Source organism: Amphiura filiformis, chromosome 13, assembly GCF_039555335.1.
Source record: "Amphiura filiformis chromosome 13, Afil_fr2py, whole genome shotgun sequence".
Taxonomy (NCBI): domain Eukaryota; kingdom Metazoa; phylum Echinodermata; class Ophiuroidea; order Amphilepidida; family Amphiuridae; genus Amphiura; species Amphiura filiformis.
In genome coordinates, this window is record NC_092640.1 from 5570294 (window position 1) to 5642382 (window position 72089).

A 72089-nucleotide genomic window follows, 5' to 3' on the forward strand; every position below is an offset into this window, starting at 1 on the left:
AGTAAGTTCCTTGTCCAGGGAATTTCAAGCTAACTCAATTTTTCCACGAGAGCACCGCCAGGTTTCGAACCCGCAACCTCTCGCACCATAATCGAATGCCTAAAGAATAGTTTATTTGGAATAATCTTAGGTATTGAATTGAATGAAATGCTTTTGGTTGTTGCAATCCATAACAATGTTTTAGGCACAAGCAGTGATTTTAAGCATCTTCATCATCAATAACCATGTATTCCCAAGCTGCTTAAAGAACAGCTTATTTGGAATATTCTTAGGTATTGAATTTAATGAAATGCTTTAGGCCTTGGGTTGTTGTAATCCATAACAATGTTTTAGGCACAAGCAGTGATTTTAGGGCATCTTCATCATCAATAACCATGTATTCCCAAGCTGTTTAAAGAACAGCTTATTTGGAATAATCTTAGGTATTGAATTTAATGAAATGCTTTAGGCCTTGGGTTATTGCAATCCATAACAATGTTTTAGGCACAAGCAGTGATTTTAGGGCATCTTCATCATCAATAACCATGTATTCCCAAGCTGTTTAAAGAACAGCTTATTTGGAATAATCTTAGGTATCGAATTTAATGAAATGCTTTAGGCCTTGGGTTGTTGCAATCCATAACACTGTTTTAGGCACAAGCAGTGATTTTAGGGCATCTCCATCATCAATAACCATGTATTCCCAAGCTGTTTAAAGAACAGCTTATTTGGAATAATCTTAGGTATTGAATTTAATGAAATGCTTTAGGCCTTGGGTTGTTGCAATCCATAACAATGTTTTAGGCACAAGCAGTGATTTTAGGGCATCTCCATCATCAATAACCATGTATTCCCAAGCTGTTTAAAGAACAGCTTATTTGGAATAATCTTAGGTATTGAATTTAATGAAATGCTTTAGGCCTTGGGTTGTTGCAATCCATAACAATGTTTTAGGCACAAGCAGTGATTTTAGGGCATCTTCATCATCAATAACCATGTAATCCCAAGCTGTTTAAAGAACAGCTTATTTGGAATAATCTTAGGTATTGAATTTAATGAAATGCTTTAGGCCTTAGGTTGTTGCAATCCATAACAATGTTTTAGGCACAAACAGTGATTTTAGGGAATCGCGTCATGGGTCGATATGATACCAAGCCCCTATAGGGCAGCGCTAGTTGACCTCAATGCTGAGTGTGACAGACAACAGGCCTTGGCCGATCCCCTGCTCTTTAGGAAAAGGCTTGCAACTGTTACATCCGGGTTTTACATGTCCAGATATTGCTCGTCTGCAGCACCAGTTTACATGACTCTCCAAACCACAGCACACTATGCTCCTTGAGTGGCCGTAAGTGGGACCTCTATGGTAAGGTATTACTCAGTATTTGCGCCAAAGGCAGTACATTAATTTACTAGAATTTGGCAGTATATGACCAACCTGAATTATATTAACCTATTTCCCAAGTATAATTAATATGTTTATTTCGCCAATTCTTACATTAAAGTAAATGACATAGGTTTTATTATGTTTTGTAAGAATGGGGCATGTAGAATCACCATTGAATGGTGTATTCAAAAAACAGTCAACAAAATGTTTTCTTTCAACATCTTTAAGTGTAGATAGCACCAGCGCTAATGCTAAAACAGTGTCAATGAGTGATAATTAGCACACACTCACTAATTAGCAATGGTGTTATTTAGCACTATTAGCGCTAATTTAGCAAGATTATCAGTACCTAGAGCTAATTAGTGTTTTAGCCCTAATAAGTTAACACCAATTATCGGTACCTAGTGCTAGTGCTAATAACGCCAATTATTGGTATCTAGTGCTCATTACCATTATGTAGCATTTTAGAGCTAGTAACACTAATTATCTTTACCTAGTGCAAATTAGCGTGATGTAGCGTTTTAGCGCTAATAACGCCAATTATCGGTACCTAGTGCTAATTACGGTGATGTAGCGTTTTAGCGCTGATAATGACAATTATCGGTACCTGGTGTTAATTACCGTGATGTAGGATATTAGTGCTAATAACACTAATTATCGTTACCTAGTGCTATTTAGCTTGATGTAGCATTTTAGCGCTTAATAACACTAATTATCTTTACCTAGTGCTAATTAGCCGGATGTAGCATTTTAGCGCTAATAACACCAATTATCGGTACCTAGTACTCTGCCACTACTTTAATCAATTGAAGATGCTCCAGTCAGTGGGGCGCAATTAGTGCTTAAATAAAGCTAATCAGTGTATTGTAGCATTTTAGCTAATTCAACTAATTAGTGGTACCTAGTACTCTGGTGCTGATTTCCCCTAGTAGCGTGATGTAGCATTTAAGCGCTATATAATACTCGCTAATTAGCGGTGCACCATTTCTTTCAAGAACTGCTTTTGTTTTAAACCCAAAAAATTATGGAAGAACTTACGGGGATGTTTATTGCAAAAACCACAAGTCAGGACAAATTTGCCACTTACAGTAAAGCTTAGGATGTAAACTAACAACTATCAGTATCCATTTGAAAAAATCATGGGCATTGTCTCTTTATGCCAAATTTTCCAGCACTAGGTCACATTGCGGAATGATGAAAAGAGCATTGCAGAATAATGCTGTACGTAAATTCCCATAGAAAATGAAAAGCAGTCCATGTTTGATAAATAAAATGAAAATATCAAAACATTTGAGTAATCTGTGTTTTATATACTTAGCTAATTATTTTAGCTGACAAATATCAGTATTCATCCAAAAATATTAATCACCTGTTTCTTTTAATCCAAAATTGTTTTTGCAAGGTTACATTACAAAATTAACATTAGGCTAATTCTTGTAAATGAAATTTAGCACTGAATGTTAGCAATATGATGTACATGTAAGGGGCTGTGTAATAATTATGAGCCCTGAGGGAGGGTAAAATTGGGGGAGAGAAATTTTGGCGAGCTGAAAGGGGGGAAGCAATTTTGACAAGCTGAGGGGGGACAAGCAATTTTTTTTTTTTTTTTTTTAAAACACTACAGAAATGCTTTAATATGCAAATTTTCCTGCTCGCTACACTCTAGACCATTTAAGGTTTGTAAATTGGGGTCCCAAAAATTTGGCATGTTCAAGGGGGAGACAAAGATTCTAAGGCAGGCCAAGGGGGGGGGGAAGGGGCAATGCAGAATAATGGGGTTTTGCATGGAAATGTCACCTACAATGGTTCAGGCAGTACTGAAATATCAATACTGTAAAGTTCATTATGTGCAATGCATTTTGAATGTTGTAACCCAAAACTGTGTAGATTTTTTTTAAATATGAAACATTTGCAGAATATTATGCTATATAATTGGATACATCTCATAAGAATGATTTAAAAATTGGTAACGTAACAGGAGCCTAAAGTGACCTATCCTTTAACTGCGCCCACATGCTCTGCCCCTTGAGTGGTCGAGACAGAAGCCTAAAGTGACCTACCCTTTAACTGCGCCCTCATGCTCTGCCCCTTGAGTGGTCGAGACAGAAGCCTAAAGTGACTTACCCTTTAACTGCGCCCTCATGCTCTGCCCCTTGAGTGGTCGAGACAGAAGCCTAAAGTGACCTACCCTTTAACTGCCCTCATGCTCTGCCCCTTGAGTGGTCGAGACAGAAGCCTAAAGTGACCTACCCTTTAACTGCGCCCTCATGCTCTGCCCCTTGAGTGGTCGAGACAGAAGCCTAAAGTGACCTATCCTTTAACTGCGCCTCATGCTCTGCCCCTTGAGTGGTCGAGACAGAAGCCTAAGTGACTTACCCTTTAACTGCGCCCTCATGCTCTGCCCCTTGAGTGGTCGAGACAGAAGCCTAAAGTGACTTACCCTTTAACTGCGCCTCATGCTCTGCCCTTGAGTGGTCGAGACAGAAGCCTAAAGTGACCTACCCTTTAACTGCGCCCACATGCTCCACCTAAATGGTTCAGGCAGTGCTGAAATATCAATACTGTAAAGTTAGTTATGTGCAATGCATTTTGAATGTTAATAGTAACCCAAAATTGTGTAGATTTTTTTCAAATATGAAAGATTTGCAGAATATTATGCTATATAATTGGATACATCTCATAAGAATGATTTAAAAATTGGTAACGTAACTAGATTGGGTTCCTTTTTAAATTATTGCATTTACTTATTGTTCCTAATTAGGGAAAACAGTAATTTCCCCAAAATTCAGGAAAAGGATTAATGTACACAGATGATTAACTTAACACACACAGGCGCGCCCCACGACATTAGTTAGTCATGTGTGTGTGTGTACCAGTTATCATCCATGCACAAAAATACTTTTCAAGAATTTTGGGAAATCACAGTATTCCGTTAATCAAATTTGGGGAAAACAATTTAGGTGTAAGTGCATGTTGGATACACAAGTAGGCATTTCCAAATTTTTTTTTTTAAAAAGCGCAGTGATATATAGTGAGACAATTAGCAGTAAGTTCCTTGTCCAAGGGAATCTCAAGCTAACTCAATTTTTTCCACGAGAGCATACTAGGCACTGCCAGGGTTCGAACCAGCAACCTCTCGCACCATAGTCGAATGCCTTAACAATTGAGATAACTTGACTGCTTAAGAAGTCCATGATAACGATTTTTAAATTATTCTTATGAGACATTTTGTATTGAATTGAATTAGAGGGCATTCACCGTCTCACTCCAGAATTTAAGATGTGTATATAATATTATTGGCATTTACAAATTTTTTTTCATAGATTAGGTATGAGTTAATAATATAATAGTTTAAATATCTTCATTCAATCAAAATATTTTAAAATTACATCATGAAGTACATACTATACATGCCTAAATCCATATATATGTGTAAGTGAAAAAACATAGTTTACGCGATTTGAATTGACTGTATTTTTAATCGTAATTGTATATCATGATTGTCGTGTTCAATCAGTTAGGCCTAATTATTTAAGTACATTGCGTAAAAGTAAAAGAATTTAATGCCCACCCACTAATTTTCCTCACCACAGACAGCATTGGCTTGGTGATAAATAGGCCTACCAATGGCAGTTGTTTCATAACTGGTCTGACAAAGTCTTACCTTGTGGTAATATTTTCGTAAGACAGTAAAGTTTACCAAACTCTTCTAAACCATATAGGTACATTGCGTAAAAGTAAACAAATTTAACGCCCACCCACTAATTTTCCTCACCACAGACAGCATTGGCTTGGTGATAAATACCAATGGCAGTTTGTTTCATAACTGGCCTGACAGACATACATATCCCAGCGGCCCCACCCTTGAATGGTCGAGAGGTGAGCCTGGAGGGACCTAGCACCTACGCCTACCGGCTCCACCCTTGAATTTGCCGTCTACTTTCAATTTCCTTTTAGAAGCAGACCCTCCCACTGTAACATACTTATAATACAAACTAGATGGACCGGGGTTATCGGATGTTATGCTGACGCAAAGCGTCGACCGTGATGCTCTCCACCAAAGGGAGTGATGTGGCACATACTCACAAGTTGATACAAAGCTGGGTGACAGTTTTTACTAATTTGACCTCAGATGACCCCTGGATGACCCCGAAATGACCTTCCAAAAATGTGGCTCTATATATTGACTGTACCCACCAAATTTCATGCACATACGACAGTTTTTACTAATTTGACCTCGGATGACCCTGGATGACCCCAAAATTATCTTCAAAAAATTAGGCTCTAAATGTTGGCTGTACCCACCAAGTTTCATTCCCATACGATAGTTTTTACTAATTTGACCTCAGATGACCCCTGGGTGACCCGAAATGACCTTCCAAAAATTCGGCTCTAAATGTTGACTGTACCTACCAAGTTTCATGGCCATATGACAGTTTTTGCTAATTTGACCTCAAATGACCCCTGCATGACCTCAGGTGACCTTGACCCACTAACCAATACAAACTTGTTCTGTCTGGGGTCAAGATACACCCACCCACCAAGTTTGAGGAACATGTGACCCCTAGTCTCTGAGAAAAGAGGTAAATAAGGAAAATGAGCCCCCTGACCTCAAATGACCTTTTACATCAGTATATGACCTTGAACCTCACCCAAAAAAAAAAGTAGCCAGAGTTTTTGACCATGACCCACCTATCCTGATAATCTGAAGTCAATCCGCCCATCCATGCCCGAGATATGGCATCCGGACGGAAGCACAGAAGGACGGACATTGCAAAAACAGTATGCCTCGCGGTGGAGGCATAAAAATCATAAATATTTAAAATGTACACAAAATACACAATTAAAAACAAAATAGGATAAAAATTTGAAATACAACAAAAAAAAGCTATGTGATAAGAATGGAATTGATTAAATAGTTGTTTTAATGGATCCTTGTCAAGGTTGTGACAAGACACCCATTTGGATAGCACATCCCTGTATATGTATTCCTCAAGTGTGGGGGCACCCCTCTAGATTCCACCATCTTCATTGGTCATCAAGTCCGGCTGCCCGGCATAGTGCTTGGTCATCAAGTCCGGCTGCCCGGCGAGAATTTTTATATTTTTGGCACCGAGTCGTTTTCTATGAAAAACATGACCCATTTGAACAGCAAAAACCGAGGGGGAGGGTCTTATTGGAAATGAGGGTATGGGGATGTGCGGCAGATTGGGGGTACATTTTCAGCCATTTAGACTTGGGTGGATTTTCTGCCATTTTGGTTTATTGATGGCCAGAATTTCATGAAAATTTGAAAGGGTGTTTTTTCTTCAAAATTTTCTCAAAATAGTGCAAATTTTTCTTTACACAAATTTGCGAACATTTATAAAAAATTAGTAGAATTTCAAGTCATTTAGTTTACGGTCGGGTACTTTTTGAAGTTTCAGTCGCTCATCCCTAACCAAACCAAAGTTGAGACCCCCCCAGCAGTAACATTCCTGTAAATGTAGGTCTCAAATGTGGGACTACCCACTAGATTCCAGCATCCTGATCAGGTACCCCTATCACATCCCTACCAAGCCTTTGACAGAGGCTCAGTTTGGCTTGGTCTGTGAGGTGCGAGGGCCAGGTGCAAGTCAAGCGCATCTATGCGAACCGCAAGTACATTAGGGTGAGCCACAAGCCATCAACACAAGAGTATCCCGACTGTGTGAACTCAGTTCACATGTAGTTCAATTCGCCTGATGCTATCCTACTACACGGCTATTCCAGGTTAGGTTAGTCTATGAGTTTCCCATGTCTGTGACACGAGACAGTATCTCTACCATTTTCAACAACACACCTGTCTGGATTAATCCCTCTTGGTTCTTGATATCGACCAAATAAGGTACTCTACCTGACAAATTGGGTTATTGGAAGAAGACATCAGAATGCCTTGACATGGAATAATGATGATACATGATAATGATCCGACGATGAGAATTAGATGATAACTATCCTGATGAGAAACCAAAAACAATAATGATATTTCCTTCACCACAGGCAACACTGGGTTGGTGACAAATACCAGTGGCAGTAAGATTCATAACTGGCCTGACATAATGGGAAACCCTCAAATCTACTTCTTCTGCTTCTAACATTTTTTTCATCAAACCCACTTTCAAAATGCTATTAGTGTCAGACCAATCCATACTCATAATCAGTCTATACGAGACTGAATATACGGCAGTGAATAGCTCCCTATTTTACGTTAAGGTTGGGCAGTTGGGCAATACATTAAGGTTACTCTTGGTCAATGTTATATTACGGTTAGGGTTGGTGGGTTATGGTTAGTGGATTAGGGTTAGTGGGTTAGGGTTAGTGGGTTAGGGTTAGTGGGTTAGGGTTAGGGTTAGTGGTTTAAGGTTAGTGGGTTAGGGTTAATGGGTTAGGGTTAGTGGGTTAGGGTTAGTGGGTTAGGGTTAGTGGGTTAGGGTTAGTGGGTGTGGGTTAGGGTTAGTGGGTTAGGGTTAGTGGGTTAGGGTTAGAGTAACCTTAAGGGTGACTGTCTCTACCCATACTTTTTCTGTTGAAAATATTTACTAACGTGAATTTTGATCAACAGAGGGCGCTATTTACTGCCGTATATTCAGTCTCATATAGACTGATTACGAGTATGGATTGGTCCGCCACTAGTAGCATTTTGAAAGTGGGTTTGATGAAAAAATGTTAGAAGCAGAAGTAGATTTGAGGGTTTCCCAATGCACCACCTACATATGTAAAACAAGCTGCAACACAAGGCTATCAAGAACCTGCACAACATTAAATTATTGTATTGTTTCCTCTACCATTTACTGTCGTTTTCAGTTATATTGACTTGTTATCAGGAACCATGCTGAAAGCAATTAGATTTGCTGCAATATGCGTCTAACTTCCCATTATACCTAAAAAACAGTTGATGAAAAAAGTTTGCCAAAAAACGTAGATCTTCTCAACCATATAAGTACATTGCGTAAAAGTAAACAAATTTAACGCCCACCCACTAATTTTCCTCACCACAGACAGCATTGGCTTGGCGATAAATACCAATGGCAGTTTTTATAACTGGCCTGACAGACATACATACCCCCAGCGGCTCCACCCTTGAGTAGTCGGGAGGGAAGCCTGGAGGGACCTAGCCTTAACCTACGCTCACCAGCTCCACCCTTGAGTACAGTCTGTCCACTTACAAACCAAATCTGTGGCATCGGGGGTCGATGCTTTGCGTCACACACGAACGCGACGCGATGCGTAAAGAGCGTGGTGCGCTCGGCAAGTACAAATCGCGCAGTAGTTGGCGCGCCAAAGAAGCATTGCACTGAAATAATTATTCTCATACCTCCTGTTTCCGAGGTCTACTTACTTTGTACTTCCAGGTGGACAGACTATAGTCGGGAGGGAAGCCTGGAGGGACCTAGCCGTAACCTACGCATACTGGCTCCACCCTTGACTAGTCGGGAGGGAAGCCTGGAGGACCTAGCCTTAACCTCGCCCACCGGCTCCACCCTTGAGTAGTCGGGAGGGAAGCCTGGAGGGACCTAGCCTTAACCTACGCCCACCAGCTCCACCCTTGAGTGCTCGGGAAGGAAGCCTGGAGGGACCTAGCCTTAACCTCGCCTACCAGCTCCACCCTTGAGTGGTCGGGAGGGAGACTGGAGGACCTAGCCTTAACCTCGCCCACTGGCTCCACCCTTGACTAGTCGGGAGGGAAGCCTGGAGGGACCTATCCTTAACCTACGCCTACCAGCTCCACCCTTGAGTGGTCGGGAGGGGAGACTGGAGGGACCTAGCCTTAACCTCGCCCACTGGCTCCACCCCTTGACTAGTCGGGAGGGAAGCCTGGAGGGACCTAGCCTTAACCGGCCCACCGGCTCCACCCTTGAGTAGTCGGGAGGGAAGCCTGGAGGACCTAGTCTTAACCTCGCCTACCAGCTCCACCCTTGAGTGGTCGGGAGGGAGACTGGAGGGACCTAGCCTTAACCCACGCCCACTGGCTTCACCCTTGACTAGTCGGGAGGGAAGCCTGGAGGACCTAGCCTTAACCCACGCCTACCAGCTCCACCCTTGACTGGTCGGGAGGGTTGACTGGAGGGACCTAGCCTTAACCTACGCCTACCAGCTCCACCCTTGAGTGGTCGGGAGGGGAGACTGGAGGGACCTAGCCTTAACCTACGCCCACTGGCTCCACCCTTGACTAGTCGGGAGGGAAGCCTGGAGGGACCTAGCCGTAACCTACGCCCACCAGCTCCACCCTTGTGTGCTCGGGAGGGAAGCCTGGAGGGACCTTGCCTTAACCTACGCCCACCGGCTCCACCCTTGAGTAGTCGGGAGGGAAGCCTGGAAGGACCTAGCCTTAACCCACGCCCACCAGCTCCACCCTTGACTGGTCCGGAGGGGAGACTGGAGGGACCTAGCCTTAACCCACGCCCACCAGCTCCACCCTTGAGTGGTCGGGAGGGGAGACTGGAGGACCTAGCCTTAACCCACGCCCACTGGCTCCACCCATGACTAGTCGGGAGGGAAGCCTGGAGGGACCTAGCCTTAACCTACGCCCACCAGCCTTGAGTGCTCGGGAGGGAAGCCTGGAGGACCTAGCCTTAACCCACGCCCACCGGCTCCACCCTTGAGTGGTCGGGAGGGGAGACTGGAGGACCTAGCCTTAACCTTCGCCTACCAGCTCCACCCTTAAGTGGTCGGGAGGGAAGTCTGGAGGACCAAGCCTTAACCTCGCCTACCAGCTCCACCCCTTGAGTGGTTGGGAGGGAGACTGGAGGACCTAGCCTTAACCCACGCCCACTGGCTCCACCCTTGACTAGTCGGGAGGGAAGCCTGGAGGGCCCTAGTCTTAACCTACGCCCACCAGCTCCACCCTTGAGTGGTCGGGAGGGAGACTGGAGGACCTAGCCTTAACCTACCCCCACTGGCTTCACCCTTGACTAGTCGGGAGGGAAGCCTGGAGGGACCTAGCCTTAACCTACGCCTACCAGCTCCACCCTTGAGTGGTTGGGAGGGGAGACTGGAGGGACCTAGCCTTAACCTATGCCCACTGGCTCCACCCTTGACTAGTCGGGAGGGAAGCCTGGAGGGACCTAGCCTTAACCTACGCCCACCAGCTCCACCCTTGAGTAGTCGGGAGGGAAGCCTGGAGGGACCTAGCCTTAACCTACGCCCAGCTCCACCCTTGAGTGCTCGGGAGGGAAGCCTGGAGGGACTTAGCCTTAACCTCGCCTACCAGCTCCACCCTTGAGTGGTCGGGAGGGAGACTGGAGGACCTAGCCTTAACCTCACGCCCACTGGCTCCACCCTTGACTAGTCAGGAGGGAAGCCTGGAGGGACCTAGCCGTGAACCTCGCCCACCAGCTCCACCCTTGTGTGCTCGGGAGGGAAGCCTGGAGGGACCTTGCCTTAACCTACGCCCACCGGCTCCACCCTTAAGTAGTCGGGAGGGAAGCCTGGAGGGACCTAGCCTTAACCTACGCCCACCAGCTCCACCCTTGAGTGGTCAGGAGGGGAGACTGGAGGGACCAGCTCCACCCTTGAGTGGTCGGGAGGGAGACTGGAGGGACCTAGCCTTAACCTCACGCCCACTGGCTCCACCCTTGACTAGTCAGGAGGGAAGCCTGGAGGGACCTAGCCGTAACCTACGCCCACCAGCTCCACCCTTGTGTGCTCGGGAGGGAAGCCTGGAGGGACCTTGCCTTAACCCACGCCCACCGGCTCCACCCTTAAGTAGTCGGGAGGGAAGCCTGGAGGACCTAGCCTTAACCTCACGCCCACCAGCTCCACCCTTGAGTGGTCAGGAGGGGAGACTGGAGGGACCTAGCCTTAACCTCGCCCACCAGCTCCACCCTTGAGTGGTCGGGAGGGGAGACTGGAGGACCTAGCATTAACCCATGCCCACTGGCTCCACCCTTGACTAGTCGGGAGGGAAGCCTGGAGGACCTAGCCTTAACCTCCACGCCCACCGGCTCCACCCTTGAATAGTCGGGAGGGAAGCCTGGAGGGACCTAGCCTTAACCTCGCCCAGCTCCACCCTTGAGTGCTCGGGAGGGAAGCCTGGAGGGACTTAGCCTTAACCCACGCCCACTGGCTCCACCCTTGAGTGGTCGGGAGGGGAGACTGGAGGGACCTAGCCTTAACCTACGCCCACTGGCTCCACCCTTGACTAGTCAGGAGGGAAGCCTGGAGGGACCTAGCCGTAACCCACGCCCACCAGCTCCACCCTTGTGTGCTCGGGAGGGAAGCCTGGAGGGACCTTGCCTTACCGTACGCCCACCGGCTCCACCCTTAAGTAGTCGGGAGGGAAGCCTGGAGGGACCTAGCCTTAACCTACGCCCACCAGCTCCACCCTTGAGTGGTCAGGAGGGGAGACTGGAGGACCTAGCCTTAACCCACGCCCACCAGCTCCACCCTTGAGTGGTCGGGAGGGAGACTGGAGGACCTAGCCTTAACCTCGCCCACTGGCTCCACCCTTGACTAGTCGGGAGGGGAAGCCTGGAGGACCTAGCCTTAACCTCGCCCACCAGCTCCACCCTTGAGTGCTCGGGAGGGAGACTGGAGGACCTAGCCTTAACCTCGCCCCACTGGCTCCACCCTTGACTAGTCGGGAGGAAGCCTGGAGGGACCTAGCCTTAACCTACGCCCACCAGCTCCACCCTTGAGTGCTCGGGAGGGAAGCCTGGAGGGACCTAGCCTTAACCTTCGCCTACCAGCTCCACCCTTGAGTAGTCGGGAGGGAAGCCTGGAGGGACCTACAACTCTGGCGGAAATTCGTTGCCACACCAGCACGTTCTGGTGTTAAAAGCACGCAATCGAAGCTAAATATGTGATAGTTCCGTATTATTTTGTATAATACTTGCAAATGCACATTCAGATTACACTTGCCCCTTCCCCACCCCCATTCTCCAATGTTGGGAGACTGTAATGTAGAAATGATGACGATTTTGTCCAAATCAACATTGCAATAGGGGAGGCGGGAAGGATGTTGGCCAATTAACGCTCAGGTGTGGCAACCTTTTTTACTAAGGTTGTCTCTGCCGAATGCAAAATATTTCATCTAAATTTCGTTTTGTCTCATAACTCAAAAAGCGGAATGTCGTATGATCTTCATATTGCACGATTTGGGAGTAGATAATATTCTTTTGAATCATAATAAAATTTTGACAAAGTACTTGGTTTATTTAGGGAGTGGTCCCTCAAATCACCATTTATGCTAAATTACACACATTTCGTAATTAGGGCTCTAAACTGCATGATTTTCTGTTAAATATCAGTAACGGAAAATCGTATCAAGTTGCTGCTACACACAGGTTTTTAGTGGATACTGTCCGTTTTATCCATGTTACAATTAAGCGTAAATAACTTTTTTCATATCATTTTCAAGCGGACCGGCCTATGTATATTATTAATTATTAAGATGCCAAAATAATGCAAAATGTGTCAAAAAACCTTCTCATTTGCCATTACATGCTGTCTACTGAATATAGTACACGAAAATTTCATCATTTTGAATGATGATGAAATAGCGCCAAGTTTAACTATTAGACCAACAATAATACGAAGGATTAAGAGAGGAAAAATATTAATTTTAACAAAACTAACAGCGGGTTCGAACCCGTGGCCTGTAGTTTAGAAGTCGGCGCCTTTACCGCCGAGCCACGGAGAAGTGAATGAATTCCAAGCCATATCTAATATATTAATGTTAGTTTAAAATTATGCAATGCATATGGTATCAAATTGACCTGAAACGCTCCAATACACATAATTTCATCGATTTACAACGATTGTATATGTTGGCAATGTATTTAGGGTTATAAAAATAAAGTTGAATTTCGATTCACCACCTTTCTCCCACGATGGACAAATCTTAAATAAAAGAAAATAATCTAAATTTCTTTTAATTTGTTTGTGTCGACCGTCATCAACCTCATCTCCATATGTGCAATGGGTTACTGATCTTAAATGCATTTGTATGACATGTTAATTCTACTATGAGGTTATAACATCTCTGTATTAGGTTAAACCAACCAGAACGGCATAACAATTGTAGGCGAATGAGAATTAAATCACCTGTTTTACTGTACATATACGCATTGCATAATTTTAAATTAACATTAATACATTAGAAATGCTCACGAATTCAACGACTTCTTCTTGGCTCAGCGGTTAAGTCGCCGCTTTGAAATCTATAGATCAGTGAGATCAGGGTTCGAATCCCTCTGATGACTTTTCTATGATTATAATTTTCCTCTTCTGATCCTTGCTATTATTATTATTAGGTCTAATACTTAAACTTCACGCTATTTCGTCATCATTAAAATAGTTTTAAAATTTTGTGTGTACTATCTTCAGTAGACAGCATGTAATGGCGATTGATGTTTTCACATATTTTGCATTATTTTGGCATCTTTATAAATAATAGGACACATAGACCAAGCCATGTATAAATTACATGAAAATAATTATATTTAGTACAGAGTACATAAACAGGCTAAGACTTTGTGAAAATTGCACGTGAATCCGGCATTCCGTTCTAAAGATATGAACGAAAACGTAATTTCAGATGATTTTTTATATGTTATTAGAGACAACTCTGGCGGACTGAAATTGCTGCCACACCAGCACGTTCTGGTGTTAAAAGCACGCAATCGAAGCTAAATATGTGATAGTTCCGTATTATTTTGTATAATACTTGCAAATGCACATTCAGATTACACTTGCCCCTTCCCCACCCCCATTCTCCAATGTTGGGAGACTGTAATGTAGAAATGATGACGATTTTGTCCAAATCAACATTGCAATAGGGGAGCGGGGAAGGATGTTGGCCAATTAACGCTCAGGTGTGGCAACCTTTTTCGCCAAGGTTGTAGCCTTAACCTACGCCCACCAGCTCCACCCTTGAGTTGTCGGGAGGGAAGCCTGGAGGGACACACCCAGTTCTTACTAATTTTCTAGGAAAACGCGTGAACGATAATAGGTGCAGTACATGTAAGCGGACTTGTGTTTTCACATGACTGCTATTAGTATTAACTACACCTACATGTACTGGAGAATAAGACATATCTTGCAGGGAAAGCCAAAAATAACAAAAGTCACTTTCTCAGTGGCTACACCTAAAAGCTCTGCAAAAACAACACAGAGAAACTGAGATTACACCAAAGGAGACAGAATATTCCTCTGTGAACTGGAGTTGGGTAAATAAAAACATAATACAAATATAAGAAACACTGTTTTTTCCACTATAGCAGCATCATACCGTTATAATCATATTCCACAATTATCATGAAACAGGTGCTGTCGATTTTTTCTTGTTCCATGTTGCACCTGTATGACATCGCTTTGATTTGTTAGAGCTTTAATCAAACTATTTATTTAACATGGCCTGAGCTTTCTGAAATGCCAATTTTCTACAAGTGTGTGTACCCGACTTTCTGAGAATTGGAGAGCCTGTTAAACCACTGAATGGCTAAGTGATAAGGGACACACCATTAGATTCTAAGGGGGGCCATGGGAGTTTGGGTCAGGCAGATTTTTTTTTTTTGCAGAAGGCGGCGGAATTTTTTTCATTCCGAAGGCAGAATTCGTGAAGTATATATTTTTAAATTTTAATGTATACCTTATACAAAGTTGGGTGAGGGAAATTTTTTTTTACTCATCAGTGAGACAAAAATTTTTTTTTTCGTCTCACCAGTGGTGAGTTCTTCAAAAAACTCCCATGCCCCCCTGGAAATCTAATGGTGCACCCCTAAGGGGCTGTGCAATAATTATGAGCCCTGCAGGAAGCTGAAGTTTGCAAATTGGGAACCACAATTTTGGCATGTGCAAAGGGGGAGCAAAGAATTTTTGGATAGGGGCAATTTTGGCAAACAATTTGAAAATTTTACACCCTCAGGGGGCGACATAATTATTACACAGCCCGAATAAATCATTTTGCACTTAACTTTCTTTGTCCTGATCATGCTCCAAATACTGCTTCCACTGAAAGTGATGATGATCTGTAATGATACAAAGAAAATTAATATTAGAAGTCAAGAAAGTTGAACGAAAATCAATAATAACTGTATTCAATATAACTAGAAACATGGGTGCCTCTGTGTGTTTTAAATGCCTTAAAAAAACACCCAAAGATTGAGCCTCCTACATATCATTAGGGATGACCAATGAACCATCAACTTGATTAGAACACTCCCATAGACATGCAGGGAGCTCAACTGTGCACTGCTTGCACAGACATTTCTAAATTGATCTCATTCTTTTAATTTTCAATATTTTTCTGTAAAAATTCGGGAAGTTACTGCCAATTATATTTTTTAACTATCTTGCAAATTACAGCAACATAACTTATTTTGTTTTTCTGTAAGTGCGAGTCAAAATTGGTCCATCGCCATACAGTGCGCTTAATTGCCAGTGGCTGAGTTCAGCACTGCTCAAGAATGGCACAAAATATTCATGTCAATAATTTCAGGTGAAAACGTGGCCTACTGAGCTGAAATTTGGCAGAGTTGCCAGTAATACCTCTGTCATACCCTCTGTAAAAAGGTTAAAATATTGAACAAGTAGATCTTGAGTTACAAATTAAATCACCAGCTTCCCTTTGGAATTTCCATACTCCTTTCGAATCATGCTAAGAAGACACCTTTCTGAACATAAATGTGAAGTTTCGTGCTCATTTGATGTATTTTTCACCTGATTTCAACCCTAAACGTTTTGTTATATTTAGGCCCATACCATCTACAACTTGCTGCTGGCTATACCTTGTTTAGGACTTTCACCTGAATGTGCAACCATAACTGTTTCAAAATAGCCCGCGATAGTCATGCAGGTAACTCCGAGGTCAAGCATTGAATTGGTTTGAACAAAGATACTCATAATGTATTGAGTATCTTTGGTTTGAATGAGGAATACTACAGGAACCAGCGCCTTTTGTTAGAAGTCACACATGAGCATGATGAGTAAAGTGGATAATCTATATTGTTGTGAATGAGTCAATGACCTTCAAAACTTAAGATTTTGTTTACATACACCTACTAATTGGTCATATTAAGGTTAAACAAAGTGTTGAAGGGCTTTACCTCCAGAAAAAATATATTATTACCTTATACGTAAGAAAATATGTCTACTTATCATGTGAAATAAAAAAATCCGGAAAAAAATGTGTGAAAATGTGTTTTTAGCCTATTTTTTTAGCTCTTGTCAAGCACTATTATTCGATTTGTTTACAAGCGCCAGCAACTGTCGTCAAGGAGAGTGATTGACATCTTTATTATTAGAGAAGAATGGAATCTGTATAGTTCATGAATATTCATGTAGTATTTATACAACCTGTATCCCAGTCATTTTTGCTTAGCTATCATAATCGTTCATATAAGGCGCCCATATGATCCATGGTGTTAAACTGATATTCAGCAACTTTATATCTCTCGATCTTTGCGATCCGAAATATTGAATTTCAACTTTAGGCACATCTCTAGCAAGATAATTAAATACCTGTCACAAATAGAGGTCTTGAAATGTTACTTGCAGCGTTAAAAATGTGAATAGAGAACAAATCGGGTTCAAACATGCTTCAAAAATATAGGTAATTGTCAGCGCCTACTACCAGAATAGCGGAAGAGGGCAGACTTCATAAGGGAGTGTTCATAATATATTTTAGTGGGGACAAAGAATTTGGAACTTATTTAGCGCAAATGTCCTGGGTTTTTGGTTTTGTTTTTTATTTTATCTTCCTGTTAAGGTGTTTCGGTTGGCACATTTTCGGGGCATTTTCATGCACTTCACAGGAGTTTTTTCGTGGCTTCTCTGTAGCTGTCGTGTGTCTTTTTCCCCACGTACAGGGTATAAATAATAAATGAATAATAATATATGAAAAAAGAATCTGGAACTTCAACGTCAAAAACAAAACAAAAACAAGACAAACTGTACCCTGCTAAAAATATCAACCCCTATCCTCTCTGAGAATAAAAATAATAAGACTCAACCTCACCTGCAAAAAAATATTTTTTTTTTTTTTTTTAATTTGGGATAAGTTCGGGCCTATTTTATTGCGACAATTTTCAAAATCTATAAGGTGAAATGTGTCGTGGGGATGTGCGGCAGATTTGGGGTGCATTTTCAGCCATTTAGTTTAGACTCTGTTGTATTTTTTAGCCATGATTTTATTGACCCTCAGTGTCATGAAAATTAGGTTTAAGAAGGGTATTTTTCAATAATTTTCTCGAAAAAGTAAAAATTTGCGCAAACTTTCAGTCCAAAAGTTGATACAATGTTGGGTCTGTTTTATTCAAATTTGGTTTAAAATCGTACCGTAGTTTTTCGAGTCACAGCCTCACATCCTTACCCAACTTGAGAAGGTTCCCCGGGGTGTGTGCAAATTTGCACTTTATAGGCCTACACTCATCATTAGTAAGCCTAAAATCAAAGTGTTAATACCATTAACACTACCATGGCCCGCTTTTGTCGTGATGACTGGCTTCCAAAATGTAGGCCTATTTTAAATTATAAATCTGGTCCCGCTAGAGGTGTGTTTTTCCCCGCGGAGGTCTCTTCCTCGGGTTCGTGGATGTGCCACAGTTTTGGGGTAGGCCTACCTTTTCAACGACTATGATGGGTGGGTTTACAGCGAAGACCAACTTTTGGGCGCATTTTGGCAAAAGTGCCCTTAAAAAGCGTCAAATTAGGCCAAATGTGGGTGACTTTGATCCCCAAGGTACAAATGTTTTGAAGAGACCCGCCCGAGGTGTTTTTATAAAAAAAATGGTCGGACCTGCTAAAAACCTCCCGGAATCAAGCATGGGTAGGCATACCAAAATGCCTTGAGACCCCCCAACCCAGCGCCGGGACCTCCATGACATGATATTCTCCGCAAGTCCACCAGAAAATATAAAAATATAACATTTGATAGGCCTACTAGGCCTATATTTGTCTGTAAACCTTTCTTGCTACCGCGTATGTCTACCGTGATGACAGTAGCGTAGCTGCCGGGGGGGGAGCAATTGCAAAAATTGAGTGCAAGGAAAAAAAGAGGGAAAGAGGGGAAAAAAGAAAAAAAGAGAGGGTGAGAGGAGGGGCAGAGAGATGGGGAATCCAAACGATATGCAATACAGCTCAATAGGCCTACCATATATTATTTATCAATAAGCCTGGCAAAATTGTCTATTTGGGCCCCGCCCCCAGTGGGAAAATTTGGTGGATTTGGGCCCCGCCCCATAGGGCCTACAGTCTTGCCCCTCCTGGAAAAAATCCCAGCTACGCCGCTGCGTGATGATGTTGCAAAGTTGCGGAAGTTCATTCATAAATTTCCCAAGTTCCACTCGACAAAAACAGGACAGCACGCAGAGAACAGTAGCTAATCACAAAGCAAATCAGAGACATGTGCATTTCTCTTTCAACAGAAAATATGTGACCATGTGACTGACACGATGTAGGCCTACGTTTCAAATAATTATGCTCTCGGCGTCGAAACTATGATAATGGAAAATATTTATAATGAACACTCCCTTATTTAGCCACACCTCTGTTCCTTTCTCGGGTTGCCTGGTATATATCAGCAAAATCCTACACCTATCGCCTTCCCTTGGTAAAATCCCTGATAAAAACTTCGTGATATTGAAATTGAATTTCAGCGCCAGAACTTCCGTCATTCTAGCATCATGGATGGATATGCAGTGGCGCCACTAGGGGGGGGTAGTATTTCCCCCAATATTTTTTCTTTCCCACTCAGTTTTTAGGCAAAATCCCCACAATTATGTAATTTTCCACTTTTTGCGGCAATTTAGTGCAATGATTTCCAAGTGCCCCCGTCTCAAATTCACTTCCCCCCATGCCCCGCGAAAAAAATTCTGGTTCCGCCACTCACGGGTATGGCCATAGCTAGGGGCTTTCCCACCCCAGTTGCCCTTGGTTATGCTGGACGTATGAGAAATTTAGAGCTTGTTCAATTCCACCAATTTTAGAAATTTTAAAGGTATATACAGTGTATATAGGATCACAGTCAAATAAAATATCGTAGGCCTAATAATTTTACCACTGGCATTTATTGAGCTGCTCACTTCTTGAAAATCCTATGGTTTAATATTGATATTATACAATTGAGCTCCTTGTAAAGCTCCTCAGTACACATAGGAGAGTGACTAACTGAGCTCCCGCTATTTTCAGAAATGAAGGCCTGGCCTATTAAATGAATAATTAGGATTGAGGCAGCCTTTTGTTTCATTTACAGAACTTTTTTAATCCCCCAAAATTAGTGGTTTTTTTTAATGGGGAGTAGGCTTTTAAAACGAAATTCAAATTTGGCAATATTTTCCATTGCTTAACGAATTGATCTGCGTGAAAATGCCTAAACATGTAGCCAGAGCGGGATGACTGGTATAAAAATCTTAACTTGTGAGAAAGGGCGTGAGGCCTATGGGGTTGTATGAGGCTGTGGATCACGAAATGCCCCTTTAATGTGTGCTAGGTAAAGTCATTCTTCCGCCCATTAGACATGCCAAACTTTATTCCCTTGCACGAACAAAAAAAAAATTGCTTTCTCGAAAGGCTGTGCAATCAGTACCGGTATTAGCCTACTAATTAGGCCTATAAGCCAAAATTTCCAAGCGACTACGCTAAAATCGCTTGCCTCCCGTCTCGCCAGCCAAAAAACGCTTGTCCGCACCCCTGGACTGCCAAATTTTGTGGCCCCTCCCCTTGGCCTGCCAAAAATGCCCACACCCCTTTGCATATGCCTAGGCCTATATGCCAATTTTTGGGATCCCCAATTTCCATACCCATACCTTAAATGGATTTCTAAATATCTACCTGTTGCAAACGCAGCAAGCATGAAAATGTGCACATTTTTTTTCGCCCTAACTACCCCCACATTTTCCCTCCCATTCACCAGGTTCATTGGCGCTAGATTTTAAGCTAGAAAATACCTAAATATTTTAAAATCCAAACTCGGCAACACCAGGCGGCAACACCACTTTAGAGCCCGTCGTACATGTAAATGCGTAAACAGCGTGTGTAAAAAAAAAAAATGAGAGTGCCACTTTTGTCCAAAAATTTGAATTTTGGCCTTGAGCAGCGACAATCAGAGGTAAGAAAAACACAGTATGGCGCAGCTTGAAATATAGAATCACTATATCAATTTTGAAGTTTGTACTTCAAAGCACAAGCGAAGCGAGGTGAAATGGTTCTAAAAAATATTGATTTCGCTGTATCTTTTTATCGCGAAACTAGACAATTTGACAGCAGCGAGTCGGAAAAATAGCAAATATCTCAATTTTCTGCTATCGAAATAAAAATTTAAATAGCACCTGCATATAGAAGAGGGTTTATAGAAATAATGTAGGTCAGAATTTTGTCTATGAAATCGTGCACGGAATTATTATTACTGGTTACAAAACGACATACAAGTGGAGGCCATTTTACTTCAAATTCGGCCAACATGTAAGCTTACTAAAACAAATCGAGACAAGCAATATCAAGAATGAATATGCACATTCTTTTATTGACTTGTTTGTAATGTCGTCGTAGTTCCCAACAAAATCGCCACTTCCACTGAGAAATTATGGCCGTGTTCCCAAAAATCTTGATGCTACGGATATTGAAAAAAAATTGAAATGTTTGAAAAGTACATTTCTTTTTGAGCCAAGTGGAAAATTCAAGCATAATAATAACCCTTACACTTTCAGCTTTTAGACGTAGTTTATGCGTTTTCTCTCTCGATATTTATTTCCAGAAATAGATAATTTTAAAGGGGGCTACATGCAGTCTCATTCTGGATCGATCATTACAAAGTTTAGTATAACCTTAAGCCCAATAACATTGAAATTCTTGGTTGTGAAAAAAAAAAGTTCACCTTCTTAGTGCAATTTTGATTTTGTGCCATATCGGCTATCTTGGATGATTTTTGGCGAATGTCCTCTAAATGCATGATTTCAATGCCTCGGTTTGAAAAAATAAGTTATGCCAGTGACTAGTTAAGTGCCATTTCATAAGAAACCCCTTTGATACTTTCACAATATGCTTGTTTCATGTTTGCAAATATGTTAAAATAAAGAAATATATAAAGGTAAATATATGCTTATGCCAATTTTGCTCCCATTGCTATTTTTGGACCTTGCATTTTATTTCGTTCCAATGACCGGTCAGAATGGGAAACTTTGATAATTCATAATTCGAAAAGTTTTTTGACCGATTTTGACCATTTAACCACCAAAATACTTCTGTTGATGAGTTCTACCCAGAAAACAATATTTTGTAGCAATAGGGTCAACATGAAATTTTGATGGTCATCCCTAATATCATGCATCAACATAATATTGGGGGATGGAGGTTGGCGTAAAATCCATGAGGTGGAGCAATAGAGGCCCTCAGCGTGACATCATATGCCGCCATCTTGTGGGTACACACTGTGATGGCCATTCGATCTCCCATGCGTGAACAGCAAAATCAATTAATTGTAAAATAGGTCTACATTTTATTCATACTTGTAACAATTAAGGGCTATATTAAGGGCTCAGTTTCACGACAATTCAGGCGGCCTTAAGAATGTTTGCTGCTCAAGGGTGATCATATCAACCAGGTAAGTTCAATGACAATCCAACTTTCTATTATCAGTTAACCTTGATGGTTTTTGACGCTTTAAAATTGTAATTACATGCATGCACTAGGATCCACAACATGCTCATCTATCAAGGCACAGTTCTTTAACCCCAATACATTTACACATTCATTGAATGACCTTTGAAAATTTGGGTACAAAAAATCATACTCTGAAACTTCATGTCACTGAAATTTTGCACTAGTTGTTTAAGGTTACCGTATTGAACTATGCCATTGGGATGAGGACATTGTGGTCCATAGTGATGTTTTATGACAATCATACTACAATCAATGCTCAGTTGACATCAAATGACCTTGACAATCCAACAATATATATAGTGGACCTCAAATGACCTTGACAATCCAACAATATATAGTGGACCTCAGATGACCTTGACAATCCTACAATATATAGTGGACCTCAGATGACCCCGGGCAGATGACCTTGACAATCCTACAATATATAGTGGACCTCAGATGACCTTGACAATCCAACAATATATAGTGGACCTCAAATGACCTTGACAATCCTACAATATATAGTGGACCTCAGATGACCTTGACAATCCAACAATATATAGTGGACCTCAGATGACCTTGAACAATTTTGGCACAGAATTGTGATGGACAATCTGAAAATCTATACTCAATTCACCATGGATGACCTTGACCTTCAACATTTTTGCATTTACAATCTAAAAATCGATCCTTCAATTTCCTGTCAACTCTCTCATAACCAGGGCTGCCAAACCCGCGATTTGGTAGCCCAATTGGAAATAGAAACCAATGGTTAAGAAAAATTGTGGGCGACTTTTCAACATTGGCTCCCGCGACTTCCGAGAGATTCCTGCCCCATAGAAACCAATGGTAAAGAGAAAAATTGGGTGACTTTTCGATTATTTGACCCGCGATTCGGGCTGACCAGGGGCGTAGCCAGCTTTCTTGGTCAGGGGGGGGCAAAATAAAATTTTTGGGGCACAGACGAAAAAAATTGCAGTTGCATCATACAATACATAGAGACTGTATGTCTTGAGCTTCCCGAAAAGGGCCTTATAGGGATAATGTACGCAAGAAGCAAAAAAAAAATGGTATTTTACACTATTTTCGGCCATTATCCGGCTAAAAAAGGGCTTTATTGTTACAATTTGCTAGGCAGCAGTGCCTTTAAAAATTTTGTATTTTACACTATTTTGGCCCTGAATTTTGCTAGAAAAGGGCTCCTTGCCCTTTTCTTTTCCTTTGCCCTCCTGATTTTCTCTCATTTTTTTTTTCAGAGGGGCACTTTTCTTTCATTTTTTGTCAGGGGGGGCACTCTAATAAAAATAAAAATAATGGTGTCAAATGTGTATTTTTAATGTATAAATTACTGTTATACCCCCACTGTCATTAGAAATTGCCTATTTCCCCCCTCTATCGATCGCTAAAATGATAAACAGAGGGCAGTATCATTCTATTAATAAGAATTAAATACTGCCCTCTGTTGGCGACTTCGGCGACAAAGCAGCACATCTGCTGAGATCACGGCCAGATCACGGCTGAGATGTTAAAATATAATGTACGACACTCTTCCATGCCAAATTTGCTAAGCGACTTTCACGACTAAGAGTTACACAAGAGTTACAGTGGCGTCAGCAGCATCTTACTTACCATACTAATAATACGAAGGGGTATGCAACGATGTATCCGTGACCCACTTTGACCAATCATATTTAAATGAAATACATAATTTTAAAGAATCAATTTCTGACAGTTTTGTCACGTTCCATGACCTTTTTTGGTGCGCGTCATTGTGAAAAAACGCAAATTTCAAGGTCATCGAGGGATGTAAACAGCGGTAAACAGAAAACACGGCAGATGTGATATGTCACCGGAAAACAAAACTAAAGGATTGGTGAGTACTGTCGGTTTTATTCAATATTATTATTATTTTAGTAAAATCTAAAGAGGGTGCAGATGTAATTTCAATGGAATTTGGGCATCGGTAAAGTTGATTTTGAGGGCTTTTCGGCGCACAAGTCATGATCAATGCATTGGATGGTAAGCTTACCATACATGCCATATCCATGTTACTTCATGAATAACAGTACTTCACATTCAGTGTTCATCATGTTCAATGGATTCAATGTGCGTGTGTCATGCATGATGCATGGTGTGCATTGAGAACTGTGCTGTATTAATTTGAGGTTAATGCTTGCGGATTTTACTGGCACATTTGTGGTTTGGACTCCCCTGCCTGGCCTGGCGCGCATGCTGGTATATTAATTTTGTCAACAAATGTGACGACATCACCACATGACCAGGCCGTGCCCATGACAGAATTAGCAGATAAAAATCTGTGCCGTTGCACACCATTATTTATTTAGCAGTAAACCCGATAGAAATTGATGGCGTCATCGTAATTATTCCTTGATTTCATCGGCATCAAGATTCTGGTCTCAAAACTCCGAGGCTGGAATTTGGCGATTAATCAACAACAGAGGCGCTATGTAGAGTAATTAACGACAGGGGTGAAAGATCAGCTTCACGATATAAATCAAAGAAATACGATTTACTGAGTCATTGGCGATGACTGTATTTAAAATCATTGGTGTTTTTTTTTTTTTTTTTTTTTTTAATGTCATGCATACGTATTGTAATACTCATTTGACACCATAATTTTTCTTTTTTTATTATTATTAGTATATGTTCTACAAATTGGAGAAAAATTAACGGACAATACAGGTTTTCCTATTGCTCATGATTCAACTACATTCATGCACTCCAAGCCATGGAATTCACTGATGAGTCTACTAGAATGCATGCAGCTGATGACCTTGAGAAATAAACAATTCAAGATAAGAGTAGACCCTCGTGATGCTAGTGGGGATACTTTGTTTATTTAACTAGAAGAATTTAGGCAGATATGAAATGTGCTGGTTACTGCTGGATATGTTTTTTGTTTGTGGGTGAATTTTGAAATTAAATTGCGAAAAAACAATGAACATTTGGTCGTTTCCATTACTATCATATTGTGAAAAACCAAGTAGCTGAAGAGTTAGCTCAATATGCTATGAAAATATTATCTGCGATGACCCCATGTCGATTCTGGCTAAATCAGCTATATTAGTGCTGGAAAAATACGTAAAATAGCACTTGACATCCGTGAGGGGCAGGGGGCAGAGTGCCCCCTGACAAAAAAATGAAAGAAAAAGTGCCCTTTGACAAAAAAATAAAAGAGAAAATCAGTTGGGCAAAGAAAAAGAAAAGGGGCAAGGAGCCCTTTTCTACAGAAATTCAGCCCGAAAATACACAATTTTCTGCGCTACGCGCGCATATTGCAAAGATTAAGCCCTTTCCATACTAAGGGTCCTTTCATCTTTTCTGTTTCTGTTTGGTTTCGGTTTTGGATCTCATTGTTATTTTGAAGTGTTAGCATGCATGTGCGTGTGAACAATCCTTTTATTCTAGTCTTTTGTTGACTACAGAAAAGTTGAGCGAAGATAACTTCTGTTTCGGTTTCGGGAGTTATGTTAATTTCTGACATGAAAAAAGTGAGATGAGAGGTTGATGCTAATCTAGACAAAGGAAGTGTCTAAATTTTACGGTCGTAAATTCGCGATAAATTATGCGGCTTCAATTGACTTGCGTTGGGTGTATAGGTACTCCAGCGTAAGCGGGCGTAGATTGTGAAAATAGCCCAGCGCAGAAATATACATTAACATGATTGATATAAATTAATCAATAATAATCAGTGTTGCCAAGAAATACGTATACTTGTTCGGCGTACAAAAAAACAAAAATCGGTCATATTATGATTATGTAGCGATTAAGCGGGGAATTATTTAAATCTGTGCCCAACAAATTTTATTTTGCCCCCCCCTGACCAAAAAAGCTGGCTACGCCCCTGAATTGCATCCCCCCTATCAAAATACCTTGGTGCTGCCCTGAGCAGGCCCATTACATTGTAATTCAATTAAGCACGTTATTGACAAATAAGCCAATTAATGACAATTGAGCAAATTAATAATTAATCAAACCAACAATGATGATATAATTAGTAACAAACAACAAGTAATCATCTAGAACTTAACCAAGAAAGCATATTCAAATTACAAAGAATTATTGGTAAAATGTGAACAAACCACAATAAATTCAAGCTGCACTCTTAACAACTTTTAAAAGGCAGACACATAAGTATTTTTGTATCACATTTAACCAATCTTTAACAAAATATATAGATACATCTATAATATTAATAATAATAATGAGATGCATCTTTGGAATAATGTTATAAGCAGCTGAGATTGAAATGGAATTCATAATATTATAAACTAGAGCATAAAATACCTGAACAAAGCTAATGAAAGAGAAATTTGATGGATATGTACTTGCCTGCTTATACAATGCTGGATTTATTATGTGCTCTTCTATGACTATGGATGGCGCGTATAGATGTTGATTTTGGTTTCAATCCTCTCAATATTGGTATCCTCCCACTGAAGAATTTCGATATAATTAATTAGCATGCCTGAATCAAATGACCACCACAATTGGTATAGAATAACAGCAGAGCTGGGCTAACAGTTTCTGTTTTTGTTTCTGTTGACTTGACTACTGAACACAGCAACAAAACAACTGAACATACATGGGAATAAGAAAGAACCTGATTGGATGGATTTAAAGCAAGAAGATGACTGAATGGGTAGAATTAGCAGCTTGTTGTTATTAACAGCATGACAACAAAACTATAAAGATGTAAAGAACATTGAAAAGGCTTTATTTAAGCTCAGATTCAAGTGAGCCAGAACCTTCAAGTGGGGATGAGATGATAACACCTTTACACCCTGGTGCACATCAAGAATACCTGTTTCTAAGACAATATGGTTTCAGCAGATTTTAACTGAAATATATTTTCAGTGACAAAGTAAAAAAAAAGTTGCTAAGAATGGAAATGTCGAGCCATCCCCACCTACACCTACAAATCTTCTGATATGCAAAAACACTAGAATCTGCTTCTTATGTACAAAAATGTATGCAAAAACACAGGGATCTGCTTCCATTTTTTAAATTCAAAATTAAGCACAGTAAATTCTGGAGTCGGTTGGGCCTATAGAACAGGGTTTTATTTTAAATAAGCCTTACTGTTAAAAACCAAAACTGAACCACAGAGTGATCCTGAAAGTGATTTAATGATACATATATGCTAATTATACCACTATCAGAAAATAAATCTGAACTGTGAGGAAGTCCACTTGAATATGCAGCAAAAGATATCCCCTTTGTTCATAGCCCTTTCCTTCCTGAGGCGTAGCTAGGACTTTTCCAGGGGGAGATGTCTGAGGGGAGTAAGACAACTTCCAAAGAGCAAAAGTGAATGGTCAAAACATGAGCAATAAAAGCCTAAAAATCTTATCGGCCAACTAAAAAGGCTGTTTTAAAATCATTCCATCTGATTGTATAGCAAAAACAGTAAATTTTGTGTTTTGATCCTTTGATTCATCTGCATGGCATCCATTTTTTAGTAATTATTCACCCAACATAATTGTAACTTGTAGCTTCAAGGGCGCACTGCCATTTTAAGTTATTAACGGTTCAGTGCCTTTAAGGGAGTGTTCATAAATACTTTGGTGGGAGGGTTGGAAAATATGAGGGGATGAAACAAATTTGGGGTCCTAAAAAGGGGGGATCAAAAAATATTCAGTCCTTAATAAGGGGGGGGGGGGTTCAAAAAATTTGAGGGTAAAATTCCGGGGTAAAATGTACGAGAAGCATGTACATTCAAAATATTTTGCATGCTCCGCGCGCGCATGAATGTTAAATATTCAATTTTGTAATCTCAAGCTACGAATCAACAAAATGTGCGCACTTTACAATTTGGGGGTAACACTATGACTCCAATAAGTAATAACTCCAAATGGGATGGGGGATAACCCCCCCCCCAATATTTTGATATGTGGGATGGTCCATACAATCAAAAAGTGCCAATTTTTTTGTGCTTTGTGCAAATTAATTCCAGTTTTGTATGTACTATATTTCACCAGTTTAGCTTCAATATGGCAAATATTTTTGCGCGCTTCACACACATTTCTACCATAAACTTATTTTGTGGGCAAAAGGTGCTGGATTCACTGGACTTCAAACAAAATCTATGCCACTGTTAATGAAGTATATTTTTGGTTTCTTTTTTATGACATGAAGGGGGGATCAAAAAAATTTTAGACCATAAAATGGGGGGATCAAAAATAAAATCCACCCTTTTTTAGGGGGGCTCAAAATATTTTGACCCCCCCCCCACCAAAGTATTCATGAACACTCCTTAAACAAGAAAATTCTCAGGTCAACCTATTTTGATCATTTGGCATCTTAAATCATATAATTTCATCTGGTATTATTGGCGTTTAACTGCAATAGTTTCGAACATGAATAAATTTCATCTAAAAATTTAACCTGGCCATTTTTCCATTGAAATCTGTATAGACATGAGGTAACAAGTAAGCACCACTGCCTTTGCACCCCCAGGGGCCAAGGCGAACTCAAACCAAGGATACTTGCTCAAACCAAATTTTTCGCCAGCCCATAGGGCTGGTATCTAATTCTGAGATGGGATTTGTGTACACTAAAGATTAGCTAAGATTATAGCCTTCTTCTATTGGTATCAGGGTTTTCTTTTAAGCATTTTGCTGAAGGGGTATTTTCAAATTTTTTTGACCCTTTCAATTGTGAATTTTTCCTCTGAAGGAGTCAAAAACATTGTCCAAGGGGTATTTTTATAATATTATTATCTTCCCCCAATATTTTGCCAAGGGGATGGTCCATATAATCATCCCCCAATGTTGATGCCTGTATGTGGACCTATGTGGGTTTCTGACCCAATTAACCTCATATTTGGCCATTTCAGCCCCCAAAGTGTAAATTTTTGCGCGCCTCGTGCGAATTTATTCCACTTTTGCACAAAATTTCAACAGTTTAGCTTCAAAATGACAATTTTTTTGGTACCATAAACTTATTCTTTCTCAAAAAGGTGCTGGATTCACTATAGTTCAAGACATTTATTTCAACCCCCCCCCCCCCCAGTCAAAAAGAAATCTACGCCACTGTTTGGACCTGTGGCGGATCTAGAGCAGTCAGAAGGGGTGGGGGCAATTTTAGAAGAAAATAATAATATTTAAAAATGCCCCCTGAGAAGTAAGAAAATTTGCAAAATGAAGACCTAATTGAAGCACTATATTACTGTGTAAAATTTAAGTTTGAGCAGTTGAAATGACGGTCCATAAAGCCTTTCGTTGTCACGTTTTCCCCATTAGACCTATAAATTGTGTTAAACATAGGGCCTAAATTGGCAAATATCGAAAGCAGAAGCGAAAATGGTCGCTTGTTTATCCACTACGCATGGGGTGTCTGAGGGGGAAAATTTTGTAAAATCAAAGTCCAATTGAAGACATATTTGGTGCATCATTTAAACAGAAAAAAGGACCCGAACCCAATTTGCAAGATTTCAAACTGACACTATACAATTTTAGAGACTCGCAATCACTAAAACATACATGGATTGATGCTGACAAAATGTGACGGGCCCTACATATCGGGAGTATGTCCTAAATGCCAAAAGCTTAGAATAAATGCACAATATCGGGTGTTTCTCTATTCAAATCTTGCAATATCTGAATGCGTACGTTTTCAAGATTTTTTCCGCATTGGACTTTGGGACTATGGATTTGAAGGAGTCAGAAAAGTGTCTGAACGCGTAAATACGCGTGTTTTGTGCGTTAAAGAAAACCCTGATTGGTATGAATTATTTTTTTTACTTCTTGTGGTGGAAATTTTTTTGATGTCTGCTAATTCGATTTGCAAGGAAAAGAAAGTATGTTTTGCCGTTTCAACGAATGAAAACGATTGAGTATTGCCAAAGTTATGTTTGAATTAATTATCACTTAAAAAGTTATCATAGGTTAGGCCTACACATATAAACATAAACTTGTTCAGCTACATGTATCAGCATATCAAAAAAATGACATGGTCAACAATTAGTAATTAGCGGGGAATGATCACTGGAACGAGGTCATATCAGTGGACTACTGAGTATAGCATGATGTTTGGTTGCCTGTGAGTGCATAATTGATATGTTGATAACAGATCTAATAATGTTGTAGAATCAAAATCTTCATTATATGGACCACATTGAAGTCAAAGTAATTATCTATCCTATCCTGTATCGTTTTATGGATAAAATTGACTCAAAATGTTATTGATGATATTATTGCTATCTTTTACATCAGTTTTGTCTTTTCAGCGGAAAATCCGATGGAAAATAAAGTTTTAGGGCTAGCTATAATATTGAACAATATATCCCATATTTTGACATGCACTTATAGAAAATAAATAAATTATTGTCTTACTTTATAAATTATAAATACTGTAAAATGACACATAACTAAAGTGAGGCCACTTTCTATCTTTTTATTTGATTCATAAAATTACATTCAACAAAATGATTGAAGACTGAGAAAACACACAATGCAGACTATTACAGAATGGAGTAGGTAAGATGCCATGTCCATAGCTTTGCAGGAGTTTCGGACTAACAATCAACACATTCAAAAATTACAGTTTAAAAGTGAAGATTGTAGTGAATGATCAGTCCTTTATCATGTGCTTGCCACTATCTACTTTATAGTAAACTATACATTGCAAAATAATATAAAATCGTTTTAAAATAAAATGTGCATGTAAGTTGAGTTTACATAGCGAATTAACTAACAACTGCAGTGTATTTCTTGATTTTAATAATAAGCATGGGTAAAAGCAGTAAAGACAAAAATACAGAACAATTTGGAGTAATGAATTAAAGAGTTGACAGGAGTTATAGGAGTTAATGCTTTTTGCTGTTTCAGTGTGCATGTTCTCACCATTGATGGTTTGGTGAACTGTCATGTAACGTGGATGTAAGCGTGATCCTAAAAAATGCCTTTCACAGTGACCCAAACTATTTACAGGTCCTCTTCTGCATTGAGGCTGGCCTTCCCTTTTAAAGGGAATTTTTATTAGGTTCAAAACACATTCAAGATGTTCCCAAATAAAAGTAGCCATAGGCATGTGGGGCCAATAAAAGATCACCCGCATAGGCCACTACTAATCATGACGTATTTTGTGATGTTTCCTAGACAAAACATTTGTTTTTACATGACAAACAATTCAACCGCTATCGTTGAAATCAAGAGTACTTTTATTAATTTTTTATCCTGTGTGGCCAAAAGTGTGATCATCCCATGGCTTTCAAGATTTTTGCAGATAGGTCAAACTATACTTTTCTGAATCCTTGAGATGAGAGCGGATATCTTGGTGAATTTGAGCAAATATGAAATTTGACGGCTGTGTTGACCTTTGAATGACCCCTACATGCTTGATAAGGCCATTTTTCAATTTTGGGAACATATTGAATGTACAGAGAAAGGTTTTTTTAACACAAGTCTACACATACATAAATGACAGCCAGTAAAAAAATTTCACTGACCATCCAGGATTTGAACCTGTGACCTTCGGATCACCGGACAGGTGCTCTGCCAACTGAGCTAATGAGTCAGATGGAGAAGAGCAGTGATGTTATTATCTACATGTATAGGCCTTCAGTTCAATACCCACCCTCTATCATCTTCTCATCCAAGAAGCTTTTTGGTTTGGAAATCATTGTCGAGACGGAGAAATAAAGTTTAACTATGTGGGAAATTAAATCTGAGAATTTTTCCAACCCATCCCCCGTAATGTCGAAAAGAAATCAACGCCACTTCATTTCTCGCCATGGGTGTTCTAATTGGTCACACATGGTCATATTTTTTGAGGTGGGCACCCTAAAAAGGTAGAGCTGCCACATTTTCCACATTTTTTTCTCTTCTTATTCCTTTATTTTTGCTAAAATCCATCATGAAGAAATGGTTTGGTCTTATTTTGAAGATAAATTATTAATTTAATGAAATAATAACAAATACAGTTGAACAAAAGCATTAATTAATTACGACAGCTTAACCAAGTTAATTAGTCAGGGGTGGAGCCGGAAGCGGTGGAACTGTGTAATTCCAATGGGAAGTTGGTGTTCATTAAAGTCTGACTTTTTGACTTTCTTAAAATATAATTGCCTCTAGGTAATCATAATAAACTTAATAATTAAGGATTTAATGAGCTGAAGTTCAATTAATGCATTGGAATGTGTATCATGCAATACAATATGGGTTTTAAATGTTGCATTCATGAAAAAATGTCATAAATAGATCTTTTAGTTTTAAATTGTTTTAAATTTTCTCAAAGGAGTTTATTACAGTCAAAGGATTTAATCTGATGACATATATCTCTGGTTATTAGTTTATTGATGTAGGCTTATTGTGCATTATATGCATACATGTACATGTACCATTGTTACAAATTATTCACTGTATATTAATTTTTGGAACACCCTATATGGGAATTGGATATTTAAATGTGATATTATAGCAATTTTTAACTATTTTGAATATATTTTCCAAATTTAAAGTGTATTTGCTTACAATTAATGGCACGTCTACGGGAAATTTTACATTAACAACTTTTTTCACATCCTGTGTAACACGATGGGCTTAACAAATTTAGTGCAAACTATATCGTCAACCTGCTACGCTAAATGCCCAAGTCATTTTTACATGTTTCTCATTAGCAATTTTGATTTTCTGAGTAATAAACCCAGCATTCATCAAATTTCCAGCCGCATTCTTCACTAACTTGTGGAATACATCAACAGAGTTAAAATGTATTCCACAAGTTAATGAGAAATGCGGCTGGAACATGTAAGAATGACTTGAGCATTTAGCTTAGCTGGCTGACGATATATTTTATGAAAGGACTAATTGTGTACATTTTAATATACTATGTAGAAATATTGGAGTGATACAGGTAACTTTTTAGGTATTTTGGAGTGGAATCACCCTGTACAATGTATATTTTGGGCACACCCTGTATATCCACTCAAACTTTACAGATTTGCATGCAATCCTGCCAATATGCTTTCTAAAAATGTATACTTTTATATAGTCTGGGTGAAAACTTTTTGAAATATAATCAGAAATACAAAAAAGGAGTTGATTTTTGACAAATTGCAAAGATGTGACGCAATTGGGTCCCACCTCAAAAAACATGACCACATGTGTATGTGAGGCCCGGCCCCCCAACTCAACACAAAAGTTGACAACCATAAGAGTTACCAAATTTCGCGGAAAAGGGGTTATTATTTTACCAGTAGCAAGGATCGCGAAAATGGCAAAATAGGGGTTATTTAATTTGCACTGTCCGTAAAATTTGACGGTGAAATCAGCAAAATAGGGGTATTTAATTTGCACTGTCCGCGAAATTTGGATAAAAGGGGTAATTTAGAAAATCCAGAAATTTTATGTCAATATTTAGTGTCTTTGATAAGGGGTGTTTGAAATTCTAATCATTGTAAAGTGGTGTTTGAAATTCTGGTCATTATAAACCACAAAAAAGGGATATTTTGGCCAAATTTTGTCCTCGAATTTGTATGAAAAAGGGGGTAAATTTGATGAAAAATCATTGCAAAGGGGCCTTTAAAAGATTTGGTGACTCTCATGGTTGTCAACCTTTGTGTTGAGTTGGAGGCCGGGATGTGGGTGACATCCCGCTATCTCTAAGGTCCGCTATCTCTAAGATTCGCTATCTCTAAGGTTCGCTATCACTAACGTGTAAAGTCTATGGAGATCAGAATCCGCTATCTCTAATAGAAAAAGGTTAGCTATACCTAAAAAAAAGGTCCGCTACTTCTAAGGTTCGATATCACTAATTTAGAATAAGGTTCGCTAGTTCTAAGGTTCGATATCACTAATTTAAAATAAGGTTAAGCTATCACTAATTTAAAATAAGGTTCGCTATCACTAATTTTGAATAAGGTCCGCTATCACTAATTTATTGAAGGTTAAGCTATCTCTAAGGTTCGTTATCACTAATTCCAATAAAGGTCCGCTATACCTAAGGTTACGCTATCACTAATTTTGTTTCAGGTTACGCTATCCCTAATTAATTAAGGTTACGCTATCTCTAAGGTTCGTTATCACTAATTTCGATTAAGGTCCGCTATACCTAAGGTTCGTTATCACTAATCTTAAATAAGGTCCACTATCTCTATTTTAAATAAGGTCCGCTATCTCTAATTTCAAATAAGGTCCGCTATCTCTAATTTTAAATAAGGACCGCTATAGCGAACCTTATTTGAAATTAGAGATAGCGAACCTTATTTGAAATTAGTGAAAGCGAACCTTAGAGATAGCTTGAACCTTAGAGATAGAGAACCGTAACCGGGATGCGAGGCCCCATCTCTCCTGGACTTTTCATTAGCTGACATTTGATTCAGAGATCAGCTTTGTATACACAAAAGATTATAGCCTACTAGTAATGGTGAGAATCATTTTATTATTTTTAATGGCGAAAATGTTTTAAAAGTATTGCTATTCGATTTGTAAGCTTGAGTATTGCCCAAGTTATGTTTGAATTAATTAATGACTTTAACAGTTATAGGTTAGGCCTACATGTAAACAATAATAGTTCTACAGCATATCAATATGGTCAGCGAAAGAAAATTATATCACCAATGACGTCATATCAGTGGTATTTCCTTGGTCATGTACAGTATCCTTGACCACTGAGCATAGCATCATATGTTTGGTTGCATGTGAGTATGAGTGCATTGATCATCAGTGGCGGATTTAAGCTGACAGCAAGTCAGCAAGTACTAACAAGGGCCCCCCTGTTATTTTGGCCAAAGGGCCCCCTGCTTTTTTTTTAATTGTTTTCTGCAAAGGTTCAAAGGTGCGGTTGGTAGAATAGAACTGAAAAGGTTATATATATGCCCGTGCATGCAAAAGGACATTCTATAAGGCCAGTAGGCCTATTTATGATTCTTGAAAAGTTTCATTTTGCCCGTTTTGGACCCAGCAAGAGGTCAGAGGTCAAGGGCCACAGGGGCCAAATTTAATATTTGGGAATACAATTCCTATAGAATCAGGACTACGAATTGGTACCTAGAGCACTAAACATTCTCAAAATACAAGTAGGTCATCTAGTATGGGCCCAGGGCCGCAATGTTAGATATAAAGGTATCATCAAAGCTGGCTCTAAAACTACAAAGGACCCAGCATGTGGACCGTATATAGGCCTAAAGATATAGGCCTAAAGGTCACAGGGGCCCAAATGTCAATACAAAGGACCATTCGTTTCTCAATAACTATTCATGGGTACATGAGCTCCAAAGGTCAACTATTATTGGCCCACTTGGCCCTTTGTTTTAAGTTTAACATTTGCGGCCCTCTGCCCCAGGGCCTAAATGTTTTTAAAAAAGTAATTTAAAGCAAATAGAACAGTTCATGGTTCTGAGTTGGTACACCCAGTACTTGGACAGTGTACCTTTCATGGGTACATGAGCCCCATAATGTCAAATATTATGGGCTACAGGACTTAGATGGGCCCAGGTCCAGGGTCCCCAAAATTGCCCTGCGCATCTTCCTTTTTAGACCTAAACACCAGTTTTGGGCCAAGGGTAAAATTTTGGCTGCGCACTGGTCCTGTATATAGCAAAATTCACCTTCATTTTAGGCTAAAACAGACTAAGGTGCATAGGCGTAGATCCGGTGGGGTGTATCGCGCGCATTTGTACCATAAACTTGTTTTCTCGCCAATGCAAAATGTCCTGGATTTCAGAATTTTTCCAACCCCATCCCCCATAATGTTAAAATTCATGCGTACATATACTAACGTATTAGCTTCCTATTCCATGAATTCCCTGAGGTCAGATTATTATGATATTAAACATGTTAAAACTGATTCTGGACCTTAATCTGGTATTTTGCTTGCTTGACTATCAAGCAAAAACAGAAAAGGAAATATCCTTTGTTCTATAGTACCTACCGTTTAAACTCTCACAAATCTTATAAACCACGATTTGGGTATAGAATAGTGTTAAATTTACCAAATGTACATCAACTTTGACTTCAAATAGTATGAAATGGAATGAATATTCGCGCAATACACACATTATATCTCATAACATTGAGCCAAACTAATGCTCACAGGCCATTTTTTTCTTGCCCTCCTCCCGACAAAAAAAAAAAATCAGGAATGCTCCGAGTCAACTCTTTACTATTGGGCCCCCGGGATATTTTGCTGACAGGGCCCTTTTCCTTAAATCCGCCTCTGTTGATCATGTTGATAGAATCACAATCTTCATCATATGGACCATATTGAAGTCAAAGTAATTATCTATCCTATCCTTTTGAGTCATAAAATTACATTCAACAAAACACACAATTCACCCCCACTTTTTGGCAAAGAGAGCAAGAACAAGAAGGGATGATGCATGCACAATGAATTGACCCCCCACCCCCACACAAACCCCCACACACCAAAATGCAAAGGATGAGAAGAGAAGAGAAGAATTTTTTCAACTTCTGAGGGGGGAACATCCACCTTCAGACACCCCCATGTGGAGTGGATAAACAAGTGGCCATTTTTGCTTCTGCTTCCAACATTTGCCAATTTATGCCCTACGTTTAAAGGGGCACTTCGTGATCCACAGCCTCATCCCCCACTTTTCTCAAAAAAAGTTGAGATTTTTATATCACTGGAAACCTCTGGCTACATAATGTTTATGTACAAAATATTTCTTGCAGATTAATTCGTTTAGCAAAGATATCGTGAAATTTGAATTTCGTTCTGGTGCACCAGAACGAAATTACAACGTATTGTCTATGGAGCAGTGTAATACACATAATCATGCATAACTCGCATAAGCGCAATATCGGAATCAACTGAAATTTTGGGAATATGCTTTTTCGTGGATATGTACTGAAAAATGTCATAAAAAGAGGATGCTAGGATCACGAAATACTCCTTTAAGGGATCTAAAATGAGCGTTTATTGAGTTTCGACAGTATTTTTTGTGGGACATGAGAGCACCTCAGACCTATCGAATTGCATTCTGAATACTGAAGCATGTCTTTCTGATATCAAATAATTTTCATTTTTGAAAATCACAATATAATACAAATTTTATGACAAATTATAATGATATATTCTTAAAGTGTATGTAGCAGGGAGGAAAAGCCGACGGTCAATTGAAAATTTTGACCTTTCATATTGAAGATATGGATTTTTTCCCAAAAGACTTAATTTTTTTTGGTGTTTTGGGAAAAAAAATCCATATCTTCAATACTGAAAGGTCAAAATTTTCAATTGATCGTCGGCTTTTCATCCCACCTACATACACTTTAAGTATAAATCATCAGATTTATAAAGTTTACTTCAAGTACTGTTAAATATCAAAATATCAATTTTTAATGATTTGCCATAAAATGTGTATTAAATTGCGAATTTCAAAAATCAAAATTATTTGATATCAGAATGACATTGTTCGTATTCAGAATGCAATTCGATAGGTCTGATGTGCTCTAATGTCCCAAAATAAATACTGTCCAAACGTTCATACCCCAGCCCTTAACATAATAGGAAAACTTGTCCATGAAAGGCTTCTTGGACTGCTCATTTCACAAATGTTTGGCTTTAATGCCAATTAAGTCTTCATTTTGCAAAATTTTCCAAATTCCGAGGGGGGAACATTGTTCCTCAGACACATCCCTGCATAGTGGATAAACAAGTGGCCATTCTCGCTTCTGCTTTTGACATTTGCCAATTTATGTTTAACACAATTTATAGGCCCACAATAATAGGGAAAACTTGTCCACGAAAGGCTTCATGGACTGCCAGAGGATGATTTAAGGAAGCCCCATCATGCACTGTAAAAGTGTTATCACTAGAGTTTCAACTGCCACTTTACTTTTCAAATCCCATTGAACTCTGTGCAAAAGATGTTGTTTTAGAATTGCCCGTGTGTCATTATTACTTGGTCGATTTCAGATCTAAAGTGATGTATGCATGAAGGATAATTCACACCTTCTGTAGATAACATAAAATGTGAAATCGACCAACCTTTTGAAGGTGTTTTTACTGTAAATATATCTGTCCAAATTCAAGTCTTAACCATGCACGTGTGTATGCAGTGGGCGGGCAGTGGTGTCATGTTCACTCACACAGCTGTGCTAACCGCAAGACTTGCTGGGAAGTGCTTAAATCATCCTCTGATGGACTGCTCATTTCACAAATTTTCGGTATTTTCAAACAAAAATTTTACACACTAATACTGCCAAAATGGACCACCAAATCGTTTCAATTAGGTTTTCAATCATTTTGCAAAAGTTTATAACTTCTGAGAATCCCCCTCAGATACCCCTGCGACACATGGCCGCTCCGCAGCCTTTTTGGATACTTTATTACCCCCCCACTTTCAAAAAACCTTTCACAGGCCTGGCACACTATACAACTATTTTTCATGCATTAATATTTGTAGGCAAATAAAACCCTTTGTACAGTTTGATTTAAGAGATAATAAACAGTAGCGTAGCCAGCGGGGGGGCAGGGGGGGCAGAGTGCCCCCCCTGACAAAAAAAAAAAAATGAAAGAAAAAGTGCCCCTCTGACAAAAAATGAAAGAGAAAATCAGGAGGGCAAAGGAAAGGAAAAAGGGCAAGGAGCCCTTTTCTAGCAAAATTCAGGGCCAAAATAGTGTAAAATACAAAATTTTTCCGCTTCTGCCACATTTGTAACAATAAAGCCCTTTTTAGCGGATAATGGGCGAAAATAGTGTAAAATACCATTTTTTTTGCCTTCTGGCACACATCATCCCAATAAGGGCCTTTTCGGGAAGCTCGAAGACATACAGTCTCTATGTATTGTATGATGCAACTGCAATTTTTTTTTCGTCTGTGCCCCAAAAATTTTATTTTGCCCCCCCTGACCAAGAAAGCTGGCTACGCCCCTGATAATAAAAATATCTTAAAAGGGACTGAATGGAAGTTGCATGACTGTTTGGTAATGTATGTGAAAAAGTAGGCAATGTGAAGGTAGTGTGGTTTTTATATCACTCATACATAAATTCCATGATTTTCCTGAATAATTTATATTCTCATTTCACTCATTTTGTCGGGCAGCGCTTCCAAACATTCCTGTAACATTTTTCAGAAACCCAAAAGAGAAACCCGCAACGCATTGTAGTTTTGAGTTATAATTCTTTCAGAAATGAGGTGATAATATGGCACTGCAAGGCATAAATATCCCTTTCCCATATTTTGATGATGGGAATGGTTAATGTGGGTTTTCTGACCACCATTTTTGCACCTGTATTTCACCATTGTAGCTTCAACATGTCTAAAAAATTTTGTGCGAACATTTGTACCATAAACTTATTCTGTTGCCAACAACTGCTCTTTTTAGATTCACTATATATGTTGTTTTAACATATTGTCCAACCCCATCCCCCCAAATATCAAAATGAAATCTACACCACTGCTTTTCCCTGCCCCATGGGTATTCTAATTAGAATTACACATACAATAGCCAGGGGCATAGCCAGAGGGTCAGTCACCCCCAATCACCAAATTCCCAAAAGGTCCACTTTGCGAGCTTAGGGTGAAAAAAACCAGTTTTTATGCTTTTTCTGTCAAAAAGGACCAAATTTGCCCATTGGCGAAAGTAGCAAACAAAAAATTAGGTTCTGCATGCTTTTTGGGTAAAGGTCCGCTTTTGGGGAAACAAGGTCCACTTAATTTGCCCCCTCCCCAAAATCCAGGCTACGCCCCAGATGATATCATGTGAGCCGCCATCTCTCTCCTGTTTACTTGGATCACCCTTTTTAGACATTCTGCTTTTAGTCACATATTATTTTCAAAAAAGGTCATGCTAAAAATGATGGTCATAGAAATCAAGGACAGCGTGCTAGAGAATTGCGTTCATTTCTCATCTACAGATGAATTGAGACACTGACTTACCATCTAATTAATCACCCCATGTGAGTGGTACTGCAGTGTAGTCCACCTCATCCCAGATAGTCCTGGGTTGAACCCTAGTTGCATGCCACTTCATGATGTCTGAGTCAGAGCCCATAATGTCTGTGTCAGAGTCTGTAAGAATATCAAAAGCTGGGTTTTTAGCAATTTATTTTGACTTTAAACCTATTAAATCCTTCCTTTAACCGAGGTAAATTGGGTCTTATTTTATTTTAAAATGAACAAATTGAATGGAGATGGGCACTCTAAGTGAACTGCTCCAATTGTTTTGTTTGTTTTTTTGTCAAAATTTAGAAGTAGCTTCATTGTGTTATAATAATAGTCTCCAATATTACTCTAACAAGGTAAGATACTGTACGTATGGTAACATAATTGATGGCAACGTAAATGACTGCACCAAAATCTCTGATTCAGGGTTTCTCCTTACCGTATTTCAGTCAAATAGTCGCCCCCCCTCAAATAAACGCCCCACCACTTTTTTCAACCAAGATGTTTCAAAAATGCCGATATTTCCATGCCATCTTGTGTAGTAAGGTTACCAAGTTCCCCACATGGTCGTTAATAGCGTCAATAATTGGCGAAAATCTGGATTGGAAACCGAAGTGAGCCAGAAGTCAGTGTTTCTAGTTCATATTTAGTCATTTTAGCGTTTTTATCGTTCTAAAATTGACCTTGAATAAATGCCCCCCCCTTGGGAAAATGTAACACCCCCGGGGGCATTTATTTGACGAAATACAGTATTCTAAAAAATCCCTAAAAATGACCAATTCTGGGGAAGTTTGTCAACTTTCTAGAAACATCCGCCAAATGTAAGCAAAACAAAATTGAAACTTTTAACCTTTCATATTGAAGATACATTTTTCCCCCTCAAAAAATGAAAAAAAAAATTTTTTGATGTTTTTGGACAAAATCTATATCTTCAATACAAAAGGTCAAAATTTTCATACGGCAACAAATAAACACAAATCACGACCGGCACACAAACTAACTTCAAAAAGCAAGGGAATGTGCTGCCATGGGATTCGAACCAACAACCTTCCAGTCACTAGACGGATGCTCTAACCATTAGGCTACCAGCTACCACTTATACACGGTGGTTGTCTTAAAGGGTACTAATGTAGGCAGTCAAATCAAATATCAAATATCACACAAGTGCAGGTGATTTGTATTTTATTTACTTTCTTGTTTAATTGTAACTCTTTTGGCTGGTAAAACTGTCTTTGTTTTAATTAATGTATATAATATTCAGTTTCCTCTTGTAGCAAGCAATCATTCCCCATTGTGTTTATATGTTCATGTACAGGATGCGTAGACCTTTATCGTCTTAACCAGTTTTAGACCACAATTTATTGTCCTATAATTTGGATCCAATTTAGCATTAAAATAGCACTTTTGTGCCCCTAATGTAATGAACGTAACATCATGTTCTACAAGATCAAGAATGGCCTGGTGGATATAGACTCATCATACCAGCACTATAGCAACGAGAGGGCACAAACAAAATTCACTCAGATTAGGTACAAAACCAGACGGTACGGGACACCTTCTTTCCAGCAACCATACCCGAATGGACTAGTTTGCCAGAGATAGTTGTTTTAACAAACACCAACACTTGCCAGTTTTAAGAAAGCAATTCAGCTCCAGATAAATTCATTTTGTAGCCGCGTCCATCCACTTAGCAGCAAGATGTTGGTGATGTTGCATTTAATGAACAAATTGAATGGAGATGGACTACTCTGTAGACATTTAATTTTGGAGAGGTCTTCAAAATATTTATACGGGGATGTGTCACACAGACTTTAGAATGTTGACTTTCTCTGTACCTACTTTATGCTGTTTTTGCAACCCATCAGTATGCCAATTTTCCACAACAAGCACCCACAGGCGCTTTTAAGGGCACTTTTGCTCAAATGCGCCTAATTATGCTCCCAATTTGGCATATTATTATCGACTGAAAACCCACCCATCAAATCAATACACCAAAATCACTGAAAACAGTGAAAAGGTACACCAAAATTATGTCACATCCCTGTATGTACCTTCAACCTGGGAGAACAAACAAACTCCTCAGCTCCCGATTTAATTTTACATGCAATTTACAATTTAATCTCTATATATGGGAAGAAAGTCATTTACGTTATTGTGTTTTTTACAAAGACTTTTCAACAGAAATTTGTAGGTGCCTCCGGAAATGTTTGTATTGCTATGGTTCAATAGTCAACTAAACAAAGCAAACAACGTGTGTCACTTTCAACATTATATTTAGTATGTCCCTCAAAAGAATTCATTTTTAGGAACTTCCATTGAAAGAACCAAATTTTTTCGCATCTTCCCCTCCAAAACACCCCACTTTGTAAATATTTTGCCTCCCTTCCCCCCTTGGCGGGTACTCCCCTGATGTAGGGCCTATTCTAATTATTATTATATGAGTACATTTTTCATAGTAGGCCTAATTATTCAGATTTCTAACTGACTTACCATCCATTCAATTCATCCAATGTGTCCGTACTGCATACATATAGTCCACCTCGTCCGAGATAGCCCTAGTGTCCTGTGATCCAAGTTCCTGATGTGCAAGTCCCAAGTCCTTCATGTCCGAGTCTTTAATGTAAAAAAATCAAGAACAAGGTTTTTATCAACCAGGCCTGAGAGCATGTCTTTGAAAAAATATCTGTTTTTGGCGAACGGAAGGTGTGGAACAGCTTCTTTTGCTAAATATTAACAGCATTTTCAGCCCTTTTATATGAAGTCACTCACACCACTGTTTTATAAAGCCTTAGATAGAATAAAAATTCTTCTGTAGCTAAGTTTGGAGATTGCCACTGAACTATAAATTGCATCTAGGGAAGGATAATCAAGGATTTGGATCTGAAGCTGAGGTTTAAAAGGGAAGACAAATTTGGACAAGTTCATATTCATAAAGCTGTTAAGTTAAAGCCATATTATAACATTTTCATACAAAATAGATTAGCATTTCTTTGCCATAAAATGTTAGTTTTTACTGTCAGATATATCCCCTTTTATTTTTGAGCCGAACAACTACGGCAAATCAAAGAAAATTGGAATTTACTACCAGCGCATATGTCGCCAATACAGTAGTACCACTCCTTCGGTCATGTTATGGTACGGCCCTTTGTTGTGCAGATCACCGTCGCGCACGCCGTTTACGTACTGTGTGTTATGAACATTGTGTATGCGTTTGACTAATAATTCCATCGTAATAATAAACGCTGATTCAGGCGTTTTATTCAAAATCTCGGATTTTGACAAAACTACAGCACCTAGAGTCTTGATTTTTTCAGGGTATATTGGTTTAATAAAGTACAATATAATTGTGTAAAAAAAATAATTTTAAAAAATCAGTGAGGGCGTCCTCCTCAGCAAATGTTATAATATGGCTTTAAGTGGTTCTCTCTTCCCTTAGGTCCATATGAACAAAAGGGTTAGACAGAGTCTAAAATTAGACCAGGTCTAAGTGGAATTCAGTTTCACCAAAAAAATATATTTTCCAGTATTCCCAGATGAATTATTTTGATTTGTTGTTGAACTTTACACTTGAATCTTTAAAATTTACTTGTCATTTTATGCAGAAAATGTGATTAAATTCCCATTTCTGACAGAAGTAAATTCCACTTAGACCAGGTCTAACTTTAGACCCAGTCTAACTCTTTTGCCAATACGGACCTTAGAATACCAGATGCTTCCATAAATAGTTAGTAGTGTTGGGCAACATGCACTTTTCTGGAGTTGGCTAGTCGGAAGTGTGACTTCCATTGAAAGATGGCAGATCAAAGAAAATTGGAATTTACTACCAGCGCATATGTCGCCAATACGGTAGTACCACTCCTGGTAGTGACTTCCATTGAAAGAACCCATTTTTTTAGCATCTTCTCCTCCAAAAGACCCCCATTTTTTCATAGTAGGCCTAATTAATCAGATTTCTAACTGACTTACCATCCATCCAATTCATCCAATGTGTCAGTACTGCATACATATAGTCCACCTCATCCGAGATAGCCCTAGTGTCCTGTGATCTAATTCATCCAATGTGCCAGTACTGCATACATATAGTCCACCTTATCCGAGATAGCCCTAGTGTCCTGTGATCCAAGTCCCTGATGTGCTTCTGAAGTCAAATGATATACAATTTTAAAGTTATGATATATATTTTCTAAACACAAAATAAAACAAAATTGACCGGGGCCGACTTTACGGCCGATTCGTTGTGTCCGTTCACATATCATGTATGATCTGGAGATGGGGTTCAGGGACACAATAAACCAAAACAAATATAAATCAATGCAATTTCAGTGTATTCTCTTTATTAGTACTCATTATTAAAGCCATATTGTAACATTTGATGAGGACAGTGACAGCGCTTACGGGGGTGGGGGCATTTTTTCTCCCCCAGTTTTCCCCACTTTTGAGGTAAAACCCCAAAATTACATAAATTTCCACTTTTTGCGGCAATTTTGTGCGAAATTTGTTGATTTTGGCTCTCCCCTGAAATTCACTTTGCCCCCCCCCCCCACTCCCCAAAACATTCCTGGTGCTGCCACTGGAGCACCGCCTCAATATTTTTAGAGCGTTTTATTTAAGAGGCTAAAAAATCTAAAAAGTGGGGGGGTAGGAGCAGAAAAAATTTTCATCAATTTTTTGCATTTAAAAATTATAGGGGTTACACCCTCACCCCCCACATAGCACCACTGTCTCGACTCGAGCTGTAGTAATTTTGTCAACTAAATTTTTCAAACTTTTCTGCCCTTCTTAAATTAATAGGCCTTAATTATGCTTGTTGCCCCTTCTGTACCACCCTTTTATCTTTAGTAATTCTTTTTGATTTTACCCCAGGGGCTTGTGCCCCAAAGCCCCCCCAGATACGTGCATGCTTAGTATACAAGTGAATCCCCAGGACTGGGTGCAAGTGACTCCAGGTTTTAAATTTGCATAAGCAGGGCTGTCAACTTTTTGGAATTGATTGGCGTGAGACAGAGGCGTACCGGGATTTGTGAACTCCAATGTTCATTTCGTACCATGAATATTTGAGCCACGGCGCTGTGAAAAGCGGGGGGGGCAACCAATTATTCATGACGATGCGTGAGATTGTACTCATTTTCCAGCTTTTTGCGTGAGATTTACTACCTAGGCGTGAGATTATACTACCTTGGCGTGAGACCGTGAGAAAGTGACCCAATGCGTGAGACTCACGGCCAATGCGTGAGAGTTGACAGCCCTGCATAAGTCCTGATGCCTATAAAATATTGACATTACCGGTACACTATGTAAATTGTAATGATTACAAAGTATGGTGATTTCCAATTATTTGTAGAGCCAAGCCCAAGATTTCGATGTGCTGTTGGGGCCCCTTCACATGCAGCTTAAAAATGAATCGAGGCACTGTAGTCTACGTATTGGAAGGGTCACTGGCCTCGAGGAGTGGGTGGGGGGGGGCTTCCATGCAGCTTAAAAATGAATCAATTCACTGTAAGCTACGTATTCATGATTCATGAAACTCCATGGCATAGCCCTGCAGTTTCAATTTTGGAACTGCGAGTGTTGTGTTAGGGTCTACAGTATGACAGGTTAACCATTATTATATTCAATACAAGTTACATCCATATTTAAGTAGACACACTTACCACAGGCCTATAAGCTGAACACAATCTTGAGCGAACTCTGGTTTCGTGTAGTCATGTAGAAGCACCGAGAAGTATAGTCGAGTGGGGGAGGTGTGATTCGGGCCGGTGATATGGCTATCCTTGTATCAGGCTGCGTGCACTGAGTATCTATGGTAGATACCACAGATTCAAAAATGGCGCGAATATATCACATACTGACTCCAAGCGGACTGAGCACACACACCTACACCCCGGGACCTACACCAAGGGGGTGACACTAACTTCACGGTTGTTCTATTATCAACGCAAACCTATGACAAATCACGCTGGTTTTCTAGTTAGAAAATGAGGCCAGTTATCGATCGGTTATGAATAATTAATTTCGATCCCTTTTAGGGTTGGCAAATAACGACGCCGTTAGTTTTGCGAACTCTGCCTGTTCAATGCGAGTAGCAAGCTTGAAAGTGCGCCAGCTAGCAGAGCAGGGAGCAATCCGGTGATGGCGCACTAGTATTTCCCATCAGGCACCAGTGATTTGTTTTTACAGAAAGTCTACTAATTTGATAATGGAATAACCTTTCGCAATAGTAATGTCGAAATTAGGAATTGGTGTCAATAATACGACGGTAGTGTATCACTTGAATTTGATACGATATTCAGCCAGCGATTTAGCGATAAAAAACCTTTGACCACTGACCTGACCTGAAGCACGTGAGGCGCCATATTCGTTTGTTTTTATTTCCTCGTGTGATAATAAATATCATTCAAACTATAGTTGTCGGCCGTGAACGAGTTTATTACTGGCCTAAGAAGTTTGTTTTTAAAAACAAGTAAATAAGCATCACTCACCGTTCTATTTGATCTTGTGGATTTCCTAACACGTAATAAATTGAAACGCCACTACCGGATTGCTCTCAGGTAGTAAAGCGGGCGCACTTTCAACCTTCGAAGCTTGCTATTCACTACCGGTAGTAATATTAATTAAGTGATGTCACTGATGTGCAGCGTTTCTGGAATAGCACTTGCATCGTGCATGTATAATTTGAATGTAGCTTGCTGTATAGCTCTGTATTCAATATGTGCATGCATATTACAGGAGTTTAGGCCCATCGAAAAAACAATTGAATAATTTAGGAGATTATCAGGGCTGTGAATAATTATGAGTCCTGGGGAGGGGTAAAATTGGGGTGAGAGGGGTGCGATTTTGGCCTTAAAACGCTTTAAAAGGCTTAGGATAACCAGGGGGGCGGGTACTTGGATTATTTTTCGACGGAGATGTGCGGCCCGAGCTTCCGAACCCATAACCATTTCTAAGGGTTACGATTTTACCGAAAATAGGTAGGCCCCCTACCCATATCTAAGGATTGTCAGGAAAGTAAGGACCCATATTTAAGGATTTGAGCTTGAAAATAGTAAAAGCAACATGTTTTCCGGCATGTTTTTCACACATAGCACGGAAAATCTAAAAGGGAGACCCATGTCTAAGGATTTTTCGTGGAAAACCTTATACGTGAGTACCCCCCCCCCCTGGGGGGAGGGGGGAGGATAATAGTAAAGGTCCGGAAACGCTTATGATATGGAAATTTTATTTTGAACAAAAATTCTTTAATCACTATTGACGGTTTCGCCTACCATGGTCAATAATGAGTAAAATATCGGTTTAGTTTTAAAAAAAAGTTTTTTTACTGTAGGCCTACATCTACAAATCTGATGTATTTAATCATTATTTGGGATCCCAATAATTTGAATGTCCAACAGGGGGGTGGTCACAATATTTTGGCAGGCTGAGAGGGGGAAACGATTTATTTATTTATTTATTTATTTATTTATTTATTTATTTATTTATTTATTTATTTATTTATTTATTTATTTATTTATTTATTATAATTATTAAGGCTTGTTCAAGTAACTCACCTCTAACATTTCACGCACTCACTTGCATCGGCTCAACAAATCAATCAATCAGTTAATTAATCAATCAATTCACAAACAATGAATATGAATAAATTATATGATATTCAATTTCGATCAATAGACATATCATATCAAACCATCAAACAATGAATAAATGAACTGATCGACCAAGAGCCCTTTTTTTCTAAAGAGTGTGAGTGAGTGATTAAACAAAATAAATACATGCATAATTATTTACATAAATAAACAAATAAACAAATAAAGAAAGAAAGAAAGAAATAAAAAAGAAAGAAATAAATAAATAAGAAAAATTTGAACAAATGGTATCGTAGCATTGCATTCACAAAAACAAACATTGCTGACAGGAGGACTCGAACCAACAATCTTTGCATCACCAGTCTGATGATCTACCACTGTGCTACGACTTCATCTAGTGGTGAGGATCTAGTTTTTAGCCTATACAGTGTTCGTCTGTGACAATGCCGCCTCGTGAAATGAATTTAAAGTTATTTTGATATCAATCTTTTTTTTTTCAATAGAGCCGTAACATTTTGTTTCAAGATCTCAATTTTCATTTTCTTTAGAGCAGAGACAAATATTTCCCCTTTTCTACAATTTGAGCCCAAAATAAGAATCCACTTCTTTTATTACTGATTTAATGTTTATACACGTCTCACAGATATTTAGCTGGCTTAGTGGTATTGCACTGTTATTTTTTAACCGGGAGGTACCGAGATCGATTCCCACCTCTGCCTGTAATTTTTTTCAAGCCTGGGAAATAATAAGTTTATTTGGCTTCACAACGCTAAATTATTCATGACTTGCCCAACCTGGTGGTGTAAAGTGCTCCCCATAACATATGAATATTAAGCAATAACACAATGGCTAATTTAAATAAGAAAGCGTCACATGCAAATGAGGGATTGCCCTCTCCAGGAATTGCTTCATGCCTACACATCAGATTTTGCAGGGATTGTGCACAAATCCGTGCACAAATCGATACGGCATAATATAGGCATTCCAATAATACTCTTTGCATTGTAAATTTATCGATCATGACAATGGCAAATGACAACACCATGCACCATAGGATTTATGTCAGAGTAGGCCTAATTAAGCTCACACGTACAGTTCCAATATATCTGTGGCCTAAATCACTGGATTTATTTATCTTTGCAATTAAGAGTGCTCAATCCCATTACTAATTAATTAATTTATTATTTATTTATTTATTTATTTATTAAGAGTGCTCAATCCCATTACTAATTAATTAATTTATTATTAATTTATTTATTTATTTATTTATTTATTTGATTTATTTATTCATTCATTCATTCATTCATTCATTCATTTTCATTCATTCATTTCATTCATTCATTTATTTATTTATTTTTTTTTTTTTTTTTTTAAATCCATTTCTTCATTATTTTATATTGCTTATTTTAATTTTAATTTCTTGCCTATATGTATTTGTTTATCTATGAATGTACTTATTTTATTTATTTTTTTTGTTTACTTAGGCTATTTAGGCCTACTTATTATACAGTATTTTATATCTAGGCCTACTTGTTTATATATTGAAGTAATCCGATAGCAAGTTAGGAACGTTTACACTGCACCGTATTTTTGTGGGATAAATAATTTTGATTTTTTTTTTTTAATTTGCGATGGCCCTATACGAATTTTATGGCAAATTATTAAAATTAGATATATTTGATATTTAGTATCCTGACATCATAAGCTTTCCATTGATATATAGACTGCTCTGCATTCCCCCTTTTTTTTTTTTTTTTTTTTGATAAACAATTCATAATATTCCATGCATAAAACATACATCTCCAGTGACTGCCCTGCATGGATGGCAGAGCTGTTGGATCAGAACAGGATTGATTTTCCATGGTCAGAGTGAGGGATGATAAATTAAAGTGGTCTACTACAGTAATTGATATATAACTTTACTTCAGTTTAATGGGTTTCACCTTTAAGGGGGTACTACACCCTTGCCCAATTTTGTGCCTATTTTTGCATTTTTCTCAAAAATTATAGCACATTGGTGACAAGTAAGATATGTATATTATAGGGGCAAGAACTACAACTACTGCACTGGAAATTTCATTTCAACACAGACAACAGTTGTGGAGTTACAGTCAAAAATGAGGGAAACCCAATATTTGATCAATAAATCAATAACTACTTGCCTTGAGTTGCTGAATTTTCCGTGTAGTAGTTGTAGTCCTTGCCCCTATAATATGCATATCTTACTTGTCACCAATGCACTATAATTTTTGAGAAAAATGCAAAAATAGGCACAAAATTGTCCAGGGGTGTAGTACCCCTTAACAGTCCTCGAAGTAAACTTTATAAAATAATTTAATGAAATGTACTTCAGGGTAGACGAGGTATTGTTGGTCGAAGTAACCTACAAATCTATTTTCATTATCTAGATCAATTAATGAAAATTAACACCTTGATATTGTGCAAAAGTTCATTCTACAAATCATATACTTTGCAAACTTGTTTAATTTAATGTTGTTAATGAGTTATGTACGTTTTACAAAAGTGTTGTTGTTTCAGCCCTCTTTACAACATAGGCCTAACTCAAGAACCGCAGCACCTATAAAAGTATATCTGTGATATTTTAATTCTTCTACATGCTCGCTATGAATTGAGCAATGTAGTTTTTGCCGGGGTTTTTGCCAAAGCTCACTGCCATTAGTAAGATGCTGTGAACTACCAAATCACAACAGTTTAAAATTATTAATACCCTTATGGCATTTCGCGATCCACAGCCTCATCCCCCATTGTAAAAAAAATTGAGATTTTTATACCACTGGAAACCTCTGGCTTCATGTTTATATACCAACATTTCTTACAGATTAATTCGTTTAGCAAAAATATCGTCAAATTTAAATTTCGTTCGAGTATACCAGAACGAAATCACAACACTGGCCTATAATGGAACTATTTTGTCTTAGTTCTGTACCAGAGTAATAGGCCGTATACTGCCCTCAGTGTTTTTTAAAACCTGAGTGTATTTGAGAAATAAAACAGTTAGGGGCTCACTTTAGGAATCAATTCATCGCTGTTCTATAGCATACCGGCGTATGACAAAAATATAGTTTTGAGAAAATCGCATGTACAATGTTTCCCCTTAACTTTACATTGACAAGAACTTGAACACAATATGAACAATTAATTTCAATAATATACTTCAATCATTATTAAAATATAATTATTCTAAGCAGGATGTCAAACTTTTCATCCATTAATTAGCAGTAATTAAGCATTAAGCAGAAAAAACGTGAACCTCCTTCAAATATGACATACGCCGCGCCATACGCCGGTATGTCAGAACACAAGAAATAATGAAAGATGTTATGACATCTTATTAATTAATTACTCATTGTTTAGTTTTTATTTGTCAAGAGACACATGCATGGTTACTTTTCCATAATCGAAGAAAAAAATGCTGTTTTCTTTCATTTTCATGAACCTAAGACATGCAAAATATGAACGATAGTGCATTTCATGCATAATAGTATTTTGTAGAGACAATAATTGGTTTGTTCTAACATAGCGGCGTATGACTGACAAACGCCACAAATATTAGTCCTATACTACTCTGAACTGTACTAACAATAATTGTTCTTTTTGTTATCTCATTAATTAATTGTATTTTGACTCAAAACTGTCAGATTTATTAATTGGCGATTTTCTGGGTATAAGAATATCAAGTCAACTCATTTTGTCAACAAATTCGTCATAGGCCTACGCCGCGCCGGTACGCTAGTACATCGACAAACTATGATTTCACTTTTTTCTCAATCTTTCTTACAGGCAAACTCCACACATTATTCTATGGAATGGTCTTTAATTAAGTGGAAACATTCTGTTAATAATGTTTCACAAGTAAGACAAATAACAATTGCATTGAATAATAATTACAATTTAAAACAAGAAAGCTAACCAAACAAAGAACATAATTGCAGTAAACAAGCTCAGTCAACTCAAAGTAATCGGGTTGTTGAACTAAACATGCTAAAGCAACTTAAGCAACCTATATATTTACAAAATTTGACCACTACGACCATAAAATCCAGCCTCGTAACCTTAATATTTTGTATTTTAGTAATCAGGACAAAAAGATCATTTAAGAAATAATTTTCGGATGGCTTTATCGCAAGTAATTTAATTAAGGTAAACAAATTAGTTTAGAGTGTAGTTTGCCAATCATATCTTTGAAACCGTTTTATCAAACAAATTCCATTTTTTGGGCAAATGATACTTACAAGATGTGGTATTTACTACACATGGAAACAGCAAACAGCAAGCTTACACTTAGTTTTTGCTATCTTCAGTAGATAGCAAAATTGATTTCAACAGAACTGAGCACGAAACAGCAAACAGCAAGCTTACACTTAGTTTGTGCTATCTTCAGTAGATAGCAAAAATTGATTTCAGCAGAACTGAGCACGAAACAGCAAACAGCAAGCTTACACTTAGTTTGTGCTATCTTCAGTAGATAGCAAAATTGATTTCAGCAGAACTGAGCACGAAACAGCAAACAGCAAGCTTACACTTAGTTTGTGCTATCTTCAGTAGATAGCAAAAGTTTATTTCAGCAGAACTGAGCACTAAATAGCAAGCTTACACTTAGTTTGTGCTATCTTCAGTAGATAGCAAAAATTGATTTCAGCAGAATTGAGCACGAAAGAGCAAACAACAAGCTTTCTTCAGTAGATAGTAAAAATTGATTTCATCAGAACTGAACACTAAATAGCAAATAGCAAGCTTACACTTTGTGGTATCTCCAGTAGATAGCAAAAATTATTTTCAGCAAACCTGAACACTAAATAACAAATAGCAAGTTTACACTTAGTTTGTGCTATCTTCAGTAAATAGCAAATTGATTTCAATTTTATACCTTGTCATGCTTGTTTCCCCATAATGTACCTTGTTTCGCTTTGAGTTTGGTTTGCACCTCTGTATGTAAGAAAGCATTCCGATTGTGTATGCTGCATGTGATTCTGAGAACGGTGCACACATGACATAAAAGATAAACAACTTAAAATGGACAGTGATGTCACAAACTTGAAGCGACTTGAGGCATAGATCATTTGTTTATAATATTATTTGCATTCTGAAGTACACTTTGTAATGTAAGAGCTGTACCGGTGTCTTTGACCATAATAATACCTGCATTTACATGAAACTCATTAGAATACGAGCGTAATTATGTTGTATCAATCATGCTGGTTCCATGTTCTAACATGGTTTCATGGTGGGTGCTAAATGCGGCTAATACATTAATGTGTAAAGATTAATTTCTGTTTTGTAGGGCATGTAATGTAGGACACTGATATTGGACTATTCCACTTAAAATCCACACTCCCCCTGTGGAAAATTGGAAAACACATTAGGCAGCTCCATTTGAATTTCATACACCCTCTGAGAATTAGAAAGATTCAACCGGACTCTTTCACTGAAGGAAGGTGAGTTTCAAATGGAGCTGCTAAATGTGTTCATTCCATTTGAAATTCATACTCCCCCATGTAAGATATTTCCAAAATCTCACATAAGAGGAGTGTGAATTTTAAATGGAATAGCCCAAGGCCTACTTTTGACTTGAAAATCATCATACATGCTGTGTCAACCTAGTTCCGTTTAGTGGGTTATATTATCAATACCATAACCAATGAAGCTAATACATAAACTCCCCACACGCAGGTGTCGATTGCAGACGTTTTAAGTTCTAATTAAATTAAAAAAACCTTTAAAAAGGGATGTACCGGGACAGGAATGATTTCAAGTGAAGATTAAATAATCCTTCTGAAAGATGCTTGTAATGTGTAATATTTGACAGGCGAGACATGGTTTTAAAATGACAATTGTGATTCAAGGATGTACATCTAATTGATTGGCATTGGTTGGATGCTTGCAATTAAACATATGGGGTAATCTCTGATAATTATGTGATATTGTTGGCTGGCAAAATAGGGAGATTTTGGATGGTGGGAAGTACTGGTTGATTGGTGGTAATCATGGTGAAAAGGATTATTCCTAGTTGACGCTAATTCACATGTCCTCCCACTCAAATACTATTATCACCAGGTTTGGATGGCATGAGTAGGAAGCAGCATAACCTAAATAGCAGTGCTTACACTCAAATATTGAGACAAATAAAGCTGGCACACAAGAGGAATGGTATGAATTACAAGAGGAATGGTACGAGTTATATAAAGAAGATCCTTATGAGGGCTTGACATAAGGTTTGCCATTTCTTCCCCATGTGCATGATTTTTCTTGGGAAGGGGAAAACGCCCAAATTGTTTGATATATTATTGGCCTATGGGGTGCAGTAATACACATAATTATGCATAACTTTCAAATTCAATGTCCGAACCAACTGAAATTTGGAACATTACCCTATAAAGAGGATGCTAAAATCACAAAATGCCCCTTTAACAAATTACTGAGTGCCCTGCTAGTTATCTACAATCTGTCTTGTTTTGCTTCTTGCTAGATTATTTTGACATGCAATCATTAATTCATGTTGTGTTAACCTGGTTCTACATTTTCTGTTCTAAATGTCATAGTATATAAAAACATGTCACTAGATCTGGTCCAATTAGGCTAAAGTCAGCAATAATGAAACTTAGATATAGTCAATATTAAGGGAAGAAAAACAATGAAAAACATTTAAAAAAATGGACATATAAATTTGTAGTGTGTCATATGGTTTTTCACTTTCAAACATGCAAACCATTTCAAAAGTTGGGTCTTAGTAATAGGAAGCTTCCTGAAGACCCCATAACACCATAGCACACATGTTGAATGTACAGGAGGTGTGTGGATGTCCTGGTCTTCTTTTCCCATGAGTTGGTATATGTAGAGAGCATATCTTTTAGCAGGCTCCTCTCCATAATATGAAGGATGTGCCCTGGGAATGTCCGTTGGCAATTATTCTTTATGCTGTGGATAAGAGGTTCAGTGTTGGTCATGGCATATATGCTAGAGACTGAAGCAGGCGGTAGCAAAAGCATCGAGTTTGTCATCCAGGCAGTGGAAGCACTACCAAAAAATTACAAGAATGTCCACTTTTTGCTGCAATTTTGTGCAAAATTGGTTGATTTCCCCCCTGAAATTAACTTTTTTCCTCTGAATGCCCCCCCCCCCACCAACAAAAAATCCTGGTGCCACCACTGCCTCCAGACCAGCTCCATTGGCAACACCCAGGATTCGTACCATAGAGGATAATGGACACATGGATCACAGGTAGTGTGGAATACTTTCACTTTTGCATGGGACAAAAAATCTATGGGGGATTTATTATCCTTATTACAATAATAATGAAAAATTGCTGTGTTTCTTCCACAATCAAATTTAGCCGATTAATCAACATTTAATATGCAATCAAAAATCAGATTTCAAAAAAATATTGAAATTAATTTTTAAAAGGTAATTGCTTTCAGTCTGATATGCTTGTCAATTTCTCATTATTAAAATTACTTACATACTAAGTATTAATATGAATGACATTAGATGCGAATACAAGTCATCAAGATTGACATACTTACTTCCTTGTATGTGACCCACTTTTGATAAAAAATCTCATGTGCATCATTGATCTCATTTAGCAAATCACCTCGTGATGAAAAGATTATGAAATTGCCAGTTTGGAATCAGTCAGGTTTACATAATAGATGACATCATTATGTCCTGCAAGATATGTTCAACTTTTTCTCTCTCTTTTCCTCGCTCGCTCTCATTTTTCCCTGTTTTTAATCAAATAAGTAAAAGTCAAGAAATATTCTGACAAAATGACATAATTATTTCCTGAAACAACTTTTTTCCAAATTTGTTCATTTCCATAAATAATTCTTATTAAATGAGCCTCCAAAACCACAGGGATTCATGAAGACATTGACTTGACACATCTCTTTATGACTGGTGCTATTGCAGCATACCACTTGCTCACTTTACTCTCTGAGATAGACCTATATGCCCTTTTTCTCTTCTTCCCGTCATGCACTATTCCAAAGGGTATGACATAGTGCATCAACCTCATAGATTGTGTGCAACTGATGGTCTGTGCAATTGATTCCAATCGGTAAAGTCTATTGATGTTACTGATTTTTAAATACACAATTGACACAAGTGATGCAGCTATAGAGTGATGAAGAACATCTAAGAGATTAGGCACCAGAAACAAATTTGTTTGATCTTTGGATTGACCGTCGATGCTGCTTCAATGCTTGTTATTAATGAACTATCAACTAATTAATCAGAATTAACACTAAATTTATATTAGTCAATATCACTACATGCACAAATTACAATTTTATCACAATTAACAATAGTAAATTAATTGATTTCATAATTAAAAAAGGATCGACCAAGCATCGATGGTCAATCAAAAGATCGAACTAATTTGTTCCTATTGCCTTAGTGTTTATGTAACATTTCTGAGAAAAGTGAAACAGTAATCACTGTGTGTCCTGTCATTAGTCTTGCGCACGCTCAAGTCTATAAAACATATAAAAGTTATGTTTAAAGGGCATTTCGTGATCCACAGCCTCATCCCCCACTTTTCTCAAAAAAGTTGAGATTTTTATATCACTGGAATACTCTGGCTACATAATGTTTATGTACAAAATATTTCTTGCAGATTAATTCGTTTAGCAAAGATATCGCGAAATTTGAATTTCGTTCTGGCGTTGTCTATGGAGCAGTGTAATACACATAATCATGCATAACTCGCAAATGCAAAATCGGAATCAACTGAAATTTTGGGAATATGCTTTTTCGTGGATATGTACTGAAAATGTAATAAAAAGAGGATGCTAGGATCACGAAATACTCCTTTAAGTAACAGGAAACTTTTTTCCTGTTGACCCCATGTCAATAATGCCTAGATTTTTTCTTTGCCTCCAAAGGGTATATGAGTCATAAACATCATAGTATAAAATGGTTAGTAAATGAATCTTGCAAATATTCATCAGCAATCAGCAGACTTAGTTTTTGCTATCTTCAGTAGATAGCAAACATTGATTTCAGCAGACCTGAGCACGAAACAGCAATCGGCAAACTTACCCTTAGTTTGTGCTATCTTCAGTAGATAGTAAAAATTGAATCTGCAGAACTGCGTGCTAAACAGCAAACTTACACCTAGTTTGTGCTATCTTCAGTAGATAGCAAAAATTTATTTCAGCAGAACTGAGCACTAAACAGCACACTTACACTTTATAGTTTGTGCTATCTTCAGTAGATAGGAAAACTTGATTTTAGCCAATCTGAGTGCTAAATAGCAAACTTACTTAGTTTGTGTTATCTTCAGTAGATAGCAAAAATTGATTTCAGCAGAACTGAGCACTAAACAGCAATCACCAAACTTGCACTTAGTTTGTGCTATCTTCAGAAGATAGCAAAAAGAGAATTTAATTGAATATTCACAACAGGTTATTTCTTGTGTAACATACAGTACAATAGTAATGAGTATTAGCATTATTACTCGAGAATCCTTGGTATTAGACATAATATACCAACGTTATAATACCTTGTTACCCCATATAATGTATAAACCTTGTGTCATTTGCAGGTTGCATACTGTATAGAAGATTCCAGTTTGAATCCATACATTGCCTGATGTGGAAGACATGACCTTAATATTCAACACTAGGGAGTGTGAATTTCAAATGGGATTACCTGAATGGGCAACTCCACTTGAAATTCACACTCCCTGTGTGGGAGATTAAGGTCATGACTTCAGTTCAATTCGGTTTCAGTTCAGTTTTATTTCATCAAATTCCATCCATTAAATAATTACAATATAAAAAAGCTTTTACAAACATCGTATAATATGGTGAAAATGATGAGGATGCCACTGAACGCAGAGCGTGTTATTGTGGCACCCTTTACAAAGGTTAGTATTGTGACGGGACCGAGCGGCTAGGTACTTAGCAAGTGGTTTTATAGGTGGGCTTGCCGGAGCTAGAATCCGGCTATGCACTGGGGGAGACTGTGATGGACCTCAAAGGAAACTGCAGTGACACCTCGTTTTACTTCCACAATGTATACTGATTTATTCGTGGCACTTGTCTTATCTGTATAACATACTACGGCTTCCAAAATACACTTTATCTCCACAAAGTAATACCATCTCACATATTGATCAACACTAGCTTTCAATCTGGCCAGCAGGCTGTCTCACGCGTCACAACAACCGGGCAGCAGGTAACAGTGAACACAAGTTGCCGTACCACCAATAACACGCTACACAACGGCAACAGTCTGATCTGTAAACCCGGGCCAAATTAACATGCTAGAATACGCCACACCAGAATCTAGAACGATCATCACCGGAGTGAATAAGAAAAATGTGTTAATATAATTATATAACATGTTAGGCCTACAAAAATCTAAGTTATCTAGTACAAAATGAAAATTTGGGCATAGCGGCCCCGCGCGAAGCGCCATGCTAATATCGACGACACTTGCGTACGACATGCAAGCATGTAGTGGCAAAAGTATCATCACAAAGTTTGACAAATATGATATAAAACACAACTACCTATTGGCATACGAAAAATTGGGCAGCATGGCCCCACGCGGCGCATGCCAATAGGTATAATACATGCAAATGACACACCAGTATGCATTGGCACATATTAATATTTTGGAAAATACATAAGTTTTTGAACGCAATTGAAAATTTGCACATAGAGGCCCCCCTCTAGGTGCAGACCAGATTTTCAACAATACATAAAAGATGACATACGTATGTATCTTTACGATACATGACGTATGTATCCCTATGCATCATTACTCTTAAAATTACGACATGGTAAACAACAATATAGATTTCAACAGACTATGTGTTATAAACAATAGCACTATACAAACCATTAGGCCCTACTATACCATTAGGCCTTGTCACTACCTCCACCACTCAGGATTTGGATTGGTCAACTACTTCCATCACTCAAAACTCGAATTGATTAACTCCTCCATCACCCAAACTCGGACCAGTCAAACTCCTCCATCACCCAACTCGGACTAGTCAAACTCCTCCATCACCCAACTCGGACTAGTCAAACTCCTCCATCACCCAACTCGGACTGGCCCAACTCTCCTCCAAATACCCGCAGTACCAGGGCACCAGCCCACGTCGCACCAGGACACCAGTCCACGTCGCACCAGGACACCAGTCCACGTCGCACCAGGACACCAGTCCACGTAGAACCAGGACACCAGTCCTACCCGACGTGTTCCTCCTCTCTACTAGTACTACCCTTAACTCTCCAAATACTACTCTCCGCAGTAATTAGGCCCCCAGACCTCCTCTCTGCTACCATTAACTCGCCAAATATTGCTCCCCGCAGTAATTAGGCCCCCAGACCTCCTCTCTTATGGATCCGTGCTCCTCTTTTATGGATCCGTGCTAGTACCTTTTGATCCATTGCCTCTCTCTCTCCCGCACTGAAAAGCAAACATACACGTGCACGGAACCATAATATAACACAATCATGTCTGTTGAAATCACATATAATAATGATAAAAATATACCATATCATCTTACCAATAACTTTCCGTAAGCTCTTAATATTCACATATTATAAAAATAAAAATACATGAATATTTAAATACACTTCACACACTTTATATATGAGATCATAGGCCCTGCACACGACATGTTTTGTAATAAAGACCTAATTAATTTAAAATAGTATCTGGGTGTGACTTGCGTGAGTTTCACATAAATACTCTGATCCAAATGTTAAAGCCTCTATAATTAGACAAAATGTAATTTCGTTATTAAACAAATGCTTTTAGCTGAGGCTACAATGTTTGCATACTAATAATCATGAATAATGTCAAAAGTCAGACAATATAAATAAACACCTAATAAATTGTGAACAATGAGAAAGAGAGTGAGAGTATTATTTTCCAAACGAAAATAATACAACGCGAAAATATAATAAACCCTATTAATATTATACGCAACTCGCCATCTCAAATAATTAATTAAATCTAAGATCCAAAATAATATTCGGGGAAAACCCGAGTAACGCAATTAGCGCATGTACATGTATATGTGCTACCTAGTAATGCGCTGTGCGGTACGTATACCTTTGACCTCATTGATATGCACAATCTTGCACGTCAGCCATCTCTCAAATAATGGAACCCAAATAAATCTAATTATAAAATAATCTAAGATAGACGAACTAAATCAGCCATTTCTCTCTTTCCGCTTTACCTAGAAAATTCTGTTGCGTATCAAACCGAGCAGCAAGGAATACTATATTGTTTAGAACATATGATTTTGAAATACGAACACGATAAAGCATGATTTTGGGGGTGAATTTGTGGCCAAAACCGATAAGAAATGTGCAGAGATGCTATGCTTTCCGTATACACGCACACGGAAAATAAAACAACAAAGCATCACCCGAATTGCTCACACAAAAATTGCTTAAAATACATCCTAAAATTAATTTCACGACTCCCAAATCACCTCTACGTGTTCTATACATAATAATCTAAGTTGAGTTGGAATGATTTAACTCCCAGAACCATTTATAATAATAAAAATAATAAAAGAATAACGAAAGAACAAGAGAAATATAATTACCTAGAACGATCATCACCGGAGTGACTGAAATTTCCACTCCGGCGAGACCGCGTGGTAAGCAGCCAATCAGCGAGGCGTATTACCAGTTAATTGATTGATTGATTGATAATGACGTAATGCAAAACGAAAATTCGCCTTTAAAAAGGCGCACTACGTGATTTGGATAGCAAAATTAAAGGATACTATTTTATAATATTTAATATTTCGAATCCCGTCACACAGCCCCCTCCCAACATTATTGACGCTCCGTCAAAATGTGATCTTTGAAACACTAACGGGGTTCGAAATTGTCTTACACTACACATATATATACACATTTTACTCTACAACATTTTTAAATATAGCGTCCTATGCTCCTCCCGGCTCAGTCATGGCAATGGTAGTCAGCTTAATCATCTGGCATGCCTGAAGCCAAAATATCCTTTGTCCAACATGGAGTCGGTCTTCTGATGACAGCCGATCCCTAGTCTTCTTCAGCTCCTAGCTGCGATCATTCTTCTAGACTCTCTTAGGCTAACGGTACCTAATGGGTCTCTGTCTGACTCGGCTTGGATTCCGACGTCCCACCCACATTTGGGGTCCATATGTGTCTTTCACATTAGGTGTTCCTTTAGGTTCTCCTATATCTCCAACCTGCTCCACCATACGTCCACTCCCTGGGACTCTATTGCCTTTTCCCCATCTTGGAATGTGTCGCACTGCTACCTCTGGATTGAACTGGACTCTCTTTTTCTCTTCCGCCCTCATCGGACGTTTCCTTATGATACTTGGCCTCTCTGTGCCCTGTTCCGTACTTGAGTCCTTCTCTTCAGTGCCTTGACTCTCTGCAGGTTTGTCCCCATTTGCTTCAGGGTCATCTGGTTTAGGTGCTTCCACTAATCCTTCCACCTCTGGCAACACATCGGTCTCCAACTCAGACTGCTTCTCTGCCGGGACTGGAGCTTCGAAGACCCATGGTTCTAGCTCTGGTCCTTCATATGGTTTGAGGCGGTCCGCATGCACAACCTTTGGTTTACTTCTGGCCGTTTTCTGTATGCGGAAGGTGACATCCGATAGTGCTGTCACCACTTGGTAGGGCCCTTCCCATGGCAGTGTGAGTTTCTTTGACAAGCCAGGTCTCCTCTTGACATCAAACAGCCACACAAACTGACCCTCCTTATAGATATGATCTCGTGTTCGGCGGTCATAGTTCCGCTTCTGACGTCTACTACTCGCTTCCAGAGCATGCCTAGCCCTTTCGTGTACACCTCTCATTCTCTCTCTCAACTCTTCTGCATAGTCAGTTGCACATTCTCCTTCTCCAGGCACGGCACCAAACACTAGGTCAACTGGGGCAGATACTTCACGTCCTAACATCATCATATTAGGGCTTTCACCGGTAGATGCTTGTACACTTGATCTGTATGCAAAGCCCACATAGGGTAGACACTTGTCCCACTCCTTCTGGTCTTGTAGTGGCAACAACATCAGCGACACTGCATTGGTTATCGTACGATTGTACCTCTCCACTAACCCATCAGACTTCGGGTTATAAGGGGTAGTCCTTGTCTTGGTGATGCCCAGTATCTTGCACATTTCGCTGAAAACTTCTGACTCGAAGTTCCTCCCTTGGTCTGAGTGCAGTTCTAGGGGGACTCCAAACCGGCACACAAATTCATGCACTAATTTGTTTGCTACTGTCTCAGCACGCTGGTCAGGTATGGCGTATGCCTCCATCCATTTAGTGCAGTAGTCTCCTACCACAAGGACATATGAATTTCCTTGGTGAGTCTCTGTAAGGGGCCCTAGGACATCGATTGCCACTCGCTCTAGAGGGGCTCCAACACGGGTTTGCTGCAACGGGGCTCGACGTTTGCACGGAGGGTTCTTCTTACGGGCACAGTCTACGCACTGCCGCACATAAACTCTGACATCAGCACTCATACCAACCCAGTAGTACCGTTCTCGCAGCCTTGGCAAGGTTTTCTCTCGACCCAAATGGCCTGCAGTCTTCGATGCATGCAGTGCATCAAGTGCCTTCCTCCTTAGTGACTTCGGAAGCACTAGTAGCCATTTGAATTCTTTGCCATCGTCACTTTCCCATCGCTTCAGAAGGACGCCCTCTTTCACCGTCAACATGTCCCACTGGCCCCAGTATGTCTTTAGTGCAGCCGACTGATGTGCAACGTCTTCCCATTTGGGTCGTTCACCCCCAGATTCCTTCAACACTATAATGGGTGACATGGTCTCATCAGCCATTTGAGCTTCTCGGATAGAAGTCAGCGAAACTTCAGGCATGGTAGTGATACGCCTTAGCCATACTTCAGTGTCACTGTTCTCTGCTGCTTCTATCACTGGTGTGTCCAGCATAACACCAACTCCTTCAACCTCAAGAGTGTGCTCTCCACCGTCGCCATACTCGGTCTCAGTGCTGACCTGGGCAATCTCAGCCCCCTCATGACTTCCCAGCTCGAGTTCTGGCTCTGTCTGGGTCCCAATTTCATTTGTGGCCATAGGAATCTCATTTGTTTCTATTAACTCAGCCTCCTCAACTTCTGTCTCCTGTCTTTGGCTTTCTTCTGCCTCTTTGGCCATCTGCCCTTCCCATCGACCACACTGTTTACATGGGCGCCTGGATAAGCCATCTGCATTCTGGTGACGCCTACCAGGGCGATACTCAAGGCAGAGATCAAAGCTTTGTACAACTTCCAACCACCTGGCGAGTTGGCCTTCCGGATTCTTGAAGTTCGACAGCCACCTTAAGGAGCTGTGATCTGTCCTCACCTTCACTTGGCCCCCTCCCAAGTAATGTCTGTACTTCTTCAAGAACTCCACAATCGCTAGCAGCTCTCGCCTCGTCACACAATAGTTCCTCTCAGCCCTTTTCAGTGACTTGCTACCATATGCAATCACCTTCTCTTCTCCTTCTTGCTCTTGTGACAGTACACAACCGATTGCAAAATTACTTGCATCTGTGTCCAGGATGTACTGTCCTGCTGATTTAGGGTAAGCAAGAACTGGTGCCGTTATCAATGCTTCCTTCAATGTGCCAAAGGCTTTCTCACAATCTTCATTCCACTGGAACTTTGCACTCTTCTCCGTCAACCTGTGCAATGGTGCAGCCGTATCAGCAAAATCACGTATGAATCGCCGATAATATGACGCCAGTCCCAGGAAGCTACGGACTTGTCTCTGTGTAACTGGTGTCGGCCAGTCCTTCACGGCTTCTATCTTATCCGGGTCCGTGTGTATCCCCTTCTCGGACACAATATGTCCCAAATACCGGACCTCTTTCTGCAGTAGGGAGCACTTACTTGGCTTGACCTTCAGCCCGGCACTCCCAAATCTGTCAAACACTGAGGACAACCTTGTCAGGGACTCTTCAATTGTACGGCCAAATACAATGACGTCATCTAGGTAGACCAGCAACGCTTCCCAACGCAGGCCTGCCAGCACATTGTCCATCAACCTCTCAAACGTGGCAGGTGCGTTGCACAGCCCAAAGGGAAGTACATTCCAGGAATACAGGCCACTTGTTGTCCTGAATGCAGACTTGTCACGGGCATCTTCGTCCAGCTCTACTTGCCAGTAGCCTGACGCAAGGTCCAAAGTAGAAAAGAACTTCGCCTCTCCTAGCGCATCGAGCGAGTCGTCAATCCGCGGAAGCGGGTAAGCGCTTTGACGGAAGCTTCGTTCAATTTCCTATAATCTAAACACAGCCTCTTTGACCCATCCTTCTTCTTTACAAGAACCACTGGACTTGCCCATGGACTATCAGAAGGTTGTATCAGACCCTTGTCCAATAACTCAGCCACCTGTCTCTCAACTTCTGTCCTCTGCTCAGGTGAAGAGCGTCTCAATGGCTGTCTAATAGGCTGGGCACCCTGTGTGTCAATGCTATGTTGCACCAACTTGGTACGCCCTATGTCATACTCGCCTCTCGAGAATATGTCCTGATACTTGACGAGTAGCTCGAAAATCTGTCTCTTCCCCTCAGGCTCTAAGTCAGTGGCACACCGTTCATACAATTCTTTCAGGTGCTCTGGAAGTTCCACTTCCGCTCCCACTTCTTCACATCTGCGTACCGACTGTTCGCATTCAACTTCCACATCTTCTTCCTCAATCTGGAGCAAACGGGCAACTACCTTTCCCGCCTTAAGCACCTTTTCTTCTGAGCCCAAATTCATAATTCTCACGGGTATGATCTCCGAGCTAGCGTCTACTACGGCTCGGGCTACCATCAAGTCATCATCTTCTATCCCCTGATCTATGGGTTCCACCAAGCACATCATGCTACCTCTCCTGTTACCAGCCAAGCATGCAGGGACCACCATTTCATGTTCTGCAGGTATACGAATCTCTGATGGCGTAACCAGCTTTGAATACAATGGTTTGTCATCTTTAGTGCGACAATCCACTCTCTCGCCACGAATTATCAGCTGCAGACTATCAAAATCTATCTTAGCTCCGCACTTCCTCAGAAAATTCGTTCCCAGCAAGTTATCGCTCACTTGTGCAACGTAGACTGGCACACTCTCAACATGACTACCAACTTCAACTTCCATATAGGCTGATCCCATTATCTGTACTCTGGACCCATCAGCCTGTCGCAAGTATACTTTCTCTTCTTTCAATGGCGGTCGTCTCGCCTGTGGGATCTGACGGTACTGCTCTGGTGTTAATGTTACTTTGGAGGCCCCTGAATCAACACAAAGCATTACTCTCTCTCCCTGTATGACAGTTGACACCCATAGATCCTTTATTTCCCCGGGCCCATTCTCCCCTATCCCCAAGGCGAATTCTCTTATGTCCGTGAGAAATTCGGTCTCCCCGGTGTCTGACTCTGGTTGTTCCCCTGTCTCGCAAATTGGTTCGGTCTCCAGCCTTGGTCCCTCCTCACAGGTGGCCTCCCCCAGGACCATTGGTTTGGCCTCGTTTCGTTTCCCTGCCATCTTGCAGGACAATTCCGATACATGTGTCCTTCCTGATGACACTCAAAACATGCCAACGGGCGTTCACATTGCCACCAATTATGATCACGGCCTCCACAATTGCGACACTCACTCCACTGGTCTACCCTTCCACCAGCTAGCTGTGGACAGGACCTCTGCATATGCCCTGGCTCTCCACATTTGAAACACCCCCGTGGGGAGTCTTGACGAGCTGGAGAACGCGGACTCACTCTACCATTTTGCGGTGGTTGCTGTGACTTTGCTGCAGGGGATGGCCGAGGACCCTTATTAACTGGACCTTGGCTCACACCACTCATCGTCTTCTCCATTCCTTCCACCTTCTCTAGCAAGACCCTCACCATTTCATCTTGACTCTGGTATCCAAGACTATCACTCCTCTCTATCCTACCAGAGACAACTTCAGGTCTAGCTTGTTTAACTGACCTCAAGTCACGCTCCATCTCGCTCACACGTGCAATCAACTCACTCACTTCAGAATCTCTGGGTGAGTAGTCTCTCTCTTCACTTGCTATTCTACTATAGCCAACCTGCTTCCCACGACCCCTGGTCTGTTCTGTCTTGCAGAATGACTCCACATTCTCGGCAAGCCCTATGGCATCCACCAGAGTTTTAGGGGTCGATCGGAAGAGTTCCTTGCGCAGCTCCGTATCAGCTATCGCCCTCTTAAAATGTTCTCTAGCTATGTAATCTTTCTCCGCTTTCTCAGACTTCGGGTGCGCCAACTCCACTAGCCTTTTGATCTGCTTCCCCAGTTCACGGAGGCTCTCTCCTTGCTTTTGCTCACGCCGAGACAGAGACAGGAAGTAATTCTCGGGACACTCACGTGGACCGAACTCTCGCTTAAGTACCTTCACTACTTTAGCATAATGAGCCTCACGTGGATTAATATCATTCACATTCAGCGTGGCCAGTGCCTCATCTTGGCAACAAGAAAACATCTGGAAGGCTGCCTCCCTATCCGACCAGCCATTGTAGTCTCTACACGCATCGAACTGGGCGGCAAAGTCCTTAAATGAGCCTTTCCCATTGAACTTTGGGGGCTTCATACTTCCTCGTTTCTTAACTGTGTCGTCTGCACTGGTGGACTCATCCGTGGATGTCAATGCAGGTTTATTTTTCTTCCTTCCCGCGACTTCTTCCCTTTGAAGGCTTCTTTTTATTTGACTTTACTCCTGAGGAAGCTTTAGTCTCACCGTCACTAGACCCCTTGGACTCTCTCAGAAGCTTTACCGCTGACGTGTTCTTCTTAGCCTTTTTGCTGACTTTATTACGCTTGCCTTCACTTTCTGACAATGTGTCAGAGTCACTCCCACTGCTATCGCTATTCTCAGTTTCACTCTCTACTTCTATCGCTTTCTTCTTCTTTGACACCAATGCTCTCTTGGGAGACGATTTAGGCTTAAAGTCAGACTCCGATTCACTTTCACTGCTAGTTTCAGTCTCGCTAGCCAATTGTGACTTATTCGAACATGTCCGTACTTTATTCGTCTTCTTCTTGGACTGTTTACCTCCTACTTGATCTGACTTAGTCTCCTGGCCATGCAGAGTGCCCTTTGCTTTTGCCTTTCCCGAAACGGATCCAAACTTGGCCTCAAATTGGCTTTTCCCCTTCAGCCTCTTATCACGCCTTAAGGGGGTGGCTGGCTTTGCTCTGCAGTGTCACTATCTTTGTGCCCTCGGCGCAGTCCTTTTCTTCTATTCTGCCTACCTTGCTTCTTAGACTGCCGTCTCACTTCTTCTCCTGAATTGGAACCATCGGTCTGACAGCCTACTTCCACTCCGTCTCTGGATGGCCATGCCATATTCACAGGCCCGTACTTTTGCTCACGCTCCCTGTCTTGCAGTGCTCGCAACTCTACCCCCCGCAATTCGGCTTCACGTATAGCACTTTCAACTTCGCTCGCCTTCTGCGACATTTCCAATTGGAATGCCTGACTTTTGGTGTTCTTTCCCCATTCTTGCATGTCTTTCCACTGCCGCTCTTCATGCTGTGTTTCGCGTTTTCTCGCCATTTCTCGTTCCACCCTCTCACACTCTTCCTGCTCTCTACGACTATCTTGGAACTGGTTTATTCTCTCCTGCCTCTCTCGTGCTTCCCGTTTCATCACCCGTATTTTTTGATCCATCATTTGTAACTCCTGCTCCCCTTCCTCTTCCTCCTCTTGCATTTCCTGTTTCCTCTTTTGCCTTTCCTGTCTCTTAACTTGGGCTTCAGCCTCAAATTTTTGCATCTTACGCTCTGCCCGTGCATTTTCCTCCATTTGTTCTCTTTCCCGTTCCTGCGTGCCATCTCCAGGTTTTGGGCATCCTGAGCTGCTTCCTCAAAAGCCCTTTTTTCATCCTCAACACTTCTTCGCTTCACTTCCACCTCCCATCGCCAATCCGCGAGTTCCTTCTCATACTCGCGTTTGACCCTATCCATCTCTGCTTCTTTCGACTCATACTCGCGTTTGACCCTATCCATCTCTGCTTCTTTCGACTGGTGACGTTGATATCTTTCCATAAACTCTCGGTCCAAATCTCTACTACTCACATCAAGCCTGTTGCTCGCTGTTCTCTTCAGGGCATCTTGCTCTCGAGAGTCAACATCCTCACTTGCCTCCAACCTTGACGCCATCTTCTCAGATCCCCTAGATCTAAGGTTGTACCGTCGCCCTCTACGCTCCTGTCTAGCGCCATCGCCATCAACCTCTGCATCACTACCCGGTGCCTCTTCCTCAGACACATTTCGAGTCCTTCTTTTAACTCTCCTTTGCAACCGTTCTACTTCTCTCTTCTTCTGAGTCTGTTTCCCTTCCTCAGAAGTACTATCCCTTCGTTTCCGAGTTATATTCTTAGAACGTGCAGCCTCTCGCCCTCTATCATCAGGTTCATCCCACATATCTGAGTCACTAACAGCGCCTAAACTACTTCCGGACTCACTCTCAATATTACTTTCATTACTGCCTGCCTCCTCCGATTGCTCTGGTTCGACCTTGCCCTCTGTTGACTTTAACTCTGATGCATTACTATCACCGGGCCGAGCTCCTTCCCACTTCTCCTTCCATCCAGGGCTACCTCCATCTTTTCCTACTTCACTTCCCGACATTGCTCAATACTCTCACTGTTCCTCTATTGTTACTTCACCTTGCTCTTCCACCTCTCTTTAAATTCACTGTCTTCCACGACTCCGGGTTTAATACTTGCTCAATTCCCTCGACTTGATACTCTCCGTTCACACCACAGTAGTTTCCGGGTCCATCTAACTCACAACTCCTCCTAATCTCAGAACAAATCCCACCGCTGCCACCACTTGTGACGGGACCGAGCGGCTAGGTACTTAGCAAGTGGTTTTATAGGTGGGCTTGCCGGAGCTAGAATCCGGCTATGCACTGGGGGAGACTGTGATGGACCTCAAAGGAAACTGCAGTGACACCTCGTTTTACTTCCACAATGTATACTGATTTATTCGTGGCACTTGTCTTATCTGTATAACATACTACGGCTTCCAAAATACACTTTATCTCCACAAAGTAATACCATCTCACATATTGATCAACACTAGCTTTCAATCTGGCCAGCAGGCTGTCTCACGCGTCACAACAACCGGGCAGCAGGTAACAGTGAACACAAGTTGCCGTACCACCAATAACACGCTACACAACGGCAACAGTCTGATTGGTAAACCCGGGCCAAATTAACATGCTAGAATACGCCACACCAGAATCTAGAACGATCATCACCGGAGTGAATAAGAAAAATGTGTTAATATAATTATATAACATGTTAGGCCTACAAAAATCTAAGTTATCTAGTACAAAATGAAAATTTGGGCATAGCGGCCCCATGCGAAGCGCCATGCTAATATCGACGACACTTGCGTACGACATGCAAGCATGTAGTGGCAAAGTATCATCACAAAGTTTGACAAATATGATATAAAACACAACTACCTATTGGCATACGAAAAATTGGGCAGCATGGCCCCACGCGGCGCATGCCAATAGGTATAATACATGCAAATGACACACCAGTATGCATTGGCACATATTAATATTTTGGAAAATACATAAGTTTTTGAACGCAATTGAAAATTTGCACATAGAGGCCCCCTCTAGGTGCAGACCAGATTTTCAACAATACATAAAAGATGACATACGTATGTATCTTTACGATACATGACGTATGTATCCCTATGCATCATTACTCTTAAAATTACGACATGGTAAACAACAATATAGATTTCAACAGACTATGTGTTATAAACAATAGCACTATACAAACCATTAGGCCCTACTATACCATTAGGCCTTGTCACTACCTCCACCACTCAGGATTTGGATTGGTCAACTACTTCCATCACTCAAAACTCGAATTGATTAACTCCTCCATCACCCAAACTCGGACCAGTCAAACTCCTCCATCACCCAACTCGGACTAGTCAAACTCCTCCATCACCCAACTCGGACTAGTCAAACTCCTCCATCACCCAACTCGGACTGGCCCAACTCTCCTCCAAATACCCGCAGTACCAGGGCACCAGCCCACGTCGCACCAGGACACCAGTCCACGTCGCACCAGGACACCAGTCCACGTCGCACCAGGACACCAGTCCACGTAGAACCAGGACACCAGTCCTACCCGACGTGTTCCTCCTCTCTACTAGTACTACCCTTAACTCTCCAAATACTACTCTCCGCAGTAATTAGGCCCCCAGTCCTCCTCTCTGCTACCATTAACTCGCCAAATATTGCTCCCCGCAGTAATTAGGCCCCCAGACCTCCTCTCTTATGGATCCGTGCTCCTCTTTTATGGATCCGTGCTAGTACCTTTTGATCCATTGCCTCTCTCTCTCTCCCGCACTGAAAAGCAAACATACACGTGCACGGAACCATAATATAACACAATCATGTCTGTTGAAATCACATATAATAATGATAAAAATATACCATATCATCTTACCAATAACTTTCCGTAAGCTCTTAATATTCACATATTATAAAAATAAAAATACATGAATATTTAAATACACTTCACACACTTTATATGAGATCATAGGCCCTGCACACGACATGTTTTGTAATAAAGACCTAATTAATTTAAAATAGTATCTGGGTGTGACTTGCGTGAGTTTCACATAAATACTCTGATCCAAATGTTAAAGCCTCTATAATTAGACAAAATGTAATTTCGTTATTAAACAAATGCTTTTAGCTGAGGCTACAATGTTTGCATACTAATAATCATGAATAATGTCAAAAGTCAGACAATATAAATAAACACCTAATAAATTGTGAACAATGAGAAAGAGAGTGAGAGTATTATTTTCCAAACGAAAATAATACAACGCGAAAATATAATAAACCCTATTAATATTATACGCAACTCGCCATCTCAAATAATTAATTAAATCTAAGATCCAAAATAATATTCGGGGAAAACCCGAGTAACGCAATTAGCGCATGTACATGTATATGTGCTACCTAGTAATGCGCTGTGCGGTACGTATACCTTTGACCTCATTGATATGCACAATCTTGCACGTCAGCCATCTCTCAAATAATGGAACCCAAATAAATCTAATTACAAAAAAATCTAAGATAGACGAACTAAATCAGCCATTTCTCTCTTTCCGCTTTACCTAGAAAATTCTGTTGCGTATCAAACCGAGCAGCAAGGAATACTATATTGTTTAGAACATATGATTTTGAAATACGAACACGATAAAGCATGATTTTGGGGGTGAATTTGTGGCCAAAACCGATAAGAAATGTGCAGAGATGCTATGCTTTCCGTATACACGCACACGGAAAATAAAACAACAAAGCATCACCCGAATTGCTCACACAAAAATTGCTTAAAATACATCCTAAAATTAATTTCACGACTCCCAAATCACCTCTACGTGTTCTATACATAATAATCTAAGTTGAGTTGGAATGATTTAACTCCCAGAACCATTTATAATAATAAAAATAATAAAAGAATAACGAAAGAACAAGAGAAATATAATTACCTAGAACGATCATCACCGGAGTGACTGAAATTTCCACTCCGGCGAGACCGCGTGGTAAGCAGCCAATCAGCGAGGCGTATTACCAGTTAATTGATTGATTGATTGATAATGACGTAATGCAAAACGAAAATTCGCCTTTAAAAAGGCGCACTACGTGATTTGGATAGCAAAATTAAAGGATACTATTTTATAATATTTAATATTTCGAATCCCGTCACAGTATTAAATAATATATGATAAACAAAATCACAGAAGAATATTAAATACAATTGCAAGACTTCCATCGGGAGGTATATGGAATTCAACTTGGAATACCCCATTTCATATACCTTGCTCTGGACCTGGCTCAGGATCAGATGACAAATGTAATATAAAGAAAAGATTATTGTTATTATGAGTTTACTCTAATGTTGTTAAATAGCCCTGTAGGCCTATGCCACCCTCTCTTATCATGCTGAATCGCCATTAAATAATTGATATGCTGCCCTCTGGAGCTCTATCACTGATCCTAAGTGCTCAGCAATGTAAATCTTTTTCTTTTGTTTATGATAATGATGATGAAATTTTCAAAGAAAAGCAAGGTATTTCATCATCACAAGAACCACAGCATGTTCCCAAAAATCCGCTCACATGCAGAGTGCCCTCCACAGAATTTTTTCAGTGATAAAATTGGGTTGGCAAAGAGTAAAGTGTCCGTAATGATGACTAAAAAATTGACAAATGGGCCTGGGGACAAAAATTTGGCTTTGTCCCATCAAAACCAAAATTTCAGGGAATGGGTCTTTTACCCACCTACATCCATGTTAGCTAAATACAAATTGAGAGACCACTTTGAATGTTTTTCATCATATAATATTAGATTTACTTGTCAGTTGACAGGTTGCCAATCTCTTGATGCACAGACTATAATATAACAAGACTTTCAGTATTTGCTCTAGTCTGTTAATAGCTTATCAATCAAAGACAAATATGAGCCCGTTTTACACGACCTGTTTTTTCACCAGACATTACCGGAGGTTTAGTTGCTTTCATTCGATACCGTTTGCAGTTGTGAAAGAAAATAACCCATCTCTGTGGTTACTCATCTTGATGCCATTGCTCTCATTAGAGGGGATTGCTGTAACAGCAATA

General features: G+C 39.8%; 2 long non-coding RNA genes across 2 annotated transcripts; one reads left to right on the plus strand and one right to left on the minus strand.

The window, feature by feature from the left end:
- Nucleotides 1-15177: 15177 nt before the first annotated feature.
- Nucleotides 15178-45677, minus strand: LOC140167177 (uncharacterized). Its single transcript, XR_011860977.1, has 5 exons — nt 45485-45677; nt 43800-43971; nt 42324-42446; nt 39828-39959; nt 15178-15354 (listed from the first exon to the last, which is right to left on the minus strand). It is a non-coding gene; the product is annotated as an uncharacterized lncRNA (long non-coding RNA).
- On the plus strand, nt 15834-21415 carry LOC140167176 (uncharacterized). Its single transcript, XR_011860976.1, has 2 exons — nt 15834-16404; nt 21154-21415. It is a non-coding gene; the product is annotated as an uncharacterized lncRNA (long non-coding RNA).
- Nucleotides 45678-72089: the final 26412 nt, after the last annotated feature.